This window comes from Amblyomma americanum, chromosome 3 (assembly GCF_052857255.1).
Source record: "Amblyomma americanum isolate KBUSLIRL-KWMA chromosome 3, ASM5285725v1, whole genome shotgun sequence".
NCBI lineage: Eukaryota > Metazoa > Arthropoda > Arachnida > Ixodida > Ixodidae > Amblyomma > Amblyomma americanum.
In genome coordinates this window covers 43059517-43131605 of record NC_135499.1, presented here as the reverse complement: position 1 = coordinate 43131605, position 72089 = coordinate 43059517, and the positions used below count along the sequence as shown (strand labels likewise).

General features: G+C 46.9%; 1 protein-coding gene across 2 annotated transcripts; it reads right to left on the bottom strand.

The window, feature by feature from the left end:
• Positions 1-11613: 11613 nt before the first annotated feature.
• Positions 11614-55327, bottom strand: LOC144122933 (acidic mammalian chitinase-like). 2 transcript variants are annotated; one of them, XM_077655888.1, is made up of 10 exons: positions 54904-55327; positions 45812-45949; positions 41026-41264; positions 40425-40498; positions 40180-40306; positions 33530-33639; positions 32278-32410; positions 29745-29912; positions 16419-16538; positions 11614-12873 (listed from the first exon to the last, which is right to left on the bottom strand). In XM_077655888.1, the coding sequence occupies exons 1-10, from the start codon at positions 54962-54964 to the stop codon at positions 12742-12744; spliced, it is 1302 nt and encodes a 433-aa protein (XP_077512014.1). In that variant the 5' UTR covers positions 54965-55327; the 3' UTR covers positions 11614-12741. The 2 variants fall into 2 exon arrangements, with proteins under 2 accessions (XP_077512014.1, XP_077512015.1); XM_077655889.1 differs by lacking the exon at positions 54904-55327 and having other exon boundaries at positions 41026-41260; positions 45812-45943.
• Positions 55328-72089: the final 16762 nt, after the last annotated feature.

Genomic DNA, 72089 nt, shown 5'->3' with positions numbered 1-72089 from the left:
CAGCTGTTTAAATAGTATTCCAGGTAGTTCTGCAGGCGTACCGCAAACTCCTCCCACGTCTCATTTGGGTTTTTGTTCGCGGATGAGTAAAGACGCTTGTATTCGGCGGCAGTGAGCCTCAAGCCGTCTAACACTTTAGCTTTCAGGAGTGCGTACTCGCTCCTTTCCTCTGCGGACAACCGCGTGAGTAGCATGCGTGCCCTCTCGCTTAGGTGTGGCAAAACTAGTCCAGCCCACCACTGGGTTGGAGCTTCGTATGACCCCAACGTGGCCTCTACGTCCTCGAACCACCCTGGTACCAGGGCTTCTTGAAGCGGCATCGGCGTGAGGACGCCTTTCATAAGGTTAGCAAATTTCAACCTTCTGTCCTCGTCCATTCTTCCGCTCGCTCCCGCGCTCTCACCAAGACCACCCGCTGTTCCGCTCTGCTTAAGATTCAGCCTTGTATTTTCCAAAGCCAACCGCTCCTTTTCCACCGCTAGTTCAGCAATTCGTAATTGCACTTGCAACTCGGTCATTTGTTGCACCGGCGCGCTAACTGTCAGAGGGTACGTCGGACCCTCATTTGCCTGACCCGCGGCTGCCAACTCTCCGTTTCCTGCCCCGTTCTACATCTCTTTCTGTTTAACACTGTCACTTCTCAAAACCCAAGGCTTTGGCATAAGCACAAGCCCGACAGAAACAGAAAGGTACTCGCCTGGCTACCGAAGCTCCGCTTTACGAGGCTGCCGGTACCCCAGCATGGAAGACTGGCCCGGAAGTTCGTCGCTGCGCCGCACGGTCCCGGTTGGAACTCGTCTCCTTGATCCGCGTCGTCGTCGGCTCCTCCTGATCAACAGCGCCCTCCTTGACTCTGGTCACCTGGTTCCTTCAGCTGCCCGCTGACTTGGACCTTCACCGTCACGTCGGCGTTGACCAGCTGTCACTCTTCAAATCTTCTCCTCTGGACGTGCCACGCTATAGCTCGTCCGCCGCCTTGTACTTCCGCCCTCCTTCAGTTGCCTCGAGTAGGAAGACGTCGCATTTCTGTCGACTGCGCCAGTTGAGTTCCTTTTACCCCTTTCTCTTCCTTGATGTCAGCCCGAAGGGGAAAGGTAGAAGTTGTTGGATGCCGACGTCTTGAGGTTCTAAACTTGCTCAGTCACATTACTCGTGGAACTTCAGGAAGTAAACTGTTTAATCACACATAAAAAGTTAAGACAGAACGGAAGGTACAACAAGGAGAACAACTATGTACATAGTGATTGATCCGCAGAGTGACCAGACGAAATCAACCCCCGGTCCCACCAAAACGTCTTCTTTTAATCCCTAAGTCCCCGCCCTCAGTGGGGACACCAACCAATTAGGTCAGAACACAAGCACGCATCCAATCAAGGACCGGGGAAAGGAAAACACATCCAATAAAACACATGGGAGAGGAAAACACATTGAAAAAGAGACAGAGGAGCGTAAAACACGCCCAATCAAAGATTGGGGAGAGGGGACAGGTCATTGTCACGAATACTAACAATTCCCCTCTCGGATCACTCCATCCTCCCCCGCGGGGCGGCATGATTACTCGCATAAAGAGCATGCGAGGGCCGCACAGATTGTCGACAGCCGTGCCACTTAAGGGGCCACCGCTCCCCAATTCTTCCTGATGCCCCACGTGCACAGGAAGTGCCTGGCAGTCATATGGAGCTGATAAGCGCTCACAGTGAACATGAGGAACGCGTCTTCAAAATTGCCCCCTAGCCACACACTGAACGACCGCCGCCCGGGTAATGGCCTTGGGCAGCGTCGCCGCGGTAGGGATGAAAGGCTGCTTCTCGGAGCGGGGCTGCGAACAATGTGGCCCGGCCAAGCTGGATCGCCTGCGCACACCGAACTCCCCTCCGTCGCCGTCCGCTTGACTCGTTAGTTCCATGTGGAGTCAAAAGGAAATGGATCACAGCGTACGCACTCTTGTCCACATACAGGCGGCGTTCCGTACGTGATTACTTGAGGCTCCGGATGTGTCCAAGCCAGCCGCGCACGACAACACCGTTCCCCTCTTCCCCCGTCGTCTGTCTGCTGTCGGTCGCGTCTAGCGAGGAACCAGCCAAAGGGAAGGTCATCCCCCAAGGATTCTGCAGGCATGTTTCCAGCGAGACATCCTCTTTTTGGTTGGGTCATCGTGGGGTCAAACAACGTGTTGAAATTGCCGCTGCTGTCGCCGCCTCCGTGGTCGTCCCGGTCGGTGGAATCTGCGGATTAATCCCCTTCATCTGGTGTGCATCGTTTTGAACAACAAGAGTTATGAGCGCCTCCAAGCCCCCGTTACACCTCTTTGCCCCCTTTCTAAAGAAGGAATGCAACCACCCTAAAGCGAAAAAATAGTACGGGATGTATGGACCGCCGACGAAACGTTTTGCCAGATGCGGCCGTCAAAAGCGCATTCCTTGAAAGGCGGCGCCTAATGCGCTGGTGAAAAGTGCAGTAAGCTTTGCGTTACCGTCCTTCTATGCCTGGCCATGGACAGCAGCGACCGATGGTCGCCGTTTGTCACCGGCAAGACTCGCAAGGCGCAGTGCTCTGGAACGCTACATTCTGGTGCTCTACTCTACAGGCACAACAAAGAGGCATGGATGATGCGCGGCTTTTTTTTTCGATGACTCTTGCACTGGGCATAATTTTAGAAGATGTGTGGAGATTAGAGTTAACATCCTCGTCGACTGACTTCAAGCAATAAAATGGTCCTGTTCAAGAGCGTGCGTTGTTGGGCCAGTCGGCCAATCATGAGTGGTAAATAAAAGGGGGTATGGGGGGGGGGGGGGGTACTGCACACAAAAAGACACCGACTAGAAGACAACATAGCATGCGCAAACTCGCTACAGGCGAGTCTGCGCTTGCTGTGTTCCCCTTTTGTCCGTGTCATTTTGTGCAGAGCGCCTCACCCTCTTTTTTATTTGCCAAATGTCCTCTTCGTTTCCGATAACCGTGCGGCGCACCCTCCTTCTCTGACTGCAGCGGCCACGCTTTTCTGCCACCGAAGGCGTCGAGCCAGCCCTGCCACTTGATATCGGCATAATTCTCGTGCTCGAGGTGTCCTATCGGCGCCGCGTCACAAGTGCATGCTGATAGCAATTGACTGACCAGGTGCAGACGGCCCGGTTAGGGTAACTTTTCCCCGCCGCGGAGTAATTTCGCGTGGATGGAACTCACTGCGGGGTGCATCAAGAATTGCTTCCCGAAGGCAGAGTTTCTGATCCCTGGAACGATGCTTCTGTCGTACGCCCACGTTATCGGAGGCATTTAAATTTGTGGTAACACGCCCTCAATGCGCAGCTAGCCCGACCTGGTGTCACCTGGGATGACGTCGTGAGCGAGGATGGTGACGCCGACTTTGGAGAGCCATGCGCTGAAGAAAATATTAGTTCGCGAAGTACGAACACTCCCGCATTGCCAGCAATGTGACAAAGACGATGAAGAGGGGGCCGGCCTACCACAGCTGCCGCGGGGGCTTCCACCGCGATTAGCCAAATCGCGTCCCTAAAGCAGCTTGTGGGGAGCAGCGCTATAGAGGAGGGGCATGTTACTTCTCTGGAGAGCTTGAAAAGCACCGTAATAGGGTCTAGTTTGGCTGAACAGACGCGCATAACCGGCTTGCACTGTCCGATTTCGTATTTTTTGCTGTAACGTGGGGTGTCCCCTTGCAATGAACCTCGGATACAACCAACATAATACTCTTGACCGTCAGGTTCGTTATGAGCGGGCTCCACTAAGAAAGCACGTTTATAGCCGTCAGCCAGCCCGTGCCACCACGGGCCAGCGCGTCAGCCCGCGCCAGCCGTCGAGATGGCCCCGTCGTGATCCTCCGGTCGTCAGCTTGTTTTTTTGTTTGCGTTCATTTTGTTTGCCTCTTTCCTGCATTAGTGTACATAAGTTGCAAGATCTCTCCTGCATTGTAGCCTCTCTCTAGTGTTAATTTGCATATATTGCGTTGTTTTCTGTATCACTTTGCATGTGCCCTTACGAGCGATTGTGAAATCCTCTGTATCGTCTCTTTGCTGTATAAACTTTGTTTTGTTTTGGGAACCTTTGGCTCCGACCCATTCTCTGGCTTGCGACCTGCGAAAGCTGGGCACCAAACGGCCAAACCCTCTTTGTCACTTGGTGGTTTTCACCTGGCTGAGTTTGTCACGGTGTGTCGAGGACGTCTCCTCAGAGACCGGAAGCTACCCTCACGCGCTCTATGGGTGTCTGGGAGCACACGCAGCAAGTTCGGATTCGTGACAAGGGGTTTTCGGTCGTGTACCTGTTCAATATTTAAATTAAAGACCTCACAAAAGCTTTTCAACCATCTGTGTCTATTAAGATGTTGCTGACGATTGTATTAGTTTGAACACCATGAAATCAGTGAATTAGCAGCTCGGTTCGAACGCGAAGCTGTGACTACTAGCAAAATGGTGTGACAAATGGGAAGTGGCTATTAACCTTGACGAAACTATCTCTCTCTGCACCAGTAAAAAAGTTGCGCAATTTAATTTTACGCATAATATAAATAATTTAATTAGAGATGTAAAAAGTTTCTACATCTAAGTGTAACAATAACTCCCCGGCTAAAATGAACGAGACGCGCTGACGACGCATGCCCCTTCACCCGTAAAAAGTTCGGATTTCTAAGTCTCGGATGGGCAGTCCTAGACTCTCCTTCCACTATTTAAAGCTTGCAAGTTTGGAACCACTGGTAGAAAGAAGAAAGAAAGCGCGTCTCAACTTCTTCCACTCATTATACTTATTAGGACTTGGTATTCAACCCGGAAAGAACATCGCAAAAGATTCTACACTAACCTCGCGCGATAGGCATAGCTTAAGCTTTAAACGTATCCTTGCGCGCACCAATACATATAAGTTCTCATTTTTTCAAAGGACGATTTCTGAATGGAACACTCTACCTAACAATTTCTAGTTTTTTCACCCTCCTTGATTAATGTGTTGTTAGCTTAGCATTATTATTGTAGTATATATTTTATTATTATTGTAATATATTATATTATTGTAGTATATATTTGCCATATTCTTCTATATGATTGTATAGATCGTACTAATGCACTTGCCGATTTTTATGTTTTCTAATATCACTATCACATATAATAGGGAGTCTGAAATAAAAGTATGAAGGAAAGAGGCTTGAAGAAGACTGAGAGGATGGCGATAAGGATGACGTGGATTAACCGAAGAATAAAGAAGATGGAGAAGTGTTCAGTGAGGTGGGAAGAGATAATTGGTGGAGAAGAGAAGAAGAGGACGACGACAATGATTACGTGGACTAACGTCAAGGCTATAAAAGCGCGAGGGAGAGCCAGGCACGGGGGAAAGAACAGAGAAACGGAGGCACCGGCGGGTCAGGGACGCTTCGGCTGGAAGAGAGCGACGCCGGCTACTGCTTCGGTGAGCTCGCGTTCTACGGCTTCGCACCGTGGACTTCCTGCCGTTCCTGAGCCCGTTCCGACGAGTCAACAAAGGACGCTACCACCTGCTACGGCCAGGGGCGTCTCCAGCGCTGTTGCCACCCATCCGGATGGTGCCCCCAACGCCAACGTCACCGGCATCACCTCCACGGGCGCTTGGACCGGGAGCTTGTACGACGCAGCCAACGACGCCACCAGCGACGCCAGCCTGAGCTCGTCGAACGCCATCTCGACGCCGGCTACTGGACCCATGCAACATCGCATCCACACAGAACGAATTTTGAGCACGAACGCCGACCGCTAACAGTAGAACGCTAGTAGTAGACGCTAGTAGCACTGTTCCCGGGTCGTGTGTATTGATAGTCGTTGTGTTTTGTGTTAGTTTTGGTAGTCTTGTGTGCTAGCGTTTGTCTCACGTTGGGTGCATTATATGTGCGTCTGTGTGGGTACACCTGTCGCCTAGTCCATTCTTTCGGTCCGAGTATTCTCCAGGGAGATCTGTGACAATCACTGATATTTTTGTATGTATTTCTTTCTCCTGCTTGGACATAAATGTGCGCAGTAGCGCAGTACTTCATAAATAAAAATATATACTTGACGAACCGTGGCCTTCTTTCAACAGACAATTGGTTTCCTCAACTCGATGCGGACACGCTTTGTACGGCTCACCCTTCGGGAATGCCCTGTTATTTCGCTTTAAACCAAAACTTTTTCCTCCTGGATAGTGCATCCACAACTCAAGAAACCGACTTCTCTAGCTTTCCGACGCAAAACGCGTACGGACAATATTTTGCATGCCTGTAAAAAATTGCATAAAATATCACAACGGCTGAAAATTGTATCGCCAAAGCACCAGGAATTTTCAAACAGCCGAGGGATTATGGTACCGAAGATCTTTTTCTAAGATCAACATACGTTAGATTTATGTAACCATGGCTACGCGAAAGTAGTGAAATCATTCTTCCATCGCATTCGATCACAGAGATTGGAACAGTACTGAACCGGTTTTGAAATTGCCTAATTAATATATTCGCTGCCGCTACGGTTTCCGCCTGCCTCCAGAACCTCCTCAGTTCGGTGGCAAGTGTGCTGGAACCTTGTTGTCGCACTCTCTTGCTTGAGTCCTTGGCTGCTCATATGACGAGCTAGGCCGTGGGAGTCTCAGCGCATCTGTTTGCGAATCTGTGCTCGTCGAAAGTCTGCATTCTCTGGGTCTCTTGTCCCCATACATTCGGATGGAGTTAAGGTCCCTGAAGTGCATTTATTACATCAGGCGTTTGCTTTACTTCCTGAGCGCAACGTCATCACATTGTATCGAGGGCGGGATATCAATCCCCTCGCTTCGCTTTACCCGGAAGTGTGAGAGTGTGGTATGATAGCTCACGTTTAATGTCCCAAAAAAGCACCTGGGTTTAGAGAGAGACGCCGTAGTGGAGGGCTCTATTAAGCCTACCTAAAAACGGCAGAATCGTCACTATAAATAAAAATACAGCAAAATTATCGTTCATACGTTTTCTTGCGGGCGAGATGAAACAAAGCGAAAGACCGGAGCCCCATTTATGGCCAGTGAACGTGCTGAAAAAGCCTCTAACAACGGCGAATCCACTCCGAACCGAGGCCAGCTGCTTCGAAGGGCGGCGGATTCCGCTTGCTCTCGCCGCCGAATGCACAAGTGTGAACGCGCCATTACCTGTGTGCTCACTATCTCTCTCTCTGGCATCTCCCTGGTGCGGTTTCGCCTTAGGCGGATACTTTCGCTTTTCTGACCGCGCTGCACGACTGTGGCAGCACCGAGTTTCCACAGTCGTAATATCGTTTTCATTTGTTTTGTGTATTGCGATCTGTCTGAAGAGTGGCCGCGGCCTCAAACGCGTGCCAGGAGCTTGTAACAGTAAAAACGCGATGATGGGTCGGTGTCCCGCGGGCTCCTCGGAAGCAGCTAAGCGTCGCCGCTCCGCTCTTCGACCAATGTGCGAATTCGCATCGTAATCGCGGACGACATCGAGCCGATCGACCGCAAGTCCGCCCACTACTCACGTGATTCCGGACCAGTCCTTCTTTGCACGCTCTGAGAAAAATCGCAATCTCGAAAACTGTCAACGCATGCTTGGCGGTGAGCTCGTTCGGGGCGTTCGGTCCTGTCCACGCGAAGTAACGCTTGCTGCCAGAGCAAGGGTGGACGCCGCCGCGGTGCGAATACAGGTATCTCATGCTATGAATGAAGTCGCTGCGAAGCATGAAAGAGCCAGACTCGAAGAGCAAGCCAAAAAATTGGCGGTAGTGTAGTTTGTGGTTAAATCTGGAGTGACGACATAGTTTTATATATATATATATATATAATATATATATATATATTATATATATATATATTATATATATATATATATATTATATATTATATATTATATATATATATATAATATATATATATATACAGCTGGCCGAGTGGAACTCGCTCAATTGAATTGCAAAGTCAGTCTTTCGGCGCTTCGTTTCACTGGGCGTTCCTTCTTCATCTTCCTCCCTGGACGTGGATTCACTCTCTCCCCCTTTCCACTCCCCTCCCTCCTCTCTGTTTTGCCGGCGCGCCGCGCGCGGCAGCGCCAGGCAGCTCCGCACCATGTGACCAACCACGTGACCAGCCACGGCACCGCCACGGTGGCCACAGGGTAGCCACGGGCCACGAGCCACGCTGAAGGATCGAAATGCTAGCGTAATGTAGCCATCGCTACAAAAAGCACACCTACGGCCACAGGAAAGCCGAGATAGACACCAGACTCGATGGAAGTGCTGCAGTTGGAAAAGGAAGCCGCCGCCGCGGAGGCGCAAGCGAAGGTCCTGGAGGCTACTATAGATCAGCGCGGCAGAGAGCATCACATCGGTCGTATGTCTTGCAGGCATCCGAGGGACTGCGCTCAAGTCACTTTGGTCTACGCGCTTAAACAGGTTCTCGCGCAGAGCGCCCGGCGCTTGCGCAACCGGCAGCAGCATGACCGCGTGGAGCACACGTCTATCAGAATGTCACTGAGGCGCCTGAAGGCCGCGCTTCATCCATTTCGAGTCTTCTCGGCGAACCACACCGAAGTCGTAACCTTGCAAGCGGTGATAACCTGAGGGATGTCCTTCGTGTGGTAGTTAGTGAGAGGCTCCGTCGCATCCTTCAATCTTCGCAAGTGCCGACAGTCATGGACATCGTCCGCCAAGAGGTTCATTAGGTACAAAGGCGGATGTCATGCATCCTTTTTTGTGTTGTGCGTCTTCGCTGCGCTGAAAATCTCGGTAATATGTCTGAAAACCAACTAGCATAGCAGTTAACTCTCTTATCTGCTGAGCCCCCGGTCATCGACGATTTCATCACAGCAAGCAGAGGCTTTTAACTATGCTGCCGCAGTACGCAGTCCAAAGTTTGGACGAGACGCCCCGAGCTCTCGTCAGTGTGAACGTGCTGTGCAAGAAAAACTTGGGAGACGCTTAAGCTTTACCTTAAGAGTGAAATGCGATAGCTGCGCGTAGCCCTAGACTCTGGCGACGAGCGCTCACGACGCCGGCTTTTCCGCCTGACAAGCTCCTTAACGCCCTCGCGTTAAAACCGCCCACTGGCCTTCGCACGCGTTGTCTTTGAGCGCCGAGCAAGTCCCGAGGAAGTGCGACGACCGGACAGCCAACGACAATCACCCACTCTACTTTCATTGCAGTAAGGCCCTATGAATTCCTATCATCAGCAGCACATTCGCGCAGGAGCAACGCTCCGTCCCCGACCCACGTCGTACATCGAGTGCATGGAAAGCAACTCCCCCGCCCCCCGCCCCTCTCGCAGTGTTCAGGCCTGCGTTGTCTTCTTTCCGTATACAAAATGGCATGGTCGTGAACTTTGCGCCCAGTATAAGACGGCTTACTTTCTCGTCTTTGCTAACAGACTTCCAGAAGAAATTATGCAGGCTTCTCACGACTAGCCGGCAGACGGACATTAGGGTTCACAAGTACGCGTCGCCGAATTCGAGAAAAATATTGCTGGCCTCGATCTTACGCCCCTGTCCGCAGTTGCGCTATGTTGCGCTGGCAGTTGGCAGGCGCGCTTGGTTGTGTGCAGTCGTGTCTGAACAGCTGCGCGTATCAGGTTGGAATGGAACCAATATCAACGCCTTGCTTGTGTAGGCTATAGTGGAAAATTCCCGCAAGCGGAGAGGGCGACTACGTAAGTATAGGTTGCTGAATATGAAGTATCGGTGGATGGACAGCGAGCTGCAGTGACGGGTGAGGAGAAGCAGGCCGAGCGGACTTCAGACTTTAATTAGTGTTATCCGATTCTAAACACGCAATGTAGTAAACATCCCCTAAATTTTAGCCTCCTTCACGGCTGGAAGGCAACGAGCACTATGGATCGACGCCATGCTGCCGAGCGTCACCGAAGATGACAAGTTCGGCGTTGCTCAAGAACCAACGGCGTACCGACGCCCGACACTATATACAGTGTATAGGCCGGCGCCACACGGAATACAAGCCGGGTGACCGTGTATGGGTGTGGACGCCCCTTCGCCGCGGCGGAATGAGTGAAAAGCTTTTGTGCTGCTACGGAGAGCTTGGCTACGAAGTAGTTCCCAACGCAGTCACAGCCAGGGCGCATCGATGCGCACACCGTAGCCACAGCATCTCAATGGTGCCCTGCACTCCCCGAATTTTTGCATGCTGAGCACCTAAAGCCTTATTATGCGCGCTAATCAAGGCTTTGTGTTTGCATTGTCAGTGCTTATTATTGCTCATCTTTTGGTTGTGAAGCATCGCGCGGATGCTTCTTTACTAGTAGCTTAATGGAGTGAACCTTTGTAATTTTTTTTTATGCTCGAAGCCACTGTTAGCGGCTTAATCACTTTGTGATGCAAGACGCAACCAGGTTAACCTCAAATAATTGCACCCACGGCATCTCATTGTAAGTTATTCGAGATTGTCGTAGGTGGGTTCCCCGCCTTATCGGAATGTTCTTCGGCAGTTTTAAGTTCAGCGTGGTCGAGCGCGGGTGATTTGTACTTCGACGATCACCTAGCGCGCTTGTTGCTGCCGCCGCTTCCGAGTTCTTCCTTTCTGCGTGCGCTGTTGAAGGTGGGGATCGGTGTCGCGCTCTGACGGCGAACCACAGGTCAGGAACGACGCCCGCTCCGACCCAGACAGGAGTGCCGCTGAGTGAAGGAGTCCGTTAGTGGAGAAAGAAGGCTTGGCTTATTTTACATATTTACAAGCATGTGAGTTCAGAAGTGAGCTGCTTTCACCAGATTGTGGACGCCCTCGCCGTGGTGGGTGTGGCCGAAAACTCACACGCACGCACAAACGGACACCGCCGCACACATGGACGCGCCCCTGGCATAAGTTGACCTGAGAGAGGGGGGGGGGGGTGTGGACGCCCTCGCCGTGGTAGGATAGGAGTGGCCGAAAACTCACACGCACGCACAAACGGACACCCCCGCACACATGGACACGCCCCTGGCATAAGTTGACCCGAGAGAGGGGGGGATGCGGTCGGGACCCCGCCGGGCTTGGTAGGTGACGTCAGCTTGTCCGCCAGCTCTCCCACCGGTCGGCGAACCCTATTCTTCCTAAGAAGCCGAGGCGCAAAGCCGGAGCGCCCGGTCAGAAGATAATCCAAAGTGGTTCAGCCATTAGCGAGGCCGGTAGCTTCTGTGGACGAGCGGCACTGAAGACCGCCGAAAGCGTTGATTTCCACGCTTGAGCGCTGCGCCCGTTCCGGTCCCGGGAAGCCAGGAGTAGTCGGGTCGTTAGAGAAGCCGGGGAAGGTTCGTAGACGGCTGCGGCCGCTTAAACAGGGGGCGGCGTCTGGACTCCGGAAAGGGAACGTTCTCAGAATCCTGCTCCCCGTTTGGGTCCCACGCCACTACCGGGCGAAGCGCCGTAAAGGCACCACGCTGACACATGGCGAGAGTTGCTGTCTCGGTTGCAAATATCGAGACCTGCGAGTCCAACAGTTCCGTCCGGAAGCCTTTCGATGTCTGTGCTTGCTGGACAGCTGCCATCACCACGTGGTCTTTACTGATAGGCAAGGCCGCATTTAATGTTCTTGCATGACAGGTGTTCTTGCACGCTCAAGCAGAGCCGCTAAAGACATGCATCGTTGTAGAACAATCTTAAAATAATTACCATCGCATCGAATGCTTGCACCATCGCATAATATAAGTGCATAGACCGCATCTGCGTAATTGGAACATCTTTATTATTGTAAATTTTTTATACACTACCTTATTCGGAAACACACAGCATGAAGATTACATTGAAGATTGTTTGCTAGTACTCTGTTTTAGGTGCTGCCGTCACAACTATAATGCGATCCTACATAGGCACGACGAAAATGCAGGTACTTCTGGAGCGCAATGATGCTATATTTACATAAGCGCGACAAATGCGTAAAGGAATGCACGTTGTTCTTCAGGATGAGTTATTCAAACTGACAGGTTTATCAGGGTCTTAGTCTCCCGTCGTAACGCTCCACATCCCATAACATTAACTTTTATTTAGTAGTGAGCACCTCCTACGGAGGGAAGGTCGGAGGCGACGGAGAATAAAGTTGTATCGTGAGATTACGAAATCTGCAAGCTTCAAATGGCAAAAACGCAAGAATGCGGTCTAGTTAGTATTTGTCCATCGGATACCTTGGATAAAGTGGCGGCTGCTGGCGCTGTACGGGGGTAGAGATCAGTGGAAGCGGGTTTTGAACCATATCATATTAACTTTGTTGGTGACAAAGTAAGCTTTCGAGACGTTTGGTGCTCTTTGAAGCACCGCCACGACTGCTGCTGCCGCCGCAGTAACTTCACATCAACAAGTTAAGATGTCAGCGCATTCTCTGCAGCCATGGTTTATAATAGTTGATGAACAGCTACATTAGCAATTCACACAGGCACATTGTCACGCGCACAAAACCACACACACACACACGCACGCACACACACAAAAACATTCAGTAAAATGAACTTGGTTGTGCAAGGCCGCCAGCAGCCCTGAAGTGTAAGTGTCCGTCTCACCGAGCAAGGCCGCACCATCTTTGGCCCCGAAGGTTCCCTGATAAGGCGTGACATAGAATTTCAAGTTTGGCGCCATCTTAGGAAAGTCAGCGATCATTAATCTTTTTTGATGCTGTACACGCACAATTTGTCCTCTGTACTTCAGGCTTGCACTGTCGAGAGAACACAGAGTTCTTTCTTCTGACGTGCTGCCATTGCCGCGTGGACTCGGGCCAGACCTGCTCGACATCGGTGAATCTCGGCACAGCCGTGGTCAGCATATGGCATACATAGGGCTCTGGTCAGCCGATTGTCTTCCAGATAGCCTTGTGTATGGGGAACTTGGTCTTGTTGTCGCACTTGCCCTCCCAGTCGTCCATCTGGATTGCATACGTCATGACGCCTCCAAGGCCCATGGACTCTGCCCAGAGACACTGCAATGGAACCACGATGGTGCTACGTCAGAATCAAGCAACCTTTAGAATTCTGCATGCCGCAAGAGAGCAGAAAATTGGCATAAAAGTTAGAATTGCGAAGCCACTTTACATTGCCATAGACATTGTGCAATCCACCTTTTTCACATGGTCGTTCTGCGCGTACGGGCCTCTGCTCTTCCAGCTCCGCTGATTGAAAATGATCCACTAGCTCCTACTGCGCATGCGCAGTTCATGTTAGCGTCAGGTGAAAGCCACTGATGGCGGCGACTGCCAAACACACGTTTACCATTTCGCAGGTGCAGTTGGCGCCGGATCGAGCCTGTGTCTGACGCGTGCGTTTGTTTTCAGCCAGTTTCCACCCACTCCCTAGAGGGCGCCACGTCGTGTGAAAATGGTGAATTCGATGCCATCTCTTTGACGGGTGACAGGCGCTAGTAAGGAATGGGGGCAGACTCATTCTGCCGGGCTAAAAGACCAAGGATGTATAACAGATTTGCAAATGAAGCTAACAGCGATAGAACTGAAGCAAGAAAATTCCTTTAAAAGTTCTTTTAACACCACTGCACAGCTAGATATCATTCTATCTTATGAGTTTGGTGGCGACATGTTACCTCAACTTGAAAATGCAAATAAGACCGCGCTGAAGAATGTGCTAAGTGCAATGAAACCAATGTTGTTTGGGTGCCCCGAGTGTGATATGTTATGCAATGACTACGATAATATGTAGTACCAAGTTTGTAACTGTAAGCATGTTATTAACAAATATTTCCTTTCGATGCTCCCATGGACATGCAGCTTACTGGCCTCCGCTTCATAGGTACTACCTGCTCTTTCACATCACATCGCACATAACTTTCGCTCTTCCTTTCGCTCTTGCCAGTCACCCCACCGGCACACCTCTAAAGCGTATCTTTTGCGCTGCCATAAGCCCCCCCCCCCCCCCCCCCCCCGACCTTCTACTGCATGTATGAGAATGTGCGAGCACCCCCACAACCACCTATCCCCAGCCCAACATGAGCGTCGTGGAAACAGTGGCTCTCCCTAACCAAAGGATTACAAACGTAGTTTCCTTAAATCACCTGTTCGACGTCGCCTTTGTAATTCGTGCTATACATCTCGACCCATCATAGGTTACAACATTCAAAGACACTGAAAACCGTGGCTTCTGGCTAGTACATTGCGAAATTAAGATTTTTGCCTATGCTGATGATGTTCTTTTTTGTTCTGATAAATGAAACTATGATAAAAAAAAACAGGCGTTGGGAGCACTTCGTCTTGGGAGTGCTTGTCCACAATCTTGTTTCAGGGTTTTCATATCTTAAAACCATAAACTACCCATTCCTGGCAGGGTGGCCGCAGCTGGCACGGGACAGGGTTAATTGGGGAGATATGGGAGAGGCCTTTGTCCTGCAGTGGGCGTGGTCAGGCTGATGATGATGAGGTACTCATCTGTCTTTTCTGGAAATGGTCATAAGAAACGATTGTCCTGGTACATTTGGTTTTCTCACTCTTCCCTTTTCCTTAGAACACCTCTGCGGCCTTTCCAAAAGGCACGTGGCAAAGGTTGGTTCTAATAGGTAATTACTTCTTCTACACATAAACCTGCAACCTTATTACCTATAGCCTTTTTCCACGCCAGTGTATTAAGGAAAGTTTCGGCACATGTAGATTCAATCGGCCGCAGAAACATGTTTAGACTCCACACGCGGACCTTCCGCGTTGATACGTGCCTTCGCTCCAAAGGGACGTTGTGTTATGGTCAGTGAACTGCCACTTGTGCGAGCAACAAGAAACTATTGAATAATTTTTTGTGTTAAATGCTGATGCTGCATCGTTTTGCAGCATATTTCAGCACACTCTTAAAACGGACATTGAGATGACAGCTTACATTATAAGATATGTACCAGTAATGGAAGACTTTGTGATTCCGTGTGAACTTCTGGTGTTCATAGAACTGTTTAGCGCGTGGAAAACCCACATGATAGATTAGCACGCCGAACCGCTCCGTTCAACGAGGGTCACTGTTCCGAGAATAGTAAATCTTAGCGCAGGATGTATATGCTGCGCAAGTTCAACTCCTAACTCGTTGTCCTTTCTTGATGTGTGCACGTTGCAGAATTTTGATGTACGGCCGTAGTAAACGGACCGATGGTGGCGTGAAGCCGTATGCCGAGATCCCTGAAATCGACGCGGTCAAGTAGGGCACGACGAGGGACAGGGAGGCTACAGTTATTCCATGCAATAAGAATAGAAAGGTGTTAAAAATAAAGAAAAGTGTGGCAGAATCTTCTAAGGCATCAGCCAACGAAGCTTGTCTGTTTGCGACACCACTGGTTAGAATCCCGCTTGAGGTTAGATAATGCTATTACTGTTCGTGTCGCTTTAGCATTGAAGCCTGTTTTCCCCCAATTAATCCGTGGTGCGTGTGTGCGTGAGAGAGAAGAAGCATGTGTGTGTGTGTGGGGGGGGGGGGTGATAGGCCTATACCCTTGAAGCACACACGGCACACTCCGGTGAGCGCATATCCGAGCACTCACTGCGAAAAATGCATATCACAACTACGAACCTTCAATCGCCGCACACCCACATTCACCCTCCCCCCCCCCCTCAACTCTCTGGAAGGTTCACTTGCCACCACCTACAACTTCCACACACAAAGCCTCAAGCGACCAACCACCCACTGTCACCCTCACGCATCCGAAAGGAGGCTCCGATTGGTCCCCTTCCGAGCATCCACTGTTTAAAATCATCTCCCGACTGCCAACCTTCACCCATTACACATCCACCTTCACCATAGGCTTTTGGAGATCTAGAGAGAAGGCCTAAAAATACACCCTTCATTACACCTTCATGTACCAGAAGCACTACAGCCACTGCCGTCAACCACCCTCCGGAAACACTCCGCGATGGATGCACCTTTCGGGCACCCATCGTAAAAAATACATCTCCGTTCTGCGTTCTTCTACCCACGTACAACCTCAAGAGGGCCTCCACCCTCCAGAAGCCTCCTCCTACCTACACAGAAACTACTGTAAAATTCAATTCGAGGGCGAAATTCGAGGCGATAACTGTACAATCTAAGTCTAAATGCACTTTAAGTACAGCCAATTCTACTAACTCAGATCTGTAGATTTGTTTTGCGAATAACATTCTGAAGATGGTTTTTTTTGAATATTTGGCAAAAAAAATTGCTTTGTGTTCAGCTTTTTTTCGACATCATGTTATGCTTTAAGTTCACCAGGATTTTAAGACAATTTTTTCATTATTTTTCAATAATTGGTGCTTAAACATTTCATTGAATGCAGCTGACGCGGACTGTGATTGCCCCACGTGTGCCGTCGCCTTTGCACTGCTTTAGCAACAGAATGATCCGCTGTTCCGATATGGGCGCATGAGACCAGAATGGAGAGCGCCAAATCTTTCAGAATGAGCAGGCGAATGTCTGCAACTACACTGAGTCCATATATTGCGAAAACTCTGCATCGCATTCTCCCAGGTGATCCACATGCATGCGAGAGTCCTGGAAGGAGGTATACACTTGCCTTGAGCACTATGCTTTCGACGCTATCGTAGGAGATCCAGACGGTGTCCAGATACGCGTACGGTGCGTACGCCGTCTTGTCCATCACAGTCGCGGCGCCCTTCTTCACGAGTTGGCACACCTGCAGAGATTTGGAACGGTAAACAAATGTGTAAAGATCGCAACAAGCTACGCGTTAACCACTCTCCTCTGGAGAAAGCTGTCAGTTAACTACTGTACAAAAACAAAGTTGCACACAACCAAATGAAGTACAAACCGTTAAAGGTAGTATTTTTGCTTCCTCGATAGTCTGTGTAGAAACAAAACGATCGCCGATGTGAAATAAGCTAAAATTCCGAACTACGGAGCTCTAAAAAAAATTATCTGGAGAAATTATTTTTCAATGTGAATAAAAAACACCCTGAAGCTGCCTGGAAAGCGGGACATAATCTACTAGGCCTGGATAAAAGGAAAGACGCTCTACCTGATTACCTTAAACACAATGAACGATTAATGTCCGGTGTAGAGCTGGCGGATTTTTTAAACAAATATTTTGTTAATAGTTAAGCCAAACAATCCCTCGCTTTCACGGCATAATATGTCGGCTTCGAATTCTGTTGATAGCCTATTTCTTACTCCCACAGATGAGCTAGAAGTATATACAACATTCATGTCACCGAAAAATAGTAGATCATTGGATATAGACAATTTGCGAATCAAGCCAATAAAAGAAGTCATTCAGATCATTGCTCCAGTGCTTGGTTATATCTTTAACCTTGCCATTGACGTTGGCGAATTTCCCAGTGCCATGAAAAGAGCTGGAGGGTCGGTGTTGTATAAAGGCGGTGATACGAAAGAACCCACAAACTATCGACCTACATCTGTTCTGCCCCTGTTCTCCAAGGGCTTAGAGAAAATTTTGTGCACGAGATTAAATAACTTTTTCAATAGGATAGGCCTTATTTCGGATGCGCAATATGGTTTCAGAAAGGAAAGGTCAACAGAGTCAGCACTCCTGACGCTAAAAGAACACATTATCCAAAATGTTGAAAACCGACAAATTACCATTGGGTTGTTTATAGACTTTAGCAAGGCTTTCGACTCTCTTCATCGCGTTATTTTAACTGGAAAACTCTTAATAAATGGTGTTCGTGGTAAACCTCTTCAGCTATTCAAGTCATATTTGGAAAACAGATCACAATGTGTATGTATTAACAATCAAATGTCATCCCCATCACAGATAATTAATGGCGTCCCGCAAGAAAGCGTGTTAGGTCCCCCTTTTTTTAACCTGTTCATTAACGCCATAGTTTGTGTCGACACAAAAGTTAATTTCGTTATATATGCTGATGATTGCAATATTCTCATTTCAGGTACCGATGCAATTAATTTAGGGATCAGATGTAATCGTTTGCTTGAAAAAATTGGTTATTGGTCACAATCAAATCAGCTTAAAATCAATCCTAAAAAACCAAGGTCATGCTTTTCCGCGCTCGAAATAAAGTATTCGTTTTAGATCAACCAATTAAATTTGATGGACAGCATATAGAAGAGGTTGAGCACCACAAGATTCTTGGCGTTACATTCTCCTCATATTCAACATGGGATTTACACGTTGAGAAAGTATGTAAGAAGCTTTTCTCTGCAACTGGGCCAATATCACGTACACGCGCTATTCTTCCGGTAAAAATAAAACTTCAAATATATTACGCTTTGTTCGCCTCACAAATTAATTACTGCAGCTTGGTGTGGCTAACAACTAAACAGAAACTAAACAAAATTCTCGTGCTACAAAAAAGGCTATTCGTCATATATTTTGTCTAGATTATCTGTCTTCCACCCTACATTTTTTTTTTCAGCAGTACAAAATTATTCATGTAAACTACATGTACGAATACAGACTCTTACGCCCACATTACTTTTCACCTGTCAGCTTTCGGTCAGATTTAGCAATTACTGGTTCATTCCAGCATCACACTAACATCCTAAACACACGCAGTGAAGACACACGGCTCGTACCTTTTTTCCGCACTGATTACAAGCTCCAGTCTTTACGTCACAATCTTCCATCCATATTAAACAAATGTCAACACATCAAATGTTTAACACCTGTTCAACTGCTACAGTTTTCTTCCAATTGATAATGCAGTTTTTGGCTACAGTGTTTTCTAGTTATTTTTTCACAGTTTCCTTCTAATTGCTCACGAAGATGCTTTCTCATTATTCATGCGATTTGTGTCAATATGTAACAAAAAAATGCAGTGTTTATGTACACATTTGCTACTGACTTACAAGTGTTTCTTATTTTTTGTAAAGCTGAATATTTCATGTTAACCTTTTTTTGGCCATTAGTACTGTTATTATTTAGTGGTCTCGTTTATGCTGCCTTGTAAGGGTTGCATGGGCCTCGTCAAGCTGTTTGATTACAGCTTTTAGCCCAGGTGACCTACCGGCCTTCCTGGTAAATAAAGATCAAGTTCAAGTAGTTAAGTCAAACGCGAATTGGGTTCGCTAGCAGTTCTGTCTTCCTTTCGGTTCTGGTTTTCAGATCCAGTGTTCCCGGGTGGCAGTTGTTCGGATAGCGATAATGGATTAATGTTCATAAATGCGGAATTGGGCATTCTCTTCATTCATAGATCCCTGGGAGTCTTTCTATTATTCCTGAAGCAGTGGTGGAGTGGTGATGTTAAGATGCGCCACTGCTCTTCTATGGAAGTTGCTGCCATCAGTCGGGCTTGGGTTCCTTGGGTTAGGGTGCGAGCCAGGTTGCGCTTCACGACCTACGATTAAATGAGCTGCCGCCTAACACGATGGGCAGGTATATATATATATATATATATATATATATATATATATATATATATATATATATATATATATATATATATATATATATATATATATATATATATATATATATATATATATATTAAGGAAGCCAACAGTCACCGAAACCAAGGTGCACAGAGGAATGTTTTCTTTTTTTAGTTTCTAATGCCAATCAATGGTGTTTTAAAGAAAATTACTTATAAACCAGCAGAAAAAACAGCCATGCCGCCGGTGGGATCCGAACCCACGACCTCCGAATATCGCGTCCGGTGCTCTTACCAACTGAGCTACGGCGACGGCTGTCCAATCTGCTGCTTTCGTGGGTATTTATGTTTTCATGTAAGCGAACCTTGAGAGTGTTCACCAGCGCAACCCTCGTCCATAGCGGTGGACGTAGCACGTCCTGTAATACCGCAAATGTGACGTAGAACGTCTTCTAACGGCGAGGGCGGAAACTGTGCGAGAGCCCTCTTATGCTACCTATGGCATCAAGACTGCCAGAACCGAGACCCACGTTAAGCTATTAGCAGACAAGGCAAATGAAATGAGGGACTCGTTTGACAAACATATTAAGGAAGCCAACAGTCACCGAAACCAAGGTGCACAGAGGAATGTTTTCTTTTTTTTAATTTCTAATGCCAATCAATGGTGTTTTAAAGAAAATTACTTATAAAGCAGCAGAAAAAACAACCATGCCGCCGGTGGGATCCGAACCCACGACCTCCGAATATCGCGTCCGGTGCCCTTACCAACTGAGCTACGGCGACGGCTGTCCAATCTGCTGCTTTGTGGGTATTTATGTTTTGCGTGTAAGCGAACCTTGAGAGTGTTCATCAGTGCCACCCTCGTCCATAGCGGTGGACGCAGCACGTCCTGTAATACCGCAAGTGTGACGTAGAACGTCTTCTATATTATTTCACCCCGAATAAGCCGAGCACCAGGCCAGGGGAAGCTTGTGCGCATTGTATCACCGGTGGGTACCCGGCGGCACTGGGGATCGAACCCCGCACCTCCCGCATGCGAGGCAGCTGCTCAAACCAGCTGTGAGTTGAACTCTTCCATTTGCAGTGAAACACGAGCCACCTTTGCAGGCTGAGTGTTCTAAACTTGGTTTGCCCCTGAAGGGGCGCAGCGGGGTTTGCGGAGACTCCTGCAAGCACACACCTCTGAAGAAGCCTGGCGCCGGGCCGGGGGTGGCTTGTACCCATTTTTACAGGTGGGAGTCCGGCGGTGGGTTTCGAACCAACCACCTACCGCAGCCGAAGCGGACCGCTAGACCACTAGGCCACTACTGCACGAGGCGGATTTAGGGTTGCTTGACGGCGGAACCTATCTCTGATCCGTCAAGGCAACGGTTTGATCTAAGACCCTTTTTCCGAAGCATTTCACCCTAGAAGAGCCGAGCACCAGGCCGGGAGAAACTCTGTACCTATTAAAAAAATGTCCGTGGCTTAGCTTGGTTAAGCCTGGTGATTGCGAAGCATTAGTGTGTTATTCTCGGATCAGCTGGTAGTATGGCTGGTGGTAGTCTTGGGTTATGCTAGTGTTACGGCTTACAGTGAATCATCCAAGAGGAAGTCATCCGTCGAATCCGTTTATCTGGCTGTATGACTGCCTTGGCGAGAGGAGCGGAGCTGTTTTATACAGATGGTGTGACGTCACTCTGACCGTAGCGCCCCTGGTGAGAGGAGCGGGAGTTAGGCCACCGTTGGTGGCTACCGCCTCGCCTCGCGACGGCGTGAGATGGGGCCCCGTTTTTACACAGCTGGTGTGACGTCACACCGACCGTAGCGCCCCTGGTCAGAGGAGCGGGAGTTAGGCCGCCGTTGGTGGCTATCGCCTCGCCTCGCGACGGCGTGAGATGGGGCCCCGTTTTTACACAGCTGGTGTGACGTCACGCAGCGAGGTCACGCTAAAGGTCAATGGTGCCTACCACCGCCTCGCCACGGAACGGGCTGAAGTGCGACCTAAAGTAGTATTGCTTCGCAATAAAAATCGGTGGGTACCCGGCGGCACTGGGGATCGAAACCAGCACCTAGGGAATGCGAGGCGGATACTCTACAACAAGGCCCCGGTTCAAAACTTCAGACAGACAAACCCACAACGGTTAAATGCGGGGAATGGCCACAATCACTGCTAGCACACTGTCATATGTTCAGTCCTTTTCCGTAGCTCACTTAACTCAGGCCGCTTACGAACTTGCTGGTGCGAGGCTGTTTTCTATTCATTTCGGCTCTTCCATTTCACTACATGGCTGAAACTAAGCTGAAGTGTATTACACAGTGGCTGTGAAGGAATACACCTTAACCCACTAAACGTTATGTGGGTTAGAGTAAATACGCTTTTCAATCAGCTTGCTCTCACAGAACTGGTTTGGTTTATAGGGGTTTAACGTCCCAAAGCAACTCAGGCTATGAGAGACGCCGTAGTGAAGGGGCTCCGGAGATTTCGACTACCTGGGGTTCTTTAACGTGCACTGACATCGCACAGTACATGGGCCTCTAGAATTTCGCCTCCATCGAAATTCGACCGCCGCGGCCGGGATCGAACCCGCTTCTTTCGGGCCGGCAGCCGAGCGCCATAACCACTCAGCCACCGCGGCGGCTTCTCTCACAGAACTGTTGCCGTGTCGCAGCCGACTTACTCCTAAAAGTAACAGTTCAATTGCAGGTATGCTCTCGCAGTAATCGAAGATAAAAAAAAATAGGCGCCCGCTCGAAGAAAAATCGAAGTAAAAATCATAGAATGCGCCCACATCGAAAAGCAAATGTCAAATATTAGTTAGCGCCGCTAAAATTTGAGGAATCCTTACGTCGCCTTTTCGCGACAATAGGCGTTTGGCCCAGTTCATGCAACTAGCCCGGATTATGCCGAATACATACTCCACAGCCAGTATTCGCAACGAATGTCTCACAAGCAGCCCTTCTTTCATAGACAGGAGTGTGCAGATTGCATCTGTAGCAGAGGAGATCCATCTCGCCACATCAGTGCCGTCGTGTTCTCCTTGTTACTTAGCAATGAGTTCTCCTGACAGCCTGGTTTTCTGCTGCTTACGAGAAAAAAACTCACGGTTTTAGCAGTAAACTCTGCGGGGCTAATTGGTTCACCATGGTTTCCAACCGTCGCCGTGCTGGCCGCTTTTGTTGGGACGTGACGTTATCCTCGACAACAGCTGTAATGCACGCCGCCTGCTCTTCTCTGTGTTCGGAAGGGAGTGCGGAAAACTGGCTCTCAGCATGCCTCTTCTTCTGGCCACCGAGGTTGGCTGTTACTCATCGGGCAAAAGCGACGGCCCTGTGTTGGTTCCACCGTGCCCACAACATTTAGTGCACATTGCGTATTTGTTAATTATTTTTTGTTGTTGTTTTGCCTATTTGTTCAGTTATTTACAAATGTATATATTTATTTGAATTAATTACTTATTTATCATCGCAGCACAGGCGAAAACAGAAGTCGCAGATGTGTCATACATTTAACTTCGAAACCATTTGCACGTGTAACACACACACAAAAAATTCAAGGATATCAGCGGAAACTTGAAAAATAAATCAAAACGCGTAATGCTACATAAGCAATACTGGGAACCAATTTAAACTCGCGCGTAAATCTTTCAAAAGTGAATTACGCAAATCTTCACTCTCGGTCGAAAATGTATAGCAAAAAAAATGAAAAATTGAAAATTGGTTTTTGGAGAAGGGAAATGGCGCAGTATCTATCTCACATCTCGGCGGACACCTGAATTGGCCCGTAAGGGAAAGCATAAATGAGGCATTGAAAGAATAAAGGAAAAAAGAGGTGCCGTAGTGGAGGGCTCCGGATTAATGTCGACCACCTGGGAATCTTTAACGCGCACTGAAATCTCACAGCACACGGGCGCCTTTGCGTTTCGCCTCCAAGAAACGCAGTGTGGCTCTTTCTTCTGGCGATGTGGAAAGCAACCTTGGCACCCCGTTTAGAGCACATTGACCCAAGCCGGACCTTTCGGGACTCAAAGCGTTTCATAGTAAGCCAGATATGACCCTTAGATCTTTTTTGACAAGTTTAGACTGCATATAACACCCGTTTACCGGCTTTCAAGGTTGGCGTCGAACTGATAGCTCCAGTCGAGCATCATATAAAATCATTAAAACAGCCAGCATCTATGCAGAATCAAAAGCTTTCTGATCATGAAGATTGTAGCCATTTCTCGAACGTGATTACACATAGTATTACGCATAAGTACTACGCGGTCAAAAGTTTATAGAAGGCAATATTTTCCGAAAAGAAATTTTCATCGTCGATTTTCTACGCATTCTGGCTTGCGAGAATTACACAATGCGCCACTAAGTCTTAAGCAATACGCCTTTGATGCAAAGAAATTAACTTTTGTGGAGCGAGTCCCCTTCCAGAAGCTTTCTACGGAATAATGAGGTGCACACCGAAGACATTAAAAAATTATTTTTGACAATATCATCTATCCGTTTCCCGCGCGTAGAGGATTGGGAAGGGCTATAATAGCAAAACGCACGCACTCCGGGCAAGACGGGGGGGGGGGGGGGGCACTTCTGGTAGCATTTCCTCAGATAGGGCAGCGGCCCCGCATTCCCCAGCTGCTTGCACTGAGAAACGCTTCAGTTCTAGGACGTTATTAATGTAAAGCACAGTGTGACTAAGCTAGTGGCTGCGTAGCCAGTCGTAAGCATTTCATTTGAGTAATCTAAAGCAATCCTGTGCCAACAGAAGTCGTTGATTGACTGACCTCTGTTCATGAGCATGGGTAGCAGAATTGAAACAGACTTTTATAATCCAGTCGATCCTTCCTCGTGTGCGCACTTTTATAAAGCTGCCCATTTCAATTTAGGCTGTATATGCATTAATGCGTTTGAACAGTGAAAGGTAAAAATATGAACAAAAAATATAGTTTTATATATATTTCGCAACGGATAACACAACCAACTCTGAGTCTTGCCCCTCTCCCTACACCCCCCCCCCCCCTCCCTGAAAAAGGTTTAGAGTGTCCGCCAAAAGGCGTACTGCAAAGCATTTCTTTAAGGACTAATAGAATAAAACAATGCGTTTGCAAACGTTAAAAAGCTTCAACGGTCAGAAATGTACATACAAAGTGTGTATTCGAAGGAAACAATAAATAAAGGACAATTCATTTGTGAATCTGCTAAGACAAACAGAGAGAACGGAAAGTAGGTTGATCTTGTTGGTGACAAGCTGAAGATAAAAATCATATTTTGGAACGATTAAGTCAAAAAGCGAATAAACCTTTCTCCTCCTTCCTGCTGTTCTAGCGGACCAAATGACACACTAATTTTAATTACCCAGCTCTTCTCGACGTTACTGTCTTAAACGTAAATGACCGGTGCATAGCGAACAAGGCAGCTGCCGTTGCCTATGCATTAGTTCATTACCAAGGATGCCCTGGTGCCCAGCTCCTCACGTGACAGTTATGCGGTGTTGCCGGGAGGGTGAGAGTGAAAAGTGGTAGAGGAAAGGCAGGGAGGTTAACCAGAAGAAAGTTCCGGTTGACTACCCTGCACTGGGGGAGAGGGATGAGGGAGCGTAAAAGAATATCAAGAAGTAGAGCAATGCGGTCCGTAGCAAGCACGATAGCCTATGACACACGCACTGTAAGTCATAGGCCACCGCAGATGTAGCCTGCGCACCTTGAAGGCGACCGACCGCCGCGACCTGAGTCGAACAGATCGAGAGTCCTCCATCACTAACACAAGGGAAGGGTGAGTTTTCGACTATGTGGGCGGCCGTGCGCGCGATGATGCTGCGGAGAGAGTGAAGTGTCTTTATGTGGCTTGGAAATCGGTGCAGATATGGTCATCACTTTGGTGTGTCGGGTCGCATTCCGCTTCCCCAGGGTCTAGAGGGGCCCTTTGAGCTCACGACTTTGGGGAAGCGGAGCGCTTAAAGCAGTTGTGAAAAAAAAAACAGCACAAAGAACTCGTCCCCAAGAGGAAGGCGTCTTTTCTGCTGTATTCCCTTTTCCATAACCATGCACCAACTGGCCCATCAAGCTACGCTTATTCATGCCTAAAACAGTACTCCTGCGCTTGACAAAAAAGGTCCTCTTCAATTTATTTGTTCTGTCATTAACCCTCCTATTTAAGAAGTTAAAAAATAAATGATTTCGAAATTTTCCAGAGACTTCTTGTTCCTTACTTCCGTACCATGTCGTGTCATACCTTACCTTCCTTTGCGCCTGCTGTACCAATTATATAGGGAAGTATTAAAATTTCACTCTGTCCTCTGCCCTTCCCCCTTATACCGCATGAGTTGGGCAATAATACAACCTTTGTCTGTGAAGTTCCGAGACTGAGTCCATTGAAAAAAATGCGATTAACATGGAAATAACTTGCGCAGCACCCCTTTAACGTAGTCTCCCTTGTAGTCTATACACAGCTTCCAACGCTTCTTGAGGTCTTGGAATGAGTTGGAAAACGCTTCTTTTGGCAGGGCTGTCAGGACCATTGCCGTGGCGTCTTGAATGGCCTTCAGGCTCCCCATCCAGTGACCTTTTAGGGCTCTCTTCACAAGAGGAAATAGGAAAAAATCGCACGGGGAGAGGTCAGGCGAGTATGGCGGATGGGGAAGTACAGTAATACTTTGCTTTTCGAGAAATTTTGTTACGCTGAGAGCAGTATGCGGCATCGCGTTATCGTGGAGAAAGCTCCATTGTCCAAGTGCCCATAAGTCAGGGTGACGGCGTCGCAGTGTATCACGCATGTGTTGCAGCACGCGGGTATAAAACTCGTGATTCGCCATCTGCCCTTGTGGGACGAGCTCGTATTGTATGACGCCTCTGGCATCGAAAAAAACTATCAACATCGTCTTTGTTTTGGTCTTCTGTCACCGCACCTTTCTCGACGCCGGAGAGCTTGCGGACCGTGATTCGGCGATCTGCCTCTTTGTTCGAGGATAGTATTGAAAAAAGAATGTTTCGGCATCAGCAATGATGCTGTCGACGAATGCAGCATCCTTCTCTGCCTCGGAAAGCAAATCAGCGCTCACTGATGCCCGCGTATCCTTCTGGTCCTGTGTGAGGGAGTGCGGCACAAGTCTGGCATTTAGCTTTCGTTTCCCCCAAGTTCTCAAGCAAAATTTGGTGGCATGTTTTCTTACTAATGTAGAGAGCATCTGATAGCACGCGGACTGTAATGATGCGGTCTTGCTGTACCGTTTTCCTGATCCGAGCCACGTTGTTTTCATTCCGTGAGGCTGAAGGGCGCCCCTGCCTTGTGTCGTCATCCACCGACGTTCTCCCCGAAACGAACCTCTTGCGCCACTCGAAAACTCGCGCCCGCGATAATGTCTCGTTGCAGCAAGCGTCACGAAGGAGCTCATACGTCTGTGTGGCTGGCTTGCCAAGCTTCACAAAGAATTTTATGTTTACACGGTGTTCGAGGTGGACGTGCATCTCTAATTCACTCAGTGTAGAATTCGCAGACGACTAGTGACAACGTATTTTCTACATGTAGTGCCATCTAGCGGCTGCTACAGCAAATAACATTAATATCTCAGGTTAGCCCGAAAATATGGCGCTACACATATGCAGCAACATTTGTTTTGGGGTATCATTTCTAGAGAAGAAAATAAATCACTCTCAAAACTTTACGGACAAAGGCTGTAAAAAAAATTCAGCGCTGTAAGGAAGGAGTGCACTCCTCCAAAAAATTATTGGAACGCTTAAGCCACCTAGGAGTGGAACGCGACAGTACTAGAACCACTGCTGTAGCAGTCTATACTCCCCGCGACTCTAGGGACACTTGTAGTAGGTTGTGGATCCATGAAAAATGGAGCTGCCCGACGCACGTCGAAACTCAACGACGAGCAGCTGCACACTTAAGCGGTGCCACCGCAGCCACCGAGAAACTGTTCCAACCTGCTTGTCTCGCGCTGCCCTGGATGCGCGCATGCCCTTGTGACTCTTGTGACTAACGGGAAGTAAAGTCTAATGCCGTCGCATTAAAACATATGCGAAGTCAGCGCCCGTCCCATCATGTGAACTTTGTGTTTGTCTTTCAAACAATGGTGATAAATTTCTTTTTTTTTCTGAAAGCTCGCACTGTGGTTGGCACAAGCTTGCCATTGTCCTTCCCGTCATCATTTCTGGTAACTGAGTTCAACGACTGATCACTTTCTGAAACAGGGACTGAGTGTGTGTCATGATCATGGCGGCGACGCTTGCAGTAGCTCACGGTAGAAGAGAGCGAGGGAGATGTTTCTTCATTCAACACCAGGCCTGTTCCAGTGGCAATTCCCCAGTCGTCTGAGCAATATTTCGATAAAAGGAATTGCCTTCATTTAAGTAATAGCTGTCCTCATTGGCGAGGATCATGTAAGCACCTCCATGCGAGCAAGAAATGTCGGAAAAGAATGAGGAAAACGGGAGGGTGGCATACCGTGTCGTGCGAATGTATTCTTTAGGTAAAAGGGGGTGTAGATTGTGTTTTCCTCCCCTTCCACTCATTGTTCATTTCATGTTGTGCTCAAAAATTGCCACATTTCCTCAAAAAATGCGCGTCTTTTAACGAGCTGGACTGGCAGCAGCCTGTGCTACACATCAGGGTGCAGATTTCACAGGCTTGTTATGACATAGATATGAAGGAAGCCAACGGTCACCGAAACAGGTGAAAGCATAAGGGAATTGTTTTGTTTGTTTATTTAATTAGTGGTGTTGATTGATTGAAAATTAGTGCTGTAATAATTTTATTTCTGTAAGTTAGATTATTACAAAATAGAAGAACAACCACATGCCGCAAGCGGGACCCAAACCCACGACCTCCATGGTTGCGCACGGTGCCCTACCAAATGAGCTATGATGGCGGCGGTCTCACCTGGGAGAGGCGTAATACTGTATCTTCCACAAGGAAAGGCCCACTACGCATGCGCGGCCGTTGATCTGTGACGGAGACGCGGCGTCTTTTCTTCTTTTTATCCTTCGCCCCGCGCTCCCGTTCCGCCGGCTCGAGTGTTCAGCGAAGAGACAGCGTGGGAGAGATCGACACAGTGAGGGACACGATTCCGCGGTGCTTTAGCGCAATGGAAAAGGTCACTTAGCCCAAAGTCTAGAATGGTTGGAAGGTAATTCCTGGATGGTCGCGCTGGATCTTGCCATTTCTCTTTCTAACCCTGGAAGCGTCTCAGCTGGCATATGAATGGAAAGAAACGACCCAACATAGTAAAATTAATTCACATATTTTTGTTATTGAATATGTACTCCACCTTTGTGAGTTTTAAGCACCGAGTGCCCAGCACCTTTTATCACCATAAAGTGCATGCGCTGACTGAAAACTGCACAGCAGTGGCATTTCTCTCCACCAAGCGAATGCTTAATTCAACTAACATGTGACCGGCCTCTTCCTCGAATGGGAACGGATGACGGGCGTGCGTATCAGAGGCAACGCTCGAAACAGATGGTGAGAATCGATGATCAAGCATCCAGGCGAATGTGTAACCTAGTTTTCAAGATATGCACCCGCTGAATATGGAAGGTAACGGCGTGAGAAACCTGCCTGCACAGAACTTCATTTTCAAGGCCGGGGAGCCTGTCCGGCATGTTTATACATCACAACCAGCAAATAAGATAACACCTAGTGCGCCTATTAATGCGAAAGCATTACTACTCCCGTTACGAGAAAAGCCGGCGGCGATTGTTTAGTGTGGTAGTGGGTTGGTGCGTGTACTCACAGATGGTACAGAAAATCCCAGCGATGACAACAAAGAATACGATGACGACATCAAGCGGCCGTAGGAAACACACAGCAAGCAGAGCACCGCCATTTCAGACAAACAGATACCGTTCGTCTACAATTGAAAGGGGCACGTAGGCTCCGCCTTAAGCGTATGACGCGATAGAGTTAATGGGTTAATGCCCATATATGCCGAATTGGTCATTATCGACTTTACATTCATAGATTCCTGGGAGTATTCCTTCCACTCTTGGCGCCGAGGTGCTGCGCTTAAGCCATGCGCCACTACCATACGACGGCATGAGCTGCCACCTGTAAGACTTGTGCGATCAAGGTTGCTCTTCCCGAGCAGCCTCCACCGAGCAGCCATTCAATTACCTGCCACCTGCCAGAGTGGTCAGTTTGCTCACAATCCGGATGGCATGTTCTGGTAACGCCACAAGGTCACGTGACTTAGATGGTCCACTTAAGTTGATTCTCCTGAGATCTTTCGTTCACAACGCCCTCGACGATGACGCCGGTTTTTCTGCAGAACGGGAGACCTAGCGCCATCGCATTAAAAAATGATCACCAAGCGTCAGAGGAGCAGTTCTTCTTCTGAACTGGTCGTCAGTGTCATGGCGGCCCAGCTTCCTGTAGTAATGCGCCACCTCTCATTGTCGTAGCTGAAACGGATTTCCGGTCTACTCCCGGAATGACTGGAGCCAGTGCACTTGTACACAATATTCTGCAATTGCAACATACTCGGGCGTTACAACATGGGAATCGGCTGCTTGTTGTGAGGCATTTGGGGACGTCCTCTGTCCGCAACGCCACTGCCCACGCACCTGGTTGTAGGGAAGGATGCCGTGGCCCGGTCCTGGCCCCAGTGCCTTGCTGCCCCAGCCATGGTGGGTAGGGTGCGCGAGGTGGTAGGTGCGGGCGTACAGTGGGATGCCCAGCACCATCTTCTCGTGCGGCATACCCAGCTCGGCCCAGTGGTCCACCGCTGACACCTGCGCACAAAGGGAGACGCAGCAGCAGTCGGCGCCCAACGTGGTGTCAGACGTGGCGCAAACAATGGAACAAGACTACTTCTTACGTTGATAAGCACGAGCAAACTGCACAAAGGCACAGGAGGAAGGGGCAGTACTTACCCGTGCTCACAGCTGCCTTATCAGGAAAAGGAACGAAAATTTATACACTCTGCGACAACAACGAAAAAACCTCCGAAGGGATCAATACTTCACACAAAAACCATGAAAGCGTTAAAATCTCCGCAGACAGCCTATTTCCATCCCCGAGTGCACTAGTGCACGGCTTGCCTACACATAGTGCGTGTGAGCCGAAATAGAATGCCTCCTTCACATCCCTTGTTTGCCGTTGTAAATAGCGTAACAAGACGACTAGTTTCGTCGAATATGGCCCTTTGCTACGACAGTGTTCACTTAAGAATGAAGTGTTGTTGGTAACAGTGTGCTTGTGCTCTCCGATGTGAACATAGAAACAATGTCATATCAGGCGCATGTTCAACTTTCCGCACTGCTTTATGTTTTATGGGGGTTTAACGTCCCAAAGCGACAAAGGCTATGCGGGACACCGTAGTGAAGGGCTCCGGAAAATCCGACTACCTGGGGTTCACTGACATCGCACAGTACACGGGCCTCTAGAATTTCGCCTTCATAGAAATTCGGCCACCGGGGCCAGTATAGAATCCGCGTCTTTCGGGTGGCCAGCCGAGCGCCATAACCACTGGGCTACCGCGCCGGCTTCACACTTGAGGGGAATCTTGCAAACAACACCGGATTGACAAAGTACTAGCTTCACTTCGTCTTTTATTCTTCAAGTGCGGGTAACGCCCCCCACGTTTGCCGCCCTCCTCTCAACCATCGCCCCGGTATAATGAGCCCATTCTCTTAGGGAGTGGAGGGGGCAACATTGACTCTTAGCGACGTGCCTTAATCCACGCGACCAACGATGCACGTGCGGAACAACAGTAAATGTCTTCGTTTCGTCATCTGTTCTCGCTTCAGTGGAAGATGTCCTGGTCTGGAAGATACCGCCCTTCGCCCCTTTAAATAATTTTGCACATGACTGGTCGATAATGGTATTTGGAAACAGTGCGACTGCCAGCCTGTGTACTTTTTCATCGAAGCTATCGCTCAGTACATCAGTAGAGAATTTGATACGCTGGACCGAAGCCACGATTAAGAAATAAAGCAGTGCAAGAACTGCGCGAGCCCTGTCTTTTCTTCCTGCATCTTCGGGAAGTTTGCGCCTGCTTACACAATGAACAATTTCGACCTCAGCCAGCTTTAGAGTTTAGCGTTCCAAAGCGACTCATGCTATGAAGGACGCCGTAGTGGAGGGCTCAGGATAATTTCACCACCTGGGGTTCTTTAACGTGCACTGACATCGCACAGTATACACTGGCCTCTAGAACGTCGCCTCCAACGAAATTCGACCGCCGCGGCCGGTTAGCACCCGTCTTCCGGCTCAGCAGCCGAGAAGCATAACCAATGAGCCACCGCGACGTCTTACAACTTCGTCTTTAGCCACGTGTTTACTTGGGTCTCAACGCTAAACACTATAGCCTGAAAAAGAAAGGATGGACTTATATCTCAAAGTAATATTATACTTCAGCGTTAGCAGAGCAAAGGTTGATCGCTGCGCTCACGGGGTTACTGATGAGTAATTATTTTTATATAGAATATATTTCATATTGGAAGATTCCAATCATGCACTGGCATCAATTGTTCGCCATCGTCGAAATGAGACCATGGCGAGCAGGTAATGAAACGGCGGCCCCGTGCTCTCAAGCAGTATGCAAAATCTTTAGCCTCTACGGTCTCTCCAACCGTAAATCTGTATGTGGCCCAGCATATAAGCTATCCTTAGCAAGTGTCCACGCCTCCGTGGGTCACTGTCAGGAGCACTTGTGGCCAGTAGTTCGACTTGCAAAAGAAAAAACTGAACATAGTTTCACGTTCAGCTCAATGTGCTGCGTTTGCACAGGCGAAATGGTACGAGGTGGCAGGCAATGATTAATTCATGACGCGAACAATATGACACAGCAGGCGTCACGCGTCACTGCTTCGTTAGTGATGGCGAACGGAGTGCACATGATGCTGCTGCTAGTGGGACGAGAAAAAAAGTCACGCACTTTGTACGAGCCCATAGAAGAAGATTCAAGAGCACAAAGGTCAATGGTGTGCGCCACTGGCGTACGGCGGAGCACGCCACTCCAGTTCCCTAGATGAGTGCTCATGAATGTGCAGACGTCTGTGCGGCCCCATTCGGGTGGTCTGAGCTATCTGCATGTTTTAATCATAGTTTAACGGAGTGTAGTCTCACAGCTTTTTCTTCTCATCCTCTACTCACCACGCTGTACGTAGTCTCCTCGTTGTGCTTGCTCAGAAGCTTAGGGAAAAGTGGGCTGTGGTGGCTGGTGTGTGGGCGCCGCCGGTGAAAGAAGTCCAGGTCGTAGGCCATGAGATTGATGAAGTCAAGGTGCCTGCAATGTGGTATTGAACGTATTCTTCTAGGACTGCTGTTTTAAACCTTTCAGCGCAAGTGCACAACCGAACCGCTACCACTTAATTGATCACCAAAAACAGCACTACTGGCAACATTATGTCCTCAGCAGAGCATGAGCCAAGTGGTGTCCAGATATAACTGCCTTGCGCCGGCCACGGCCGCCGAATCCCGGCAGGATCGATCTCCAACTTCATCCCCCGGTCTCGTCCTCTGCCGCCTGTTAGCCCAATCACCTTGTTTGAAGTCTATAACAGTGGTACTTCATTCGGGGAATTTCCTCTGTGTCAGAGAACCTGAGTAAAATTTTCCGAAAAAGGAATTTTTGCAGAGTTTCAGGGAATCGAACGGAAAATTGTTTCGTTCCTTTAAATTGCCGAAGTTTTCTAACACCTGCAGGGAAAAAACGCCTGGCCAGGGATTAGCGATTCCTCGTTTTAACTTGGGGAATTTTTGGTTATGGCGTAGAACATCATTTATCTTCAGCGAACGGAAAGACGGGAATTCGCTTTGCGTTCCAAATTCGTTGGTTGGTGCTGGCTCACCGTGGCTAGCAAGAGTAAACACTGATTCTCAAATGAACGCAGTACGCCACCCATAGACTGGTGTCAGGCTAGTTTAGACCGATATAATATGACGGTTATATTACTCTGGTTTTGTTATCTTTTATCGTTACAGTATCTCCCTATTCAGGTGCCTGCTCAGAAGTGATCGTGGGGACCTAAATTTGATTGAACCTACGACAAGAGACGAAAAAAATAAGAACTAAAAATAATTATTAGTTGGGCTGTTACCTTATTTTCGACCTGTTCTGGCTGCTCATGCGTTTTTAGCGATACGCCACTGAGGCGCGCAGAGAAACAACTGAAGCTAGCTATGGCAGCCTACACATTGACAGTCTATATGCCAGTCATGCAGGGATACATTTAGAACAGAAAAACACGCCTCATTTACTGCTGTCCGCACTTCGTTGGGAATTTGTGCTTTCTGTTCTTGCTTTGTACTTTCACCGCAGGTAAAGAATTGGCGGAACCGTCCGCGTGCAACCAGTCAAACGCAGTTGGAAACGGCACTGCGACCGAATGAGATGAGCACGTACTTGGCGAGCCCCCGAACGTCGTACGCATTCAGCATGATTGCAGGTATGGCGGACACGCTGGCCGTCAGGAGGAACTCCTTCTTCGTCTCGCTCATGTAGGTCCGGAAGTCCTGCACAAGTGCACGAACGGCCGGTCCAACGCACCCGTTGGCAACGTCGGCTGTTCCTCACAGGGCAAAGGAGCACTTCGTCCAGATATAAAAAACATGTGAGATGCGACGTGCCCCCATGCACGATCTCCCCACTGTATGCGCCTCAACACACGCGAGTTGGAACGTGTGCTGCCTGAAGAATGGCTGGCGCATTACAGTGCTTATTGCAGACCTGTAAACCTGCTTTTCTTCAAGACAGGAATAATTTTAAGTGATATTGGTCAGTTTGGAGCAATCCAGGCAGCCGCGACACTGAGCAACGGTTAACCCCCTGTTCCTTCTGTGCGGAGCTTCGACGGTGAACAAGTGTTTTTGCGACTGAACCATCCTTACCTCATCGCTGCCACATCACTGTGCTGCTTCAAACGGTGCACACGTGTCGGTGCACGATGTTCCTCCGGCAACTCCCCCTTGACGCGTCTGCCCTGGTCTGACGTCACCGCTCAGCTATAAACGACTGCGTTGGTCGAAGGGGGTCGTCATTTTGGAGCAATCCAGGCAGTCGCGACACTGAGCAGCGGTTAAATTCCTGTTCCTTCTATGCAGATACGTGCTGGAAGTTTTTTCCTGTTAGGTAAAGAACGTATATCCCGCTGCTCGATTGCTCCGCATTTGGCGAGAATCATGTCTGATAAAGCACCTTCCACGATCAAGGAACTAGCAAAAGCCCTGAATGAGTTATCTGCTCTTTTAATGCCAAGCATGTAGAACTGAAAGATACAGTTAAAGCGGTGATTGAAACATAGTTACAATCACTGAAAGAATCTATGAGCTTGATCAATGAAAAGTTCGAGGGTTTCAAATCGGAAATGGTGGAGATGAGGAAAGAACTTGCTATCACTAGACCAGAAAATGAGGAAATGAGGAGCACTAATACCCATTTGACATCAGAATTAAAGAAAGTCAGGAAAGTGTTGACTGATAGGCAACAATACAGTAGCAGAAATAACTTGGAGATAAAGGGTGTTCCTGTAGTTGCGGACAAGAACCTCATCTCCACCATAAAAACAATTTCTGAATGCCTGAACACTGAAGTCGTAGAGTCTGACATTGAGGTCATTCATGGTGTGCCCACAAAGAAAAGAGATGAACAGAACATAATTGTCAATTTTTTTTCCCGTGCAGTGCGGCATAAATTTCTGAAAGTTGCAAAGAGGCAAAGACCGAATGTTTCTGAGTTGGGTTTTGAGGACGACACGCCGATTTATATGAATGAGCACTTGTGTCCTGCTAACAAAGTATTTCTAGGTATGGCACTGAAAGCCAAGAAAGACAAAAAATGGAAGTTCACGTGGGTGTCAGACGGAAAAATCCTGATGCGCAAGGTATAAAATTCACATGTTCTTCATGTGACAAGTGTAGAAGACGTGCAACAAGTTTCCTAACACAATGGCAGTCAGTATAAAGCAAATCGAGCAGACCTGGATAGAATGGGAAAACATATCTGTTTTGAATTGCAATATACGCAGCATACATAAAAATTTAGACCATCTTCTTTCCTATGTATCCCAATTCTCCTTCCATTATGACATTATTGCAATTACAGAAACATGGTTAAAGGAAAATGAAACCGCTGAAATACCCGGATATGCCATGATACCTTTAACAAGGTGCCGCACATCACGCGGTGGAGGTGTATCGCTTTCATAAAGAATAGTGTTGATTACCAGGTTGTCACGGATAGCTCATGTAGTAAGCAGTCTGTCAAATCTCTTTTTGTACACCTCGGCTGTGGTCTTATTATTGGTGTGGTATACCGGCCTCCCAAAGCGAGCGTAAAGGACTTTCTCTCGGATATGGAAACTATCATCAACCCGCTAATGACTTCTAATATTCCACTTGTTATATGCGCAGATTTCAATATCGACCTTTTAAAAGACGGATGTTCCTAGTGGAACTACCTGCTTCTCATGCAGTCATTTAACCTTCAAAACGTTATTTTTTCACCTACTCGAATAACACAGAAATCTTCATCTTTTATTGATCACATGTTCTGCAACAATGAAATGACTACGCGCTGGCGTTTGTGGTATAACTATTGCTGATCACTGTCCGACTTTCATGTGTTTACCACGCACTTACATATCCGTACTGCAATACGTATTCTAGAGACATAAGAACTCGAGTAAATTACGCCTGTGTTCGAAACTTCTTGCAGAGCATTGATTTTGTGAAATTGTACGACAGTGATGTGAATATAGGGTGCGAAAATTTTATCCGTTCCGTATCAAATGCCGTAATGAAATCCACGTGTGAATGCACACGTCGGCACTACGAAGAAGTTGTGTGCCCATGGATAACTGATAATATACTTGCGGTTCTGAAGAAAAGACTCGTTCTATCACTAATGGAAGCAAAACAAAACAAACAATTATTATTATGGTCAATTCAAGCTTATAGGAATAAGTCTGTTGCGATGATGAGGAGAGCGAAAAAAATTTATTACATAATCTTGTTACAAAACCTGGCCTTGACTCGAAACAAGTTTGGAAAATTGTTAAGGACGTCACAGGTCTTGGACCGAAGAAACGCGTTACCCCTAAAGACCTTTCCGTACAGGTTGTCAATGACTTTAATAACTACTTCATCAATATTGGCGAATCCCTTGCAAATCAGTTCTCTTTTCAGTCCGCCTCTACTAACTTACCTAGAGTTGTCCACACCGATTTTAATCTAAATGCAATCTCCGTCAAGGAAATTACATCCGTAGTAAGTACATTGCCAGTTAATAAAGCGGTTGTGCACGACAGTATTCAGACTGCAGTTTTAAAGCATAATATTGATAATCGCTCTAGCCCACTATGTCATATATTTAACCATGCGATAGAGACTAGTTGCTATCAAAAAATTCTAAAAATCGCTGAAGTTGTTCCTAGTTACAAATCTGGAGACGAAAACGGCCCAAGTAGTTATCGTCCAATATCTGTACTGAGCATTCTCAATACTGTTTTTGAGAAACTAATTGCCATCCAACTAAAAATATTCCTTAGTCAGTATAATGTAATCTGTCATCAGCAGCATGGTTTCGTCCCAAACAGGTCGACCTCTACAGCCGTTCTAACGCTTTCCCAGTTGATAAATTCAGCTCTTAATAAAAACGAAATCGCAATTGGTATATTTTTAAACCTGAAAAAGGCGTTCGACACTGTATCACATCCAATATTGCTGAACAAACTAGCCGCTTATGGGATTGTTAATGGCACACTGCAATTTTTCAAGAGTTACTTATCAGGTCGACAACAGAAAGTGGTAATTAACAACCTCGACTCTACATATAGCGATATAAAATGCGGAGTACCCCAAGGATCTGTCCTGGGGCTTCTACTGTTTTACATTTATATAAATGATCTTCCATGTTCAGTCTCACTTTCGCAGATTCTCATGTATGCAGACGACACGGCCCTCATATTCACAGGTAATTTGGTTTCTGCGATGCAAGCTGACCTGAAGCAAGATTTAATGGCCGTTTCCAACTGGCTCAGTAAGAATAGATTAACGTTAAACATTGCAAAAACTAAATATGTCGTCTTCCATGCAAGAAGAAGAAACATTGATTTTAATCACATTAGGATTCCTTTGAACGGTTGTGTAATTGAATCAGTTCCTTCATTTAAATATCTTGGTGTTATATTTGACAACAACCTTAACTGGAAGAATCAAGTGAACAGCGTTTGTAATAAAGCTGCGTTTGGCTGCTACGTCCTTATTAAGGCTAGACAATACTTTCCACGCAACATATTACGCAGCTTGTACTTTTCATTTGTTCATTGTCACCTGAGTTATTGCAGCGAATCATGGGGGCACACATACTCAACTTATCTCACACCTCTGCTACGCTTGCAGAAACGAGCACTAAGGATTACAACATTTTCTTCATTGCATCATCCAAGCAACAATCTGTTTGAAGAAATTCGAGTACTAAAATTTTCCGCTCTCTGCGACTACAAAATATCCCTTCTAGTAAATTGCATGTTAACAACTAACTCTCCACTCCCGATGAGCTTATTCACTTTGCCTGTTCGCAACACAAGACACGCTGCCAACGGCAATTCTAATCTTCCGATCCATCACAACACTTACGGTGAGAGATTAATTGAGTTCATTGGGACGAAAGTCTGGAATACATTTCCACTGGAAATAAAGCTTGCCAGAAATTTTAAACTGTCTTCGAAATTATATTTCTTGTATAATCAAGTAATGAGGTGATTTCTCTTTAGTGTTTCTGTGTTTGCATTTTGTCTGAATTCCCCGCGTATAGTTTTCTGATATGATGGTGTGCAGCTTCCTTATACCTTTGCCCAAATGCCTTGTTTTGCATCCGATCGGACACTCCATTGGTGGTTTTGCTGTCTTATTTCTGTCTTAATTTTTTTGTTTTTTTTCTTTGCATATTTATGCGGTTGCCTAAATGTCTTGTTTTGTATTGGACCGGACACTAGCCATGTAGGCTATCGGTCCAAATATTTTGTACAAATTTTCCTTGGATTATGAAATAAAGCTTCTTTTGATTTGAAAAAAAAAACCTACAATATTTCTCTCACCTGGTGGTCAGAGAGAATGAATTAGTACGTTCGTACTTTAAGCTTTTGGCGCTCCCGAAACTCTCAATTCCTCATAATAGCGGCATTATCAAACTTTCATTCAAGCACAGACTGAGAGCAGATAATCTTGAAGGTCTTCAGTCTGTGTATCGCTAACCATCGTATATTAACACTAGGTACATGCTGCCGATCCCCGTCATCTTCGACCACCTTTATCGGTGAACTCCACGGCTATTTCAACGCAAATTGCAAGACATTTCCTGCCACCCTTAAACTTTAACTCGGATATTTCAAATGCATGACTATAATATTAAAACCTAATAATTTACGCCTTGTGGGGCCTTTCTCAGCTCAATCCAATGAACGTCCTATGTTGTCCTTTCTCCTCACATTGCCACTAATCATCACATGTCTTGTACACTCTTGATTTCATCCTGACCCCAAGAGGAAATTCTTTTATCTGACATCAGGTACTTGATGCGTATTAGGGATGATTTGCTAATTACTTTCTGTCTCGACTCAGCACCCGCAAAACTACAAAAGTAAATAAGATAACACGCGAATGCAAGAGAGCCGATTTACAAGTCGGTTGCCCACAAACTTTATTGGCCAGCCAATCGTGTAAGATCTGCATATCATTTCAGCTGAGGTGGGCACCTTAAGGAAGGATTATATACCAGTGCGCACCCCGTCTAACTCGAATGCGCCATGTCACAATGCCCATACCAAAAGTCTATCCAACAGAAAAAAAAGACTACCGCTCTGCTAACATTAACCTACCTGCTCAAGCTGGGCTACTTACAAAGGTGCCTTCAAAAGGTATGCATCGGTGGCAAAAAAAAAAAGCCTGCGGAGGATTTCCTCTTTAGCACATTACGGGGCATGTTAGCAAAGACAAAAAAATTCTCACGCGTTAACACCACAACTAACAGCCCAACAGCTCTGGTAAACTTATGGAGTTGATTCAATGTAATATTATTACATCTGCAGCAGTATTTGATGAAATCCTTGCTGAGGACTTTTCATCTTGCTACCACACTTTAAAACAATTTGAAAAATAACCCCGCTATTCTAGTGCACCTCCTCATGAGCATGTCGCTATCTGTTGTGGTACAAGCTACCGGGAATTCATGCAAGCCCCAGCGGCCGACATGTGTGAGCAACTTCGAGCTAAGCGCAAGGTATTCATCGCTATAACACCGCCTTCCCTCTAGTGTATATACACTGAGAGACCTTTAAGCGTAGCTGCCAATCTCTTCGCAAGGAAACAGGGGAAAACTTGCAAGAACTTGGAAAATCAGCTTCTGCTGAAAACTAACGCGAACAAGATATGAAGTGATTAAGCTCCGTAGTTGATTGTAGTTTGAGTAATTTTATGCATTGGCAATAAAATTTGGAAGGTAAACAACTTTGTAGTGATCGATTACTTATCGGTAATTGTTCAGCTGTTATGCTAGGGCTGTAATAGACCTCTATAGTCAGTTTCATTTCAGATGGAGTAATTGCAATTGCAATCGGTTACTTATTTTCTGTAACGTACTGAGGATTAGTGTGAAAGAAGAACGTTTTAATTTCTCTTCGCTCGGAAATCTGAACCTGAAATTCTGAGAAATGAGAAAGTCACAAACCTATTTCTGCGTATAATATCACGGTTTGTTGTTTGTGTTTGTTTTTGCCGTGGCTTGCATGTCCAGCGTTCTCCCGTGGGTGGTTTAGCATGTGGAGATACTTTGTTCTGTGCCTTTCGTCTCCACTTGTCTACTTCCTTCCTTCGTTCTTTGTTTCTTTAGGACTTAATATTTGGCCCTACCTTGTTCATGCCTTTTTTTTAGTGGTCTGACCTCATTAAACTTCATGGCCCGAGTTGAAGGTTTTGCCTTTATTTTCTTATGTGGTATTGGAATGAATTATCTGAGCTACGCCTATCCGCGAGGAAGGGCGACGTTCTCGCGCACACCTGTAGTAGCAGCCGGAAGAGGTACCGGTCACCGACGTGTCCACTGAGCCATCCTGGAAACTCCCAGTCGAAGTCGATGCCGCTCAGGTGGAACCGGCGGACCATGCGCATCGCGGAACGGATGAACCTGGTTACGAGAAGAAAGACAGGCTCTCCTAGAGACACATGAATAAATGAAGCAGTTTAAAGGAGGAATGACGGTTCGCAGAGCAAGGTCTGTCGTACTTGCGGGATCTGGTACTTACTTGAGCCTTGTCCACCTGTAGGCAACGACGTGTGAAAAAGCTGCTGGACCATGGGCACCCACGGATAGTAGCACCTGCGCATGACGCGTGTGGGAGAACGCTACAGATCGCAGTCGGCATTACCGTCACCGCTACCGCGACGTCTATTAGCGGGCGCTGCCCGAGCAGTTATTCGAGAAGACTGTGGCGCCACCCCGTCAAGTCCAGGTAATCTGCGCTGCAACTGCTGCTGACGACGGCCAGTCACACGGTTCCCATGAGTTCTGGACGAGGCGTCCTTCACAGAGCGTTGACGAACCCCATCAGCGAAAAGCTCCTTGAGACGCCTGCTTGGAAATTTCCTCGCGCTGTTGCACGCACAGGTTGGGAGCTATCCGGGGTGATCTTGTACACGAGCGGCGTTCAGTTACTCCCAAGCATAACACAGAAGCAAGGACTTCGGGCGAAGACCAATTTTATTTTTCTGCGAAGCAAAATTAATGTCAACAACAAAAAACACTACTTGTTCCGCGTTCGAATCTGTTTCCTAAAAGAAGCGCTTCAGGAAACCTCACCTGCTGTTGTGCTCATGTTATTTAAAAAGCCACTTCGCATCGCTCACCTTCAGCTTGGTGCCCGCCAGCTTTGCGATGACATCTTCGTGATCCGGGTGCCGCGTGACCAGGCGTCCGTCCCGTGACACGGCTAGCGCGCCCACCAGGACGTGCGTGCAGAGTGTGTCGTTCAGAGCATCGGGACTCAGCTGCGGCCGCGCATCCGCCCAGTGTGGGGCCGCGCCATCTCCACGGGGCAGCAGGTAGTAGCAGACGCGCTTCATCTCGTAGTAACGGTGCTTTCTGTCTGCGGAGAGGCGGGTTGGCACACGTAGTACAGGGTCATGTGGTGCTGACCATCGCTTGCAGCGTCGGCCACTGACGTTTTCAGAGCAAAACGATTCGATGGTAGCACCACAGAGAGACGTGTTTATTTCGATGGCAAGCGCACCGAAATTAAATACACGCTTACTAACAAAGGGTTTTGATGCGGAGTAATCGTGGTGCCTCTGAATGCATAATTCAAAGTTACATGACGGAAACGTGAGAAGTTGGGCTAACTGGATACGTATTCATGGCTAACGAGCCCAAAAAAGACGTTGACGGCAGAGAAAAAAGCGACAACACGACGTTGTCGTCATTTTCTCTGCCGTCTTCCCATCTTTCGCGCTCGTTAACCGTGTGCATAGATGACGGAAGTCAACAGTCACGGAAACCATAGAGCATAGGGGATGTCTTTGCATCGAAAGGTCTATTACTACATGTCTCCCAAGTCAATCTTGATGCGCGTTTGACCTCGAGGCCCTGGAGTTGAGGCAAGCCACGTGACACGCCAAGCAGAGGCGAACCTGCTAGGCTGCTGTGATACCCCGTGATTACGGGAAAGCAGGCTGGGAGAAGCGCAGCCGCGCGCGCTGGACGGCTTATCCGTTGTGATACCACGTGACTAGTTCAACAGTTGCTCCTTCAGTTCCGCCTTGGATGAGGCGCGCGCTGGACCGAGTGTGTCAACTCTTCGAGGTCGCCGTCAAGTAGCGTCCGATCGTCCACTTGATATAGCTGGACGAGAAGGTGTACTGCAGACGGCGCGAGCTAAACGAGCCGCTGAAACCAAGGAGCAGCAAGAAGTTAGATTTGCGAAGCAACGGAACAGAGATTTCGCTCGGTATAACTAGGTTTAGAAGAGCTTAACCTCACCATTTTTTTCATTGGTGGCTTTCGTCAATGGGAGATTAATGAAGTGATTATTTTTAATGATAATTGATTATAAAGCAAAAGAAAAACAACCACATCCCACCTATGGGATTCGAAATTAGGGGGTCGTGGGTTCGGATCCTACCGCCGGCATGTATTTGTTTCTCTCGTTTCTAATCAGTTATCTCTTTTCTACTGTCTTGTCTGCTCCATAGTTCAAGGTTATTAACAGAGTTGGAGCGTCTCTAAACACGTTAAAAATAACGAAGTAGAACGCTGATGGTTAATTTCAATCAGTTGGAGTTTTTTAATTGGTTGCTGCAACGGTATGCACCGAGGGTAAGAAAAGCACAAGACTCATCGGTACTGAATCACCCATCATCCTCCCGCAAAAAAAAAGAACAAAAAAATCGATTTAGTTTACGCAGCACCAGAGATATCGGCGATTAAAACCGATTCCGTTTCTTTAATCTATCAACCCATACACCGGAGCGAGCCAGAAAAAATTGGAGGGGACAGTTAAGTTCCGCCTTAAGGGTATGATGCGATAGCGTTAATTGGTTAAAGTTGGTATATCGGGATTGGTCATTCTCAACATTCCATTAATTGTATCCCTGGGAATCCTCATACCACTCCTGGCGCAGTGGTGCAGCGGTTAAGCGATGCGTCACTTCCCTGCGATGGCAGGTGCTGCCACCGGTGGGACTTGTGTGACCCAGTTCCCCACGACCCAAGCCCCTAGCAACCTCCTGCGACCAACCATTAATATAACTGCCACTTGCCATGGTGGCAGTTTGCTCAAAATCCGGTGGGCAGGTTGTGATGACGCCACAAGTTCACGTGACTTAGGTTGCTTTTATCACGTTAATAATAAAGAATACAGGTTGACACCGCTTTTTTAGTGTTCGCCACTCGCTCTATTGGGAAGGACAATATAGGGGAGACTGGAAAAGAGCGACGCGGCGCCGTCTCCAGCTGGCCACGCCTACGCCTCTTTAGCCGACGAATGTCATGAGTTTTTGGCGAGCCAATCACAGTCCCCTCAGGGCTAATGTCATGAGGGCAAATGTCGCAAGGCAGGACTCGCGCTAAAGATCGGTGTTAGTGTTATGGCAAAGGGAATAATTTTTTTTTAAATATCGGCTCACAGTTCAGAACTTGTACGCGGTATACACGCTCAATGACATTTACTCTACATAATGCGCGCATTTGACAGACACTTTCAAAACCATTTCATAGGTCCTTTAACGTGCACCGAGATCTCGGTACCCGGTTGTTTTTCGATTCTGTCACCATCTAAACGCGTTTGACGTGGATGGATTAACTTTATGGACTGCAGCAGGAAAACTACACAGCTCCGCTGGCATGGTTCCATTCTCTCAACCGTAGAAATGAATCCTCAGGAAAGATGGAAGGTAGGAGCGTTCCCTTTGAAAAGGGCTAGTGGCCTTTGCCACCGTGGTCGGCTTTTTCTTTACGTTTCTTTGAGCAATCCGTCCAACTTAAAGGTGTTATCTAGAAATTAGCAATTTCTTTAAATGTTAATTTTTAAGCCGGAACTGGTAACCTTACTTCACCGCCATGCTTTTCAGCCATCAATCTTCCTATTGCTTTTTGCTAACGTCTATCGCAGATTCATTCACATGACCATTGTTGCCTTTAAAGCTTACGGCCTCAGGGATAGTGACTGCCTGCACTGGCATCCAGGTGGATATCACACCATTCAAATGTAAGATGCTCAATTGTTTCTACCGAGTAACCACACACTGCACGCGTCATCTTCCTGGTTAAATTTATTTTTGTAGCTGCGCGTTATAAGACACCCTGACCTAGCTTCAAAAGGTAGAGCACTGCTCTTCAGTAATCATAGAATGATTCCGTCCTGATTTGGCTTTTCCAATTTCTATGTAGTAATACACTTATTTTCCAATGAATTAATCCTGTTCTTACCTTCTGCGTTTGTTACCTGTCGCTTAAAGCTATTTATTTCTCTGCCCTCGTTTCCTGCATAACTACTGGTCAGTTTCTTAGTTCTTTTCCTCCATTGTGAGTCAACACTCTTTCTTTATAGGTATTTAAACACTGCATTTCTGAACGCGTAGCGCAGCATTCGTATGCCACTTGCTAGAAATGTTTTTTGCTCCTTTTCTTTCCATTAAGTATTAACACCATGCTAGTCCTTCACCATCTAACCTAGGTGTGTGTAGCCCTTTCTGTTCCATTCTGACGTTATTTTAAGCCAAAATCATAGTTTAACAAGGTATGATACGAGCCGGGAGGCCAAACCTGAAGTTGGTGTACTGTACCGTTGAGCGAACGGAATTACGCAAGCCGCTGAGCAACCGCTGCCGGCAGGATGTGGCATCTTATCGACTCGGCTTTCTTCGATCTAGCCCGTCCAACATTCTTGGACCATAATTTTCAATATTGGAAAACTGTAGCGTACTCATATGGAAATACTGAAGATAATAGTCCATTATTCTGATAAACAGCAAATAATTTGTTGTGTAGTGTTTCCATCGCTCGCATCGAGCAGTTTAGACTGCCATAAAAAACCAATGGGGAACCCTTTTGACGATAGCAAAAACGTTAATAGCAAATAAAAAATGGCAGCCTGTGGAGGTAATATTTTCGAATATATTGTTTGTTTTCGTAAAATCTTACAATATAGGCGAAAATTGCGTTCATAAACTCTTCGCCGTTCAAAAATGCTTTTGTCCAGAATTTTTGAGCGTGGTAGGTAAACATCCTGGCACCTAATCTGGAGCACTTGGAGGTGCAATGGCAGCTAGACTATTCAGGAAGTGGCTAATGTCGATGGGCCTGAGCGGCAATGAACTCGAGCCACCAAAAAAAAGCGTTCCTGCGCATTTATTTCGTCAAGTTTCCATGTGGATCACAGTAAAGGGCTTTTTCAAGCAATCGTTTACAAAATCGAATTCACGCGTAACGTGGAAGGTAGAAGCTGACGTATATTAGCAGTGGTTGCTGCCACTCGCGCGACACTCTCTTGCATTGACTGCGTACGAACTCCGCCTATACGCCGATATGGTTGCACAAGATTCACTGCGCCACGTCACCTATGTGCGTGCACAGTGACGTTGTGGGTGATGTGAACCATTTCGGTTTAGCGTTCCAACGCTTTTCTGCCGAGTGAGAGACACTTCTGGAAAATCTGAGAGACTGAATGTTCCCTTGAATGACGTCTCTCGCATCGTCTACACTGAGGGCTCTACACTGAGGGCTTCCGCATTGAGTGGCGATTAGTGTCACGATCACTCTTGAAGTTTTTAGCGGACACTCGCCTTATGGAATAGTGGTAGAAACGCAATCACTTAAATCAGTGACTCAGGCGAAGAAATTACCGAGAGGCCACTGTAAAGCTAATCCCGCTTGTACATTTACACCATCGCCACCATCACCGCTCCCACAGTGAGTGCTAGTGAATATGAATTTCAGCTGAAGTTATCATGCCACGTAAATCAAGCGTGGTTAATGTTTTGTGGGCTGTAACTTGATAAGGAAGCGAATGCATCTCTTCCACGGGTCTTCAGAGGTTCTTCAAGGCCGCCAAAAAACCCTGGTGTCAAGCCGGCTGCGGAACGGGACCTCTCCCCGTACTGACATGGTCTTTCTCCGTGTCCTGAGTGGCGCGCATACCTTGGTGGTGCCTGTAGTCCGCCATGTTCTTCTTGTAGTGCTTGTAGAGCTCGGTGTAGGCGCGGTAGTAGGCCGCCAGGAAGAGCATGGTCATCGTGCCCACCGCGTACTCCACGTTGCGGATGGCCTGTGGGTTGGCTGCGATTAAAACGTGAGGTCACCACCACGTATGCCTCATCTTGCCATTAGTTGTCTCGTCTGTCTGTACAGTTAGTTTATGCAGGTCTTTGAAAACCCTATAAGGAAGCAGTAAAAAAATGAAAGAAAAACAAGCTTCACCCTTCCACTCACAAGTGTAGCCGATATAACCTAAATGAGGAAGGGGGCAGGTCCCAATTACTTTCAAATTCCCGAAGGCACAACTTAGAACTGGTCAGGTGAAAAGACAGAAAACCATTGAAAAAGTGAAATGTGATTTAAATCGGTTTTATATATGTGCACTTGTAAACAATTGCACCGTGAGTTTATAGCTTTGGTCTCCGAGTGGAAAAGCTTCGGTGATACTTTATTGCAGATGCAGGAATTTAAAGCCGAAATCGGCTGGTACTGCCCGCGCCTAAACAAGCCACAGGAGTTTTAGAGGGAAAGCGGTAATTCGGACGGTAATCCAAAAATAACCGGGAATGTTTACAAAATTCGATTCAGTGCGAAAGCACTGGATGTTTTTTTCTTAAGGGGCCGGGCGGCGGGGCAAAGACTGTTTTTACTGAGTTTACATGCATGAATGACCGAACTCAGCACAGCTGGGGTGGCATAGTTGTTACGGTGCTCGGCTGCCAGGCCGAAAGATACGAGTTCGATCCAGGCCGTGGCGGTCGCAATTCAAAGGAGGCGAAATGCTAGAGTCCCGTGCGCTGTGCGATGTCAGTGCACGTTGAAGAACCCCAGGTGGTTCGAATTATCTGCAGCCCTTCACTACGGCGCCTCTCATAGCCTGAGTTGCTTTGGGACGTTAAACTCCACAAAAATCAAACCCGAACTGAAATGATTGATTATATTTCTTCTTTTTTGCGGAGACGCAAACCACTATTTCGCTTGAGTCAGAACTTCCGGATTAGTGCTACGTAAAAGACGACGATGAGCGGCCAGTGCCGCGGGACGGAGCGCTCGCGCTATGGGAGTGCTGCATAGGAGGCGAAGATGAGCGCTAGGCACATACACGGCCCTCTCCCAGATCACGTTATTGCATTACAAGCCTTCAGTGCTTCTCAGGTAGGGTTTCGTCGTGAGTGCTCGATCTGGACTACTCATTTAGATTTAGAAAGCAAAATTAGGGTTGCAATGGAGAAGAAAGAGGTCGCGACTTTAGTCACTTTGGATATAGCCAAAGCATATGACAGCGTAGAGCATTCAGTACTCTTGAACAAGCTTCACAAAGTTCGGCCGCATTTTTACATTCTTTCATGGGTGCAGAAATTCCTCAGAGACGTTTCTCCTGTTCCGACGACTACTTTACTTCCGAAACCTTTGCTCACAGTAGAGGTGTGCCTAAGGGATCGGTCCTGTATATTTTCCTTTGTAACATACTTACGCGGGACATACCTATTCAGGGTGGCATCAAAGTGCATGTGTAAGCGGACGACATAGCCTTTTTCGCTTCTGCTAAATACATTCAGTCACTTTACCAGCTTTTGCAAGCCTGCCTCAATGCCCTGGAGGTATGGCTGGGTAAGTTACATTCAATTCTCAACGTGAACAAATCTTCCGCTCTCGTTTTTCCTCCAGCGTCCTCTCTTTACATCTGTCTACTGTACCGTGGCGCCCAAATCCCGCAAGTTGAGTCCTTAAAGTCCCTAGGCGTAATATAAGACCCTCATTTAGACTGCCGACCCCATATAAGAAGTATAGTCCTCAAAGGTGAGCGAGCTCTCGGCCGCCTGATGCGAATCAGCAACAAGAAATTCGGTATGCGCAGAGGCACTCTCTTGTTTCTCTATAAGACTCACGTAAGACCAATTTCGGAGTTCGGTTGTGTTCTGTTCTCCGGTTGTCCTAGATACAAAATCCAACCTCTGGTTCTTTTGGAGATGCGCGCGCTACGGCTTTGCCTGGGTTTGCCAAAATCAGTGGCAAATTGTGTCCTCTTTCTGAAAGCTCGCATACGGGACTTGAACTCTCGCTTCCAGCTCCTCACAGTGCGCACCTTCTTACGGGGACTTGAGCCTGTGCCTGGAGTGGCTCCTCCATTTTTTTTGACTAACCCGGCTTTGTTTCTAGATAAACATAAACGTTATGAACGTCACCAAATACACCAGTACCTGAGCCATAAGCCCATCCATGGTACAGCGGATTTCGAGCATTTAATATTCCCATGTAACATATGTTCTTGTGTATCAAAGCAATGGGAGGTTTCCATGACGCTGTTGCGCTGCAGGGTTCCTCGCCATAATATATATTTATGCCGTATGGGGTTCACCCCGTCGAATCTATGTGCGTCATGCGGGGGCGTTGAAACAATAGACAATTTCATCTTCTTGTACCGGCGGTTTCCAGGGCAAAGAAGTAAGTTTTTGTAAATTACTCTCGCTCAATTAGGCCTGCCGTTTACTCCTCCCGCCCTCCTGTCCTTCGGTGCAAGCGTCAAAGCGGCGGCATGCCCTTAAGCAGGTGTGGCAGCTTCTTCACAAGTATATTAATTAAACCGGGAGACTTTCGTGTTAACTTCTTGTTCCCTTTACTTTCTCTGAAAATTATTTTATTTCTGTTAATTGCTTTAAAGTCTAGTTACTCAACCCTCACCGCTTTGTTTCCTCGGTGCTCATTGTGATTTCCTCAAGATATGTAAAAATTCGTTGGTTTTTTTTTTTACACAGATTCCTCCATTTATATTTATGAGCCGCTTGAAATAAACCTGGACCACTTTTCTCTTGTTTGGATCTGCACCAAACACTGGCCAATCCGCCACCCAGGGTAAGTGCCATCGCTTTTGAGGCAACAACAGCAACAACAAGAACTGCATACACGCAAGAGACGATTTTGCTAGTCCCTGAGCACCGGCATTTGAGCGCCCTCACGAAGCGAATAAATTCTTATTTGCTTTGATTTGGCTTGATTTGGTTTGAAAAGGGCGCTTAGAAACTTACAGGACACACAGTGTACGCTTAGTTTTAAAATTTTTAATCATGCAAAGAAACAGTATGCTTCGGCCGAAGTTACCATGCGTATGCTTACAGTGGGCTTTTACAGTGAGTGGTGAACCGATTCTCTTTTCATCAGCATCTATCTCTCATCTCCGATGAAAGATAAGTCAGTTCTTTTTTACGTAGCGGTATAGAGGGAATACTTACACATTAATCGTCAGGTCGCGCTATTTCTTCTGCTCCTAGATTCTCATGCGTCATTTGACATATGCTTCCGAAGAATCTTCATATTTTTGCAACTCGGAGGGGCAGACATTTATGGTAGTGACAGCCCAGTTGTAATGTTTTTCTACTTTATAATCATGCTTCCTTAAAGGGACTGTGAGGACAAACGGATTTGGGTCAGTATCTTCAACGTACCGCGTTTAAACACAAAGAGGCCACTCTCACTGAAAACGGATCATTTATAAGCTAGAAACACCAAATTATTAAATACTGGTGTCGCCGCCAACAGTCAATCCCGAAATAAAATGCATTCGTCGACAACGGTTCCCTGACGCCGATTTCAGAGCATTTATTTCGCTGTCGGTAACTTTAAAACGGTGGCAACCCATTCCGCATCGGTAAGGACGTCACGAGTTCGCCGGACAAATGTCAGCATAGCCAGAACAATCCAGATAATTAGTTTTTACGGAGAACAACGTATGCAAAGTGTCCCTTTAACCTTTCGCATAAACAATCTAAAAAGGAGTAAAATGTGAGTAAGGCGTCCTCTAGAGCACTTCTTTTTATAAAAAGGAGTGTACTAGAGGACAGATTACTTCCATTTTTTCTCCCTTATAGGCGGATTCATATTTAGTGTGCAGCTTCGTTTTTGAACAATGCAGCATTTCCTACATGTTAACGGCAGTTTTTGAACAAACCATTCGGAGCACTTTAAAATTTTCTTACGATGTCTGGTCCTGCTAGCAGCCTGACTTACGGTGGATGAAATGCTTTGTCTGCGCAGTGCACACAATTTATTGGAGGGGAGGCGGAAACCGTCCACTTTGTGCTAATTCATTACCCTTTTTTTCTCGTTTGCAGAAACCCTACGAATCATTTGAAAGAAGCGTGCATTTGCAGACAGGTTCTAGAACATAGGTTATTCGCCGCACGCGTTAGCGTCGATGGCTGAGCGTTTTTCTTAAAGGAGATAAGGAAAGCTTGTTTGTTTCAGCAAGTGCAAGTGCCTGAAAAATGGCCAGGGAGATAGCAGCCTAACTAATTCACCTACAGTTGTCTGTCTATAGGGAGTCGTAGGGAAGTTGTACATCTATATACGCACAGGTCGTCCTATAAACTTAGAAATGCACAAATCATGGCCGTGATGTCAAAAGTGCACGGGCCTTTTGCTTACAGACGCTTCTAGTTCTTGTCTGTCCTTGATGCGACATGCGAAGACAAAATGGAAAGAATTTCTCTTTTATGTGGTGGTTCTTTTGGCTGCATTGCTTGTTTTGTCTGCCAAGTAAGACACATCCAGTGAACACGAGCTTTATATGCCACTCATCGTCATTTCCATCCACTTCGGAGTCGGCAATCGAGAGCTGTGTGTCCTTCGGTGCCCTTCCTGTCGCCTGAACGGCGGCGGACAGAGAACCCAAGCAGCACAGGTAGTCGGCCAAATATTGTAAACGTATTGGCACAGGCCGGTCCTACAAAGAACTAGAGCGAAACGATCCATTTGCCATATTGGGCCGGTTACATGTGCTGCTCGGGAAGCTGCCGCGTTGTCTGTGAACGTAAACATTAACTGCCTAAATAGTTTCTTTTCTTGAAGCACTGCCGGCGGGAAAGACCGATCCGGCCGGGTATGTCCACTCCGATGTACATGCCAGCCAGTGGGCTTTTGCACATGGCTAACAACTGTATAGAGTTCGTAACCGGTCCGAACAGTTCCATGCCCTCTGAAACTGTTGCAGCTAAGCTTTGAACATAGTTTAGCAACATCCTAACAAATGTTGCGATGCAGCAGCGCACACTCCAGAAACTGGTCATTCGATTTTTCACACACAGATTTACAAAAGAAAACCGGACTTAGTGCAACCGAAAGTTGTAGACTTTCTTTACTTCCTCTTTCGTTGCGGCCAGGATGTCCCATTTCTGTGCGCTGCTACCTCTCTCATTAAAGTTCTGATTACATTGGCTATGGTATAGATTTGTATAAAAATCTTTGGCTACTGTAACTGTCTTCTTCATATTGCTAATGACAATGCCACCTTTGCCTCTTAACGCCTGCAGCTGGTTTTTACCTATGTCTAATTTCCTCTTTACTGTTTTCAGGCTACCTCCGTTCTCTAGAGGATGCTGGATTCTCTCCATGTTAAACTTCCTCATGTCGGATACATTGCGCTCATTTGTTAACTCTGATAACTCTGCCATTTCTATTCTGTCTGTAGGATTAGATGTTTTCATGCTTTGGCGTTTCTTAATCAGATATTTCCTCTCCTGAGATAACTTATCGGAATCCTGCCGAACCATCCTATCGCTATACTTCTGCTGCGCAATCCGCAATCATAGCTACAGGATTATCGTTCATTGTTTGAACATTAAGATCGTCTTCGTCAGTTAAACCAAATATCTGTTCTCCAGAGATATCCTGAATTCCTCTGCTTTTCCTGTTACCGCTAACTCGTAAATGACCTACCGCTTCACTAGTTTCTTCCGTTCCCTCTTCATGCCCAAGCTAATTGTAAACATTAGCAATCTGTGGTCGCTACAACGCACTATACCAAGGACCTCTACATCCTGCACGATACCAGGGTGAACCCATAGTATGAAGTCTATTTGTTATAATAGACTGTACATCTCCAACCGAAAATTTTAATTTCAGCCCAACGTTTCGAAGCCGACTCGGCTCCATTCATCAGGGGTGACTGAGGGCAGTAGCTAGCGTCTTTTAAGTATGGAGGGGAGGAGCGGGTCAAAGGAACGACAGCTGTGATGCGAAAGGCGTGGGGGAAGGGGAGGGGGGTTAAGGCTGTTAGTCGTGAAGGAACGACAGCTGTGACGCGAAAGGCGTCACAATAGTATGATCAAGAAAATAAAAAGATACACGAGCCATGTGGCATAACTCACAAGCATGTGTTATGGCTTGCCCTACAGTGCTTACATCAAATGCAAAACTTGACCACAGATATAGACACATAAGGACATATGGACACATATAGGCTGAGTCACTCAGGACATGAACTGAAAATCATGATTATTAAGTTAGACAGAAGACATAGCAGTATGGTAGGTCTGAAAATTAACATGCAGAAAAACAAAGTAATGTTCAACAGTCTAGCAAGCGATCAGCAGTTCACAATTGGCAACGAGGTGCCGGAAATGATAAAGGAATACGTCTTCTTACGGCAGGTAATGACACCTGATCCGGACCATAAGAGGGAAATAGCTAGAAGAATTTGAATGGGGTGTAGCGCATATGGCAGATTCTCTCAGATCATGAATATCAGGTTACTAATATCCCTCAAGAGAAAAGTGTACAACCGCTGTATATTACCGGTACTCACCTACGGGGCAGAAACGTGGAGGCCAGCGAAAAGGGATCTGCTTAAGTTTAGGACGACGTAGCGAGCTATGGAAAGAAAAATTATAGGCGTAACGTCAAGAGACCGGAAGCGGGCAGAGTGGGTGAGGAACAAACGCCGGTTAACGACATCCTAGAAGAAATCAAGAGGAAGAAATGGGCTTGGGCAGGGCACGTAAGGCGAGGGCAAGATGACTGTTGCTCCTTAAGGGTAACGGAGTGGATTGCAAGAGAAGGCAAGCGTAGCAGGGGGCGGCAGAAAGACAGGTGGCGGATGAGATTAAGACGTTTGCGGACATGTGGTTGGCGCAGCTGGCAAAGGGCAGAGTTAATTGGAAAGAAAACTGAGAAGCCTTTGCCCTGAAATGAGCGCAGTCAGGCTGGTGATGATGTTGATGATGAAAGTTGTAGACAGCGTTGAAACGAGGCTGCTTGCAACTGCAACACTAAACTGCTAAACTGCTGATTGTTTTTACCTTGATCAATAAATCTTAATTCCAGCCACCACGCATTTCTCGAAACGTTCACGGTAAAGCGCAGAATCTCCTTCATTTCACATCCTCCTCTTGATCCACGCGGTCCGATTTGATTTCAAAACCAACCCTCTGTTAAATAGCCGACACACAAGTTCAGATTATGAAGTAGCAATTGAACAAAGAAAACTGCGCGTACATGGGCGTAGCCATCTTTTATGGCAAGGACGGCCGAAACATCTGTACGAGGACACGCGCTGTTCCATAGGAGCAGAATATACAGAGAGACCTGCGGCCACAAAGCATTCGCTGGCTCCCCATCACGCCGCTAGAACTCCAGGCTACTGACCAGGGAGTTAATTGCGCTAGAGCGCACGCCACGCTGTCAACAAGATCGCGGACATGCGCTGCCAGTGTGGAGGCCCAGGCATTTCGAAATGAGTGATCTTTCATCTGCAACACTTCCTCACAACGTGAAATCAAGACGCTTAGCAAGAATACAACACCTGACCAAACCATGGGTGCGTTGTCGAACTGTACACCCAAACACACTACTCACATTATGTAAACAAGTGCAGCACAAGAGGCGGCCAGGTACCGAATACAGCCAGAACGCTAGGCAGCGCGCTTCGAACATCCACCCCTCAACGAGCACACATGCACATACACCCCCACAGCCAGCCGCACCAAACGACAGTATTCAGACCAGCGAATCTTGAAGACAAAGAGCCAAGTGAGCTTCCTGTCCATCGACCTCCATATACAAGAGGTCGACCAGGGAAGCACAGTTAAGTACCGGCCGACAGTGCCTGGCGAGACTTTGTGCTGACCCAACATGAGGAGTAAAAGCGCATGAACACAGATTGAACTTAACTTAAGCATCGCGGTGTCCCAAATGCGGTACAATAATATACTGTGAGCACCAAAAACAGAATGTCCGTCTACCGAATGTAGCACGGCAACGAAACATAAAAATTACAGAACCGCAAGCTCCCATGACATGATCTCTCCTCCAGGCACAACCAAAACATATCACTCTCCTGGAATAAGCATCTGAAACTCGCAGGCTTCAAAAAGCGTAACCTCTCCCCGAACCACTATTTCATTTTTCTATATAAGGCCACGGACTATCCCTTTTAAATAAACCTTTAATTATTCAACCATTCAACTTCACGTGCTAGAAAACACTTCCTCACCGAGACTACAGCACAATGTGTCTTTAAGTGAGGTCTCCAGGGGCTACAGTTCCTAGCGTTCGTAGCCCTTGCTAGAAATGCCATGTGCACAGAAAAAAGGGAAACGTTTTATAAAGTATAGGACGCATTCATGCTACACAGCGCGGCAGTAGGGAACCAATGCAACCACTCGAAACCACAAACTATTGGCCGCAGCATTAGACCAAAGGTCCTTACCTATGTGTCAACTATTGCCTGTGCTCACTAAGAACATGGTGTTGTATTTAGTTGGTCGTTAATAAATAGAAGCGTGCTGCCGCAGCTATGAGACCCTGGTTGCGTAGCATGGGTGGTTCGAATGGAAGGATTGCTTCCTAACCTAGGAATCACAAATGCAAGCATCATATGCAGGTACTCAATCCGCAGACCCTAAAAAATTCCACAGCGCAAAGAAATCTACTTTACCTCTCCAGCGGACAGTACAGGTAATTTTTTTTCTTTTTTCTTGGGGAGAGTGCCGTAATTAACCCTATTGTTAGAATTGAGTCTACTACACATGGTAAGTACGCCTCCTTCTCTGTCGTCTGTTAGAAGTAGCCGCACCAACTTATAATATTACCACAACGCTGTGGTGGGTGCTCTCAAATCGACAAATGAGCTACACCGGGTGCTCTCAATAGCCTGATCTGGTATCAATGTTTGATTATTTCGTCCGTTCACTCAGGCTTGGATGGGCAACACGTAAGGGCGCCTGGCGAAAGCGCAAAACCTCACGAAGTGCAAAACTCACTGGACTGAGCCAGCAGATCCGCGGTGAAGTTGGCCACCACCTCGGCAGCCGTGGATCCCATGGCTGCTCGCTGCTCCAAAACTGCGGCCCAGGCCGCGAGACAGTCACTCCGTGCCACACTGCACTGGCGTCGCTGCAATGCCAGTGCGTCGGTACCAGCGCTGGCCGACCACCTCTCCGAGCCACCGGCGCAGGCTCAGCATCGCCTCCGCAGCCATGTCCGGCACCTCGCCGCTGTCGTCTCGGCCGAGCGCACCTGCGGCGCGTTCCCGTGTCGCCCTCGAAGCCCCGCGCAAAAAGCGGACCGGAGGGAGAAGATGCGGAGCGCGGAATCTTCGGCCGAGCTCAAGGCGCGAGTGGCGGCGGCCGACTGTGCGCCGAGGTAAGTGGCGCACCGCGGGGACGACGATGCTCGCGCGCTTGGCGTCGCTCGTTTGGGGACACCGCCGAGGAGGGCGGCGCATTTTTTAGCTGCGGAGCCGTCCTCAAACCCTTCCCCTCGCGCTTTTCCTCTCGGCAGTCGTTCGCTCGTTTCGGCATGCCCGCAACGCCTGGCAAACTTTTTACCGGTTGCTTTCGCGGCACCCTCCTCGAAGCGTAGCGTGATAGGAGCTCGGCTCGCATTGTATGCACGTGGTACTCATGAAGACGCGCGTCTTCTTCACGCAGTGAATGCTGCCTAGGCAGCGACTGCATTGCTTCCAACCATTTCCCGCCGGCTTGCTAGCATATTTCAGGGCCCTCACATTAAACCATGTAGTCAGCGTTTAATGTACTCGTGGCACAATACAACAAGCATGAGTGCCTAACTTTTAGAAATTCAACTACTGATCTTGTTCCGTACTGGAAGGGCCCGCAGGCACTCCGCTTTGCATGGGCTCCAATATTTTTCCAGCTGTTGCCACAAGCTACACAAATCGGCATTCAGCATGCGGTTTCACTACGTGCCCCCTCAGCTTGGTTTTTTTTTTCTCAGCAGATTCATAAAGAATAATTTTGCCAGCCTACAATCCGCAGCAAAAAAATAAGGCGTAAAAAGGCTGTGGGCTATTAAGGTGTCAACCACGCCATTGTTATTTATTATTTCAGTTAGCATTCAGTGCTTTTTTCATTGTCGCCGCCGTTACATAGCGTTCAATGCACGTCGACCACAGCCAGAAGCTCAGGGGGATGCGAGGGTGGGCGACGCATCGTGATGAGGCAGCCGAGGTCAGAGGACAAGTGTTCAGGAAGTGCAGGATAGCCTGGGGCTGCTGGTCTTCCGCATAATAGAATGCAATGAAGGCGAAAGTGCAGACGCGGTAGCAGGCGTGAACCGCAGCACACCCTGCATTTCTGCAACGGCCTCGTACAGCACTTCCAGAGAGGACAGCAAATTTTAATGCAGAGGTGGCATCCATGGGAACCCGCCTCTTTGGCATAATAGCTGTATTGTTCGGGTGATCCCAAGGTCGCGGGATCTAATCCCGGCCGCGGCGGCCGCATCTCGATGGCGTCGAAATGCAAACGCGCTCGTGTGCTGTGGTGGTGTCATTTGATTCGGAGCCCTCTACTACACGGCGCCTCTTATAGCCCATGTGCAGCTCTAGGAAGTTAAACCGCCTACAAGATGCCATACTGTTCTATGGGACATGCACGCCAGATTTTCGTGCCACCGCTTCTGTGTCCGCACTGGTGAGTTAACCGCGATCCCAGTCTTGGCCCAAGCTAGCCTGGATAGAATAATGTGCACCCACATATTCGCAACCGCACAGCGTACACGTACCACACTGCATACATACCATGCAGGAGAGAGGACTGGGTTAATTTAAATCAATGGCAGATACCTTTGTCCTGCAGTAGACAGTAATTAGGCTTACGATGATATATACATATCACGTATAGCTGACACTGCCTTCATGTACGTGTATAGATAGTGGATAGATTCTTCTCGATATTGAGCTGCGCTTAGGAGAAGAAGCTCCAGGTAAAGCAGGAGAACCCAGTCTCTATAGAATGCAAGGGCAATATGGCATCTCCCACGATAAAAAATGTCAGGACGCGATAATTACTAATCACAGGTGCATAAGCGTAATCCGTTTCTGCTGTAGAAGTCTTTAGCGTTTAGTAAGTGCACCTACATTTTCTGTCCACGATAACAGTTAATAAAGGGCCTTTCAGGTTCAGGTATATATTCATCAACAGCCGCCTTAATTCGAGGGCAGAACATGGGCCGATTTAACATGGTTCTAATAAACTCAAACTACTGCTGTGCTCCACCAGCCCCAGCCACGTTATCATCTCGTCATTCCATTACAAGTTAAAAAAATATTTCTGTTGTTTGTACTGTACTTGGATGAAGTCATATTGCATATTATTAGGAATAATTTTTATGCTGATCAAAGGTTACCAGTTTTTCAACACACTTATACAGGGTTTGTATAAAATGTATCGGGAACATTTTTATTTTCCTGACGTGACTGTACGTCCCAGTGCGCTCGCACCGCGCATGCGCGGTGGTGGCCGATGTGACCTTCAAGACGAGCCAAGGGCCAGTTGTCTGCGAGCGTTCGTTCAGGCTAGATCGCGTTTTTAGTAGACCTCTGTCGAGTGACAGGGTGCAAGCGCGAAATGCAGCCAACGATTGAACAGCGGTACGCCATCAAATTTTGTGTTGGACTGGGGAAATCACGTACGGAGACGTTGGGCATGATTCGCAAAGTGCTCAAGGATGAAAGCATGTCACAAACTGCAGTTTTCAAGTGGCACAATTTGTTCAAAGATGGCCGAGAGAGAGCAGAGGACAAGTCCCGCGCTGGACGGCCGTCGTCGTCGAGAACCTAGGACAGCGTGGAACGTGAGCGTGAAGTGCTGAGTTCAGACAGTCGCTTAAGTGCGCGAATGGTGGCAGATTGAATTGCTTTTAATAAGATGACAGTGCACAGCCTTATCAATGCAAATTTGGCGATGCGAGAGATCGGCGCTAAACTCTTCCCGAAGGTCGTGACGGACGAGCAAAAGCAGAGGCGAGAGTGTGCTTGAAGACCTTATGCAACGCTTTGAAGAAGACTCCGGCTCTTTGGACAGCGTAATCATTGGAGACGACACTTGAATGTTTGAAAACGACCCGAAAACAAAGCGGCAAAGTTCCCAATGGCACACTCCGGCATCACCTTGCCCAAAAAATACTCGAATGAGCAAATCCAGAGTGCAAGCCATGCTCATCGTGTTCTTCGACTCAAAGAGGGTGGTCCACTACGAATTTGTACTTGAGGAACAGAGAGTGAATGGTCTTTTTTACCTAGAAATGCCCAGAGGACTGAAGAGAATGGTCAACCGGGTGAGCCCAGCCATCGCCGGACATGTCAATTGGAAATTGCACTATGACAATTGGGATATTACCTTTCCCCCTATAATCTCTTCCGGTCCCCTCACCGTTTTCACTTCATCTCTTCATTCTGCCTGCTATCCTTTATTTCCGCTGCCCCAGCTCATGTGCTTCAGTATTGATGGTAGATGCCGGGGCTAGCAAAATCTTTTCCTTCCTTTATATTATTATTTTAACGAAAACCACTTACTACTACTAGATGACAATGCAACCAGCCACACCTGCACCAAGGTCAGCAACTACCTGACGATTAGCGGCATTGCGACGATCCCCCACCCCGTTTACAGTCCCGCCTTGGCACCAGCAGACTATTTCCTATTCAAAAAAGTGGAATCCTTCCTCAAAGGACACCACTATGGGACCCTAAGTGCCGTCAAAGGAATTTGGACGAGTGCCCTTAAGGACCTTCCGGAATGCTACTACCGGGGAGCATTCGAGTCGTGGGAAAGCCGTTTGCAAAAGTTTGCCGACGCACAAGGGATGTAGTTGGAAGTCTTTTGAGGCATTTTACAAATATCTCTAAGAAATCTATTTTTCCAAAGCTCTTCCCGGTAGTTTTCTATAAGCCCTCTATTTCGCAAAATGGCTCACAACTTAGCTGTCCTGCAAACTTAACATTTTCCCCCAAGGTCGCGGGTTCTAAACCGACCGCGGCGGTTGTGTTTTGACAAAGGCGAAATACAATCAAGTCTGGAAACAAAAATGGTTTGACGGTCGTGGTAATTTGAAGCAACTCCACGAAGTTGAATCCTTTCCAAAGATTTTTTTCAATGATAACTTGACTAAGGCTAACCGTGACCTCTTAATGAAAAGTAAGGACGAAGGCAAAGGCGGAGGGTTAACATTTTTGTTCGTATTCGTATCGGTAAACAAGAAGACTTGGAATACATTGTTTAACCACTATGTCCCTTTTGCTCTACGAGCTACCCTATTTTATTTCATTTAAAATAGAATTTGGATACAACTCGGATCATTATTACACGGTTGTGAGCGTTAACATTTGAAGTTTGCGTAAATATTGGCAAGAGTTTAATACCCCTGTCACACGGGCACTTGTAAGGCCTTAGAAATTAAGGTCATTTGCCCCAAAGGCGCGTGACGCACATCTACACGGCAAAGCGTCGAGACCTTTGCGATAAAGTTCCGTAGCAATAAAGGGGCCGTCAGCGGCCTTAAAGTTGCTTAAAGGAGCAACCCAGACGGCAGCGCCAGCTAGCGAGCTCAAAGAATAAAAAATTGACGCAATTTTTAGTTTTGAAACCGTAAAAAATATCTAATTTATCTTATTCAATGGTTAATTTTGCGTTACAGTGCACTTAACCGTAGAGGAGGCTATGACTAAAGACATCCACACTGCTAAGAAAGGACTTGAACGCTTTTCAGCAGCCGCATCGACACACACGTGCTTGCGCATCTCGCTTTGCTGTTTTTTCTTCGTTTGCTCTTTGTTGAGTGCGTGTTTTGTGTTTGCTTGTGTGCACAAAGACACAAGCAACAAAGCACGCTTCTCTAACACAACGAGGAGCCGAACGGAAAAGTGCGCCTACCGTGGTCGGACCGAGAACGATGAAAAAAAAAATAAACTTTGTTTCAAAATATCCGTTTCTCACCGTCAGAACGCTCGTTTATTATCGTGATAGCTACTTTTTCCAACATAAACGAAAGCACTCTTAGCTGAAGTGCTACCGTCTGCTTTAATTTCATAATGTTACTAGCGCTTCACACACAGCGGTGATTTTTGGCATTCACGGAGGCCGCGTTCTAGCTCCTTTGGATTTGCCGTGTAGCAGAGTCGCTGCTCCTTTTCGGTTTTCCTCCTTTAGTGCAATAAGACAACTTTACGGCAAAGGCCGAGAAGAAGTCCCGTGTGACAGGGGTATTAGTCTTTAGCTGAATCTGCAGCTGGCTATGTCGACATGTTTGTAGTAACTGAAATCAATGTTTCTCCAGCGTGCATTGATACATTTATTTTGCAGCGTTTCTCTATCCATTCTATTACACGAAACGGACGTCGTGGCGGTGGTATTGCTGTTTTTGTGAATGACAACTGTGCTGTTTCTCCTGTAGATGCATCTTTTGAGCTGCTGAGTCTCTACTGCTAAATTTCTCTAAAGGGTCATTTTCTTCGCATCTGTTGTCTCTTTATCGACTGCCCTCCTCCAGCCTTTCACGATTTCTTATTGAGCTTGAAAAAACTTTACTGCGTTGGAGTGCCGTGGACCAATTCTGTTTGACTGGGGACCTTAATATCAACATTTTATGCCTTACGAAAGTATCTGTTTGTGATTACCTATCCAAGTTGTCTGCTTATTGTCTAGGTGGTACAACTGGAGGTCCTACTTGAGTGGAATTAGTTAATAATCGATTAGTGCAGTCATGCCTAGATCACATTGCGGTCAGAGCTCCTGATTGCTCATTTCGGTCATGTACGATTGTACGAACGTTGGCCGACCACTATTTCATAGCATGCCGTCTTGCTTTACCGAACGCATCTGGAACCCCTAATGAGGTAATTGCTTCTGGTCAACGCAAATGCCCTATCCCCATTCTCAATCAATCCAAGCTTGATAATCTTATCGCTTCATTTGATAGAGCATCGGTAGCTAAGGAAATTTCAGCGGGCAAAGTCTATGAAAAACTTTGAACCACAATGCACTCGATTGGTAACTAAAGCAGTCAGAAAGGGTCACTACTGGATGAGGCCGGATATTCTTAATGTAATTTCGTATACAAATAGATTGTGGAAACGGTGCAAAACAAGTCTGGGAAACCTGGCTATGCGTTTAGATCAAAAGTCAGCAAGAAACAAGGTTGTCGCCCTTTTACGCGGGGCCAAGCGCCGTTACTTTTTATAAATTCCAGCAACCTTCAAATAATGTGAGCAAAACTTGGTATTTGGTAAATTATCTCAGAGGTATGAATTCTAATAAATGTTCTGTTTTCGATTATTTTCATCAGCCTCCATCAGGAGTAGCAGATGCTTTTAACAGGCATTTTGTAAAAGCGTTGCAAAGGGATGTTACTCTACTTCGTTAATGCAATCCATACCTGCGTCAGCTTTTCTTCCTTGGATCTTGAGAGGTGAACTGGAAGGGACTCTTTTGAGTTTCCGCCCTAGCAAGCCTACTCGATATGATGGAATACCATTACACATCCTTCGCAGGAACTTTAATGCTCTGTCAGATATCTCCTTTGCATACTGAATGGTTTTTTGGACGGTGATGAAATTCCTGAACGCGTGAAAACTGCAGCTATTTTACTCCTACACAAGTCAGGACATAAAGGTAAGACTGAGAACTACTGGCAAGTTTCTGTCTCACCTGTAATTGCTCAGGTCTTGGAAAAAATTCTTTTCTGCACTGTCTTCTTAACAAATTTTCTATTCTGAATGATCGCCAGTTTGGCTTTGTCTCTGGGCGTGGTACTGTTGCCCTTCTTGAGGAATTTTCGTATGAACTGTTTTCAGCATTTGGTCAGAATCTTTTCGCGTGTGCTTTCTTCTTACATGTAGCGAAAGCATTTGACTCACTGAACCATCAGATCTTGTTAAGCAATCTGCATTTGTCAGGATTCCGTGGGTCTTTTTACCACATTCTCGAAAAATACCTCAGCAATCGTTATCCAGTGGTCGCTACTTACGATATGGGCATTTTCAGTTGATTTGTAAGTAGCCGCTGAATGCGAGTGTACCTCAGGGGTCATTTTATCTCCATTGTTGCTTAATATTTTTGACAATGACTTCCCTGTGACCATTACCAAATGTTTGGTATTCCTATATGCTGATGACAAAGCGTTACTGTCAAGGCATCTTTCCTCCAAAATGGCCTCTGGTTTGTTGAAAAAGGACATTTACAATGCAATGCGCTGGTTTGCTGACAATGAAATTGCTGTCAACGACCAAAATACACAGCTCGTTTGTTTTCGGTCTCCAATAAAGACAACTGTCAGTAACATTCCCATTTACTTACATGCTTCAAATTGTGTTTCCTGTAAGTGTTCACCTATTGAATATGTGCAATGTGTAAAATACCTGCGAGTGTCTTTCGATAGTAGCTTAATCTGGCATCACCATTTATCTAATGGTTTTCTAAATTGGTGTCCGTGGCATGGTTGTTGTTAGATATCAAAAGTTTTGTGCCTATATCTATAGAAAGAAACGATTGTACATGCTTTGGCGTACAGTGTGTTAAGACATGGTATTACTATCTTTGCCTTTTGCTGGAATCGTTGAATATGCAGGATCGACAGCATTTTAAAGACCATTCTTATAAACGTTGCTTATAACACATCCATTTAGTCAACTGCAAACATTTTCCGTGTACTAGGGCTCCCAAACTTCAAATCGTTGTTCATTGATACAGTTGTCCTTAAGCATGATTGGTACTGTGAATTTAAATAGGAATCTACCCCGACGAGACAATTTAAAAACATAACCGTTACATTATTTCTCGTTCAAGCACGAGGTATGGTGCCAACAGGCGATGCGCTTATGCTCGGTTACTCTTGACAAACTGCCAGATGAAATCTTTAGGGCTTGTTCTAGAAGCATGCTGAGAAAATTATTGAAGAATTAATGGTAAAGGTAGTTTTAGCATTAGTGCAATCTATTTCGACTTGTTAGATTTTGCGCCTTTATGCTTATTTCAGCTTAGTTTTGAATCGACTTACTAATTTTAGTGTGCTCTTTTCATTTTTATTGTGATTTCGTTTTCTTTTTCTCTATACTCATGATTCATGCCTTTCAGTCACTATGTGTTTTCTTCAGGCATGGTCCTACAAACCATCTAAAGGCTTAGACCAGCCTGTCTCACTTGTATTGCTATTGACGGTGACAAACCAAATTATTATTATTATTATTATTATTATTATTAAATTATTATTATTATTATTATTATTAAATTATTATTATTATTAATATTATTATTATTATTATTATTATTATTATTATTATTATTATTATTATTATTATTATTATTATTATTATTATTATTATTATTATTATTATCATAAGGTCGATTAAAGTACGGGCATGGCATCGGCATTGCTTGTGGAACTGCAGGATATCAAAAAGAGCCTACAATGCTTACCAGACCTTCACACGAAGGTTGATTCGCTGCTCCTTCTGAGAACAGAGGTGACCACATTAACCAAAACAGTTCAAGAATTGGAAAGATCTGTGACATTTTTATCACAACAGTACGCAGGAAGTTTGAACGTCTTTGCGAGCCTGGAAAGCGACAAACAATATTTTTCAACGAGAACTTGACAAAGCTGAACCGAGATCTATTCTGGCATGCAAGGACCAAGGCAAAACTAAATGAGTACAAGTTTGCCTGGATTAAACGGGGCAAGACATATGGAAAAAAGTCTGAAAGCTCGTCCCTTCTCCGAATAACTAAGCCAGCAGACTTGGATCTAATCGTATAATTGCCATGGACAGCACCTTCTGCCAGGTACCGAACATTAGGTCTTTCAAGGACACATTCCATCAGAGCTCAGAGAATGAATTTACTGTCGTAAACACCAATGTCAGAAGCCTTCGAAAATACTGGGAAGAATTTAAGTTAGTTGCCATATCAGGAATTGGGTTTGTTGATGTATTCGTCTTGACGGAAATCAATGTTACAGATGCGTGCATGCATACGTTGTCAGTGCCGGGCTATCAGTGCCATTTTGTGACGCGGCCTCATCGACGAGGGGGCGGAATCGCCATGTTTATCAGAGACACGTTTGACGTTGCACCCATTGACGTGAACCTCGCTCATGCGGAATGCTTAGCGCTGACGGTACCTTGTGGTGCTCGGTGTTTAAAGGTTGGTAGCTCTATATCGGCCACCTTGCAACAGTACTACTCGTTTTTTGTTGGAACTCGAGCAAACGTTGACCTTATGGAATTCAGTGGAAGAATTATGTTTAGTGGGAGACTTAAATATAAATACCTTGTGTCCTACGGTGGGCTCTGTATCCGACTACCTGTCACTCCTGTCCTCGCACGGTGTTTCAAATACAATTACCGCTCCTACCCGTGAAGAAATACTTGCAGACCACTTAACAATATCTTGTCTAGACCATATCGCTTTACGTGGCCCTAACCACTCATTTGCTTCAAGTGTTCTTTTGCAACGTTTCTCGGACCATTATCTCGTCGCAATCGTTTCCTGCGCCAGCTGCTCTCAGAACCACCACATCCAATAATTTAATCTACATCACTGTAACTGACCAGAAGGCCTTAGATAACTTGATTAACAGTTTTAATTGGATGGCAATAACTGAATCTAATTCTCCAGAGAAGCTGTATAGTATCTTCTGCGAAAAAATAAAAAGTTCGAAAATAATTCAAAGCACGTCGTAAAAAACAAACGCAGGAAGAATTACAACTGGTCGACCGCATATATAATGTGTGCTATTTCGTTTAGAGATATGCTCTGGAAATGGTGTAAGCATGCCTAAAAAAATAAACACCTATATCTCGAGTACAAAGCAGCACGAAATAGGGTAGTTGCCTTATTAAGATCCTCGAAGCACCAGTACTTTTTCTAAAAATTTCACCAGTCATCAAAGAACCCCGCAAAAACATGGTCATTGATAAATTATCTTCGTGGCAAGAACACTGCAAACATTTACCCAATTTCGTTTTTCCCAGGCTATTCCGTCGAGGTCGCAGATAAGTTCAGTCTGTTTGCACTGGCTTCCGAAATGCATCTTCTTGCCAGGCCGTCCTATACACGCTTAAGGATTCTATATCAGCGTCCACTTTCCTACCTAGATTATCAGAAAATGACCTTCGCCAAATAATTTTCAGCTTAAAGCGCAATAAGCCTCCTGGCATCGACGGTTTATCCGCGAATATGCTAGAAAGGAACTTTGCAGCATTATCCAATATCCTGCTCTTCATGTTAAATGATTTTCTTAATACCGCGCTTATCCCCAAGGAGCTTAAAACCGCGATTGTTAAGCCGCTTTATAAAGGAGGGAAAAGGGATGACATGAAAAACTATCGGCCTATTTCAATCCCACCCATACTTTCTCATATTATTGAAAAATTCCTTTTGAAATCTATGTCGTCCTTTGTTGAAAAATTTTCAATTCTGTCGACTCGACAGTTCGGTTTTGTAGCCGGTCGTGGTACGGTGACCATTCTAGAAGAGTTCTCTGATGAACTGTTTTCGGCTTCTGACCAATATTTGTTTAGTGTTGCTTTATTCTTGGTCATATCAAAAGCTTTTGAGACAGTTCATCACGGGATTCTATTACAAAAATTATATTCCAACGGTTTTAGGGGGTCATTTTACGATGTTCTCAAAAGCTATCTCGCCGAACGATCACAAGTAGTTGTCTTAGACGAAATCAAAAACGCAAGTGGTAAACTTCCACTGAAGGCCGGAGTTCCTCAGGGTTCCATACTATCACCTCTACTTTTCAATATATTTATTAATGATTTATCTAGGGTTGTTTCAAAAGGTTTAATATTTCAATACGCTGACGACACTGTTATGCTCTAATCACTAATTTCTTATACCATGGCTATCTCGAATCTCCAAGGTAATATACACAAAACAACGACTTGGTTCGCTGATAATCATTTAAACGTTAACGCCTCAACAACCCGACTCGGCTGCTTCAGATCCCCTTTAAAATTAACCGCAATAGACGCGCCAGTTTTTCTGCACAGTCACAACTGTCATTCCTGGCGGTGCGTGCCAATTACCTACGTGAACTCGGTAAAATATCTGGGAGTATTCTTCGACAGTGATATGCCGTGGCACACTCAGCTATCACACGTTTACGATAAGCTCAGGAGCACTGCATGGTTATTTTTCAACATAAAATCTATTGTACCGTTTCAAGTAAAAAAAAACTATAGCACATGCTTTGGTCTACAGCACTCTTCGATATGGGATTACCGTCTTTGCTTTTTGCCCCACCCGATGGCAAAACCGCGTGGATTCTTTGTTAAGGAACATACTAAGAAATATAGCCTACAATAATCCGTCACTCAAAGATCATAACATCTTCTCGGCGCTTGGCTTGCCATGCTTGTGGATTTTGTACAAACTGTGGTGCTACGGCATTTTTTGTTTATTGATTTTAAAACATGCTCCACAGCCCCCCGAAGCCTTCGTAATAGTGTTCGCTATGTAGTGCCGCGCTCCTCAATAAGATATGGAGAAGCTAGACGCTGTGTTTATGTGCCGAAAATTCTGAACGATTTGCCAAATGAAGCATTCTCGATTACGTCAAAAAGGGCATTGAAAAACATTATTTGTTCATTGTAGCGCGGTTGCATCAATACTTCTAATATGTATTGGTCATCATCCCTGAAATATGTACATCTTATCTTATTGATATTGATCCTTGTCTCGTGATTTGCTCCTTGTTTTTGTCAAACTTCTTAATTCTTAGTACTCCTGCATTTACCTCGTTATGCGTCGATACTGACATGAATATTTCACACTCGTCCGCTGATCTTGCCGGGCCAAGTCCTTCAAGCCATTGGTGGCTTTGACAGGCCCGTTTCTTGTGCTTTGTATTACTTTGTGCAATAAATTTATTGTTATTATTATTATTATTTTACGCTCGCGGTGGAAAAGGCAGCAACTCGACAAGACGTTACGTGCACACTAAAAGAATGTTTATCAGCTTCAGCATATCTTCCAAGGCTCTCAAAGGACGATCTTGAAAGGATAGTATTCAGCTTCATACGAAACAAGCCTGCAAGAATAGATGGCATATCAGCCTCATTGTTACAACGGAATTTTCCTGCGTTTTCAAACATCCTACTTTTCTTGTTGAACGGATTTTTGGAAAGCGCAGGTTATTCCGGAGGGCTTGAAAACCGCTATCGTTGCACCGCTTTTCAAGGGGGGACAAAGAGGTGGTTGTGAAAACTACCGACCTATGTCCATACTGCCAATTTTGTCACAAATACTGGAAAAATTTCTGTTTGAATGCATGACGTCTTTTTTGAATAAATTCTCTGTCATTTCGGATCGTCAGTTTGGGTTTGTTACAGGGAGGGGCACTACAGCACTTCTGGGGGAATTCGCTGATGAACTCTACACTGCATTTGATGAAAACCTGTTCAGTTGTGCCCTCTTTCTCGATGTTCAGAAAGCTTTTGATACCGTGAACCATAATATTTTGTTGCAGGAATTGCATCTGTTGGGCTTCCGAGGCCCCTTTTATGATATTCTCAAGAGTTTTCTGTATGGGCGCGCACAAGTTGTCAGATTAAACTGCCAAAAAGAACATTGCGGGAGGCTGCCACTGAGGGCAGCTGTACCCCAGGGGTCAATTTTATCGCCATTGCTCTTTAATTTATATACAAATGACTTGAGTTCGATAGTATCCAAGTGCTCAATTTTCCAGTACGCGGATGACACAGTATTGTTAGCAAAGCACATTAATTATGACTAGGTGGTGAATTTGTTGCAGGAAAACATAAATAATGTGATGAAATGGTTTGCTGAGAACGGAATTTCACTGAACACGAAGAAAACAAAGATCATGTGTTCAAGAAATCCTTTAAAAACATCACTTATAGATAAGCCGGTGTGATGACCCACATAATGCGCAGGTCCACACGGGACGGAGAGGCAAAGAGACACCGTATGGCTCAGTTTAAACAAACAGGTATATTCAATAATTACACATGATTAAGATTATACATCAGAGGCTGGGGCGTCCGAGCTTACGTGCCGACGACTTCATGGGGGCGATGGAGTGGCTCCGGAGTTGGGCTCGAGCGGTTGCTGGCAGAAGCTGCACGCCGTCGGGCTTCGGCGCTGAAGGCCCTCTTCGCTAACGATGTCGTCCTGAGCGTGTATGCAGTAGAATTTCAATAGTCGTCCGTTTCTTCGAGGATGGTTCACAAACCCTTCCTCTAGTGTCGTTCGGCTTGGAAGATGAACAGGAGGCGAGCTTGTAGATGATGACAGCAGAGCATAATTTTACAACAGAACAAACTTTGCACTACTTTACTCATCGACCGGGCAGGTTAGTGCCTATGTAGCATCACATTACATGCTAAGCATGGAGCCCCAGCTCAGACTGGACTGCATCCGTTTACATGCGCTTTTCAGCACTTGATTAACAAAGGACTAAGGGCGGTCATTTTCAGTGGCCCGCCCAAAGCATCAATTCTCCAATCCAAAATAACATGCGAGATGGGGACCACCCCTTGGGTTGGGCTTAGCCTCGAACCCAGAGTCTGTTAACAATACAAACTAAATAAACAACAAAAACGCCACCACTCTCTCTCAAGTGAGAGTATACACAGGCTCTCTCTTCGGAGCTAATTCACTAGCGCCTGTCTTTCCACATTCTTGGCGAGTACTGCCTGTCCGTCTGACAGGTGTCCGTCACGGCCCTTCTGGGAAGCTGTGGGTGCCTTCCCGGCGATAGCCCACGACAAAGGGGGGGGGGGGGAAAGAATGTTGTCTTCGCGGTAGCGCATAGCGTCGGCTGTGGTACGGCGCGCTCTGGCCCGCTGACAGCTCCCTTGTCCTGGAATGTGCCCGGAAATTGGGGAGGATAAAGCCTGTTTCCCCGGGGCGGCGGCGGGTCCGGTTGTTCTGGTCGTCACTCAAAGAGCATGGCTGGGTAATTGATGATGCCGCTGTCACGGGTCTCCATCTACGCCGCGCCGTCGAACGTGGATCCTCGTAGCACACACGGAATGTCACACTCGCTCACCCTCCAGAAGAATGTTCTCCGAACATTTGAGTCCACGCAGCTCCCCTTGTCTTTCTGAATCGCCTCGCACAGTGCGTCCGACAAAACACTTTTCGCTGCACTCAACACCACTGCACAACACCATATGTCTCCGCTGTCATAACTGGCGTCTCCAGGGGCAGCACTGATCTTCTTTTACAGATAAACATGAAACTCAGCACCCAAGCCTCTCTTTTCTAGTCCAAACTGGACGAAATAAATTTACCACAGTTATAAAGGAGCTCCCACTTCTAGCACGATCACGGCACAGACAAAAATATAGATAACGAAAGGAAGTAGGGCAGGTTCTGCATGCGCTCCGCATGCTCTCCTGTGAAGGTGTTACTTAATGACAGAAAGGTTTAACTACCAACTCCGATAACTTAACACATAAGCACATAGCAATGTTATGAGCTGTGGCATTACACAATTCTAAACAGTTCAAAACTCCGCTTTGTTTACGCCATTAGTCCGACTTAGCTTTCCGATTTCGCAGCGGATATCGGCCTTCATGAGTCATACTAAGTAAGTCTGTGCCCCTTTGTCTGCTTTGGGACTCGCGAGGGCTCGTGGCAGGAGCCTCTCCTGGCGTTATCTGCGCGGCAACCTCGCGCGCTTCTTCTTCTAGCAATGCATGAAGTAAATCCGGTGGCATTCTGGCCGTCACCTCTGGCGCCTGCCGAACAGATGCAGGAGAGGGCGTTTCTTGCGAACTATCTGCGCGCTCCGCTTCACTTTTGTCCCCATCAAAATCCGCGCTTTCCCTTTCCTCATTTCGTGAATACTGAACCGGTGCCGACTTGAGGCGATTTGCGTGTATCCTTATCAAGCGCCGGTTCACGTCTCGGACTCTGAAGTTTACCGGAGAAAGCTTCTCGACAACCTCGCACGGTCCTCTCCACTTCGTCTGGAACTTACGAGCTAGCCCAATCTGCCTTTGGCAGTTTTCAATGTACACGCTGTCCCCCACTTTAAACGGCGCGTCTCTAGCACTGCGATCGTGCACCTCTTTCCTGCGCTTCGCCGCTTTCTTTAAGGCCTCCTTTGCGATGTCCCTCGCCACTTGCAAGCGCGATTCTAGCTCCACCTTATAGTCGTCCAGTGAAGCGTATGGGACACGACGGGGGCCCTCTGGCACTTCACTAGGCTGGTCCGGGTCTCGGCCGTAGAGAAGAAAGAATGGCGATTCGCCCGTGCTCTCGTGTGCTGCGGAATTGTAGGCAAACATTGCATACGGGAGCCACAAGTCCCAGTCCCGCTGGTCGCGCGAAACAAAATGCGACAGGAACCCGGCCACGGTTTGGTTCAGTCGCTCCACCGCGCCGTTGCAAGCCGGATGGTACGGTGTTGTCTGCTTCTTAGCGACCTTAAGCAGCTCGCAAACTCTCCTCATTAGCTGCGACACGAAGTTCGTTCCCCGATCTGTCAAGAGTTGCCTCGGGGGTCCATGTCGGAGCACGATCTGTTCGACAAATGCTCTTGCAACCGTGTCTGCCTTCTGATCTGGGAGTGCTACCGCTTCCGCGTATTTTGAAAGGTGATCGACAAATACTAAAATGTACTTGTTTCCGGAAGTGGTCGTGGGCAATGGGCCCATTATGTCCATACCTGTCCGCTCGAAGGGAGCCGAAACCTCAGGGAACGGCTGAATTGGAGCTGGTCTTCGTCCCTTGGGTGTTTTTCTTTCGAGACAGGAATGACACTTCGCACAGTAGTCTCTAACATCCCGTCGCATGCCACTCCAAAAGTACAAACGCTCCACACGCCTGCGTGTCTTCGCTACGCCAAAATGACCGGCGCACGGCGCATCGTGAAACGCGCGAAGAACCCTTTCTGTCCACGACCGAGGTATGACGACTCTCTCCCAAGCGGTTTTCTCTGGTCTCCCTTTCCTGGTCGGCCTCGTGCGCAGACACAGGGTGCCGTCTTTGCCAATGAAATAACCTAGCTGTTCGGGGTGAGACGGTGCGCCCTCTAAGCTTTCGATTATTCGCTTCAGGTCAGGATCTTTGCACTGCTCTGTGCGTAATTCGGCGGGGTCGACTACGGGGACAAACTCATCTATAGCTGCCACGGCAGCTGTGCGGCTGAGTGCATCAGCATTCAGATGTGTCTTTCCTGACTTGTGCTCAACTTCAAAGCAGTATTCCTGCAGGTGTAGATTCCATCTAGCGAGTCGCGAGCTAGGGTCCCTGACACTCATCACCCATTTCAGAGGATGGCAGTCTGTGACTAGCTTGAATTTGCGGCCGTAAAGGTAGCATCTGAAGTGCTTTACTGCCCAGACAACGGCGAGGCATTCCCTTTCCGTAGCTCCGTACTTTTGCTCTGTGGGGCTCAGCTGTTGGCTAGCAAAAGCAACGGGATGTTCTTTGCCCTCGATAACCTGAGATAGCACGGCACCAACTGCGAACTTTGACGCATCTGTGGCCATAACGAAGGGCAAACTAAAATCCGGGTGGCGCAACAGCGGTGCACTCATTAGCTTCCTTTTCAGGGCCCCAAAAGCATTCTCCGCGTTTTCGTCCCAGCGAAAGGCGACATTTTTGGCTGTTAAGGCGGTGAGCGGCTTAGCGAGCTTGGCGAACTCCTCTATGTGCCTTCGGTAGTAACCGATCAGGCCGAGAAACTGCCGGACCTGGCGGACGCTAGTCGGGGATGGAAAATCCGAGACACACCTTAGTTTCTCAGGGTCCGGTCGCACGCCGTCAGCTGAAACAACGTGCCCGAGGTATCTCACTTCGTTTTTGAGGATTTGGCCCTTAGAGGGCTTCAGCTTGAGACCCGCTGCTCTTAGTCGCACCAAAACCTGCTCAATATCGCGCAAATGGTTATCAAAACTGTCACTGTATATGATAATGTCATCCATATACACGAAGCACAGCCTCCCCAGAAGACCTGCCAGGATAACATCAGCGGTTCTCTGCCAGACAGCAGGGCTGTTGGCCAGACCCATCGGCATTCTTTTCCATTCATAGTGCCCTGAGGGCGTGTTGAATGCCGTTTTCTCGGCATCTGCCGGATCCATTGCTATCTGCCAGAATCCCGCCGCCATGTCCACTACCGTGAAGTACCTGGCAAAGCCCAGCTGAGAAAGCGTCTCCTG

Excerpts from the sequence above, each read along its gene's own strand:
- LOC144122933 (XM_077655888.1), bottom strand. The coding sequence starts at position 54,964 with ATGGGATCCACGGCTGCCGAGGTGGTGGCCAACTTCACCGCGGATCTG. Across the intron at positions 33,640-40,179 it reads TCTTCCGGCTGCTACTACAG|GACTTCCGGACCTACATGAG; the intron begins GTGTGCGCGAGA and ends GCACTTGTGCAG. Across the intron at positions 32,411-33,529 it reads GACGTTCGGGGGCTCGCCAA|GCACCTTGACTTCATCAATC; the intron begins GTACGTGCTCAT and ends ACCACATTGCAG.